This window comes from Malus domestica, chromosome 08, assembly GCF_042453785.1.
Source record: "Malus domestica chromosome 08, GDT2T_hap1".
Lineage (NCBI taxonomy): Eukaryota > Viridiplantae > Streptophyta > Magnoliopsida > Rosales > Rosaceae > Malus > Malus domestica.
This window is the reverse complement of record NC_091668.1, coordinates 4,547,341-4,603,492: the sequence shown is the minus strand read 5'-3', so window position 1 is coordinate 4,603,492 and position 56,152 is coordinate 4,547,341. Positions and strand designations below refer to the sequence as shown.

General features: G+C 37.2%; 7 protein-coding genes across 8 annotated transcripts; 4 read left to right on the top strand and 3 right to left on the bottom strand.

Moving 5' to 3' along the window:
- The first annotated feature begins 10,723 nt into the window (after window positions 1-10,723).
- LOC103440757 (mitogen-activated protein kinase kinase kinase 5-like) lies at window positions 10,724-15,230 on the top strand. The gene is made up of 10 exons (XM_008379457.4): window positions 10,724-11,542; window positions 11,660-12,403; window positions 12,521-12,608; window positions 12,952-13,014; window positions 13,104-13,267; window positions 13,625-13,700; window positions 13,850-13,909; window positions 13,996-14,121; window positions 14,295-14,482; window positions 14,617-15,230. Exons 1-9 carry the CDS (start codon window positions 11,157-11,159, stop codon window positions 14,472-14,474), a joined length of 1,887 nt encoding a protein of 628 aa, XP_008377679.1. The 5' UTR covers window positions 10,724-11,156; the 3' UTR covers window positions 14,475-14,482; window positions 14,617-15,230.
- Window positions 15,231-23,747: 8,517 nt separating this feature from the next.
- Window positions 23,748-29,998, top strand: LOC103440756 (CST complex subunit CTC1). Its single transcript, XM_008379456.4, has 16 exons — window positions 23,748-24,930; window positions 25,028-25,146; window positions 25,225-25,299; window positions 25,421-25,499; window positions 25,595-25,657; window positions 25,739-25,816; window positions 25,979-26,176; window positions 26,552-26,656; window positions 26,793-27,071; window positions 27,258-27,719; window positions 27,814-28,395; window positions 28,482-28,573; window positions 28,685-28,916; window positions 29,041-29,155; window positions 29,338-29,672; window positions 29,760-29,998. The coding sequence occupies exons 1-16, from the start codon at window positions 23,821-23,823 to the stop codon at window positions 29,931-29,933; spliced, it is 4,098 nt and encodes a 1,365-aa protein (XP_008377678.3). The 5' UTR covers window positions 23,748-23,820; the 3' UTR covers window positions 29,934-29,998.
- Window positions 29,999-32,436: 2,438 nt separating this feature from the next.
- Window positions 32,437-33,427, top strand: LOC103440750 (uncharacterized). The gene is made up of 2 exons (XM_008379449.4): window positions 32,437-32,869; window positions 32,995-33,427. Exons 1-2 carry the CDS (start codon window positions 32,695-32,697, stop codon window positions 33,252-33,254), a joined length of 435 nt encoding a protein of 144 aa, XP_008377671.3. The 5' UTR covers window positions 32,437-32,694; the 3' UTR covers window positions 33,255-33,427.
- Window positions 33,370-37,301, bottom strand: LOC103440751 (aspartate aminotransferase, chloroplastic). Of its 2 annotated transcripts, none has more exons than XM_008379450.4 (12): window positions 37,101-37,301; window positions 36,803-36,874; window positions 36,046-36,117; window positions 35,756-35,950; window positions 35,556-35,594; window positions 35,379-35,468; window positions 35,175-35,283; window positions 34,978-35,087; window positions 34,625-34,768; window positions 34,333-34,499; window positions 33,817-34,081; window positions 33,370-33,722 (listed from the first exon to the last, which is right to left on the bottom strand). In XM_008379450.4, the coding sequence occupies exons 2-12, from the start codon at window positions 36,872-36,874 to the stop codon at window positions 33,591-33,593; spliced, it is 1,395 nt and encodes a 464-aa protein (XP_008377672.2). In that variant the 5' UTR covers window positions 37,101-37,301; the 3' UTR covers window positions 33,370-33,590. The 2 variants fall into 2 exon arrangements, with proteins under 2 accessions (XP_008377672.2, XP_017189416.2); XM_017333927.3 differs by having other exon boundaries at window positions 37,000-37,204.
- Window positions 37,302-38,472: 1,171 nt separating this feature from the next.
- On the bottom strand, window positions 38,473-39,310 carry LOC103440752 (large ribosomal subunit protein eL39z/eL39x). Its single transcript, XM_008379451.3, has 3 exons — window positions 39,170-39,310; window positions 38,935-39,038; window positions 38,473-38,803 (listed from the first exon to the last, which is right to left on the bottom strand). Exons 1-3 carry the CDS (start codon window positions 39,170-39,172, stop codon window positions 38,755-38,757), a joined length of 156 nt encoding a protein of 51 aa, XP_008377673.1. The 5' UTR covers window positions 39,173-39,310; the 3' UTR covers window positions 38,473-38,754.
- A 547-nt stretch (window positions 39,311-39,857) lies between these two features.
- Window positions 39,858-43,519, bottom strand: LOC103440854 (homogentisate phytyltransferase 1, chloroplastic-like). Its single transcript, XM_008379557.4, has 12 exons — window positions 42,833-43,519; window positions 42,008-42,330; window positions 41,816-41,899; window positions 41,663-41,737; window positions 41,486-41,569; window positions 41,265-41,354; window positions 41,054-41,155; window positions 40,849-40,944; window positions 40,595-40,666; window positions 40,384-40,479; window positions 40,144-40,248; window positions 39,858-40,049 (listed from the first exon to the last, which is right to left on the bottom strand). Exons 1-12 carry the CDS (start codon window positions 42,873-42,875, stop codon window positions 40,008-40,010), a joined length of 1,212 nt encoding a protein of 403 aa, XP_008377779.3. The 5' UTR covers window positions 42,876-43,519; the 3' UTR covers window positions 39,858-40,007.
- Window positions 43,520-49,140: 5,621 nt separating this feature from the next.
- On the top strand, window positions 49,141-50,239 carry LOC103440753 (ethylene-responsive transcription factor ERF003). The gene is made up of 2 exons (XM_008379452.4): window positions 49,141-49,324; window positions 49,423-50,239. Exons 1-2 carry the CDS (start codon window positions 49,242-49,244, stop codon window positions 49,877-49,879), a joined length of 540 nt encoding a protein of 179 aa, XP_008377674.1. The 5' UTR covers window positions 49,141-49,241; the 3' UTR covers window positions 49,880-50,239.
- Window positions 50,240-56,152: the final 5,913 nt, after the last annotated feature.

Here is a 56,152-nt window from a genome sequence, read left to right as displayed (position 1 = left end):
GATTAGGAGCACACGCTATAGCATGATCGAGTTGAGCTACGAGGGCCAAGGCCGAACACAATAGGAGTGAGTCAAAACTCTAGCACAAATTCCGCTAGGATTTGAAGCATTGGCTTTGGTGCCGTAGGTATTCAGATATCCAATGCCTCTGTAGGATATCCACATACCTATTTGTACTTTTTACACATTATTTTTAATTTTCAATCGTCGGATCAAATGAACTGAAGAAAATCAAGGAAAAAATATTAACAATAGTGTGTGGGAAGTAAAAATGCGAGATATGCTAAGGAGACTCTCGTAAAAGCGGGGTTATGGGCTCGCTGCCACCTCATGTTTTGACACAATTTTTTATAATGTTGATACATAAATTGACATTAAACTGTGAGGTGACAAAGTATCAATGGACTCTCCATACATTCTTCATCGATCTTCTCATCACCTCAAATCACCATACATTCTGCAACTACGAAACAATTAATATTAACCTACCGATCCACTTCACTCACACTGTATCGACACATTGACTCATTACACAAGGTTTCATACTTTTTCAAATAGCATTTTCTTACAAGAAGATTTGAACTTTGAAAATATAATGTTTAGATAATATTTTTGTACAACGATACATTTACATTAAAATGATAGATAAATATAATGGTTGTGAACTCGTCATTCCAATATTTAAACCTAAAACTTCTCACTTACAAGTAAAAAAAATAGCACTAGACCGGAGAGTGCCCAATTTTAATTCATAACTGCATATTATAAAATTCGGCACCCTAAAAGCCGAACAGTATATTGGCAAGCAATCTAATTTTTAGTTTTTCATGATTAGGTTTTCACAATTTTCTTCATCTAGGGGGTTTGGGAGAGCAAGACTCCAACCATCTCTTTCCACAAAAGGTTTAAAAATTCCAAAGAGTAGAGAGTAAACACCGTAACACTGAGGGCTGGTTTGGTATTGCTGTGCTTTGAAAAAAAACTGCTGTGAGAATAAGCGGCTGTGCTGTGAGAATAAGCGGCTGTGAAATAAAGCCAGTAGAGTGTTTGGTAAACTTTTTTGTGAAAGTGCTTTTGGAAAAAAAAGCAGGATGATAGTGTGTCTTTTCATTAAAGGAGCACTGTAGCTCCGTGTGCTTTGAAAAAATTGACTTTTTTTCAAAGCAGCAAATAACAGCTTCAGCTTTTCCTTTGATTTTCAGCTTATTCTCACAGCAGCTTCCAAAATAAGCCCTTTTTTTTCAGTTTACCAAACACAAAAATGACCCTCAGCTTTTTTTCACAGTGGCTTTTTTTAAAATCACCTCAATCCCAAACGGGGCCTGAATCAATCGAACTCATTTATATTTGTCGGGAAGAAAATATTGTTCCAAGCAGAAGAAAAAAAAATATTGATTTTTTTTTCTTACACACCTATTTTTATATTGTTCATTATTTTTGTTTAATTATTTAATTTAATAGTCAAATATAAAATAAAATATGTGAAAAGCTAACAATCACGTGTGATAATTAGCTTCCCATGCAAAATTGTGATTCAAGACTGCAGTGGGACAAGGGAACAGATTTTTCATGTTGGGTAAGCTTGAAAAGACTGTTGAGATGAATAAGGTTTAAAATATTTTTTGTGTTGTAAAAGTTATGGATGAACGCTCACATGCTTTTGGCAAGAAGATTTTAGAATAGTGATCATATTGTTGTTGTACAAAGTTTTCAAAGAACATTCATTTCATCTTTGTAAGTTTTCAAAGGAGTTGCTCTATTTAAAGAGCACTTTGTGTGTGATCACAACACACTACAAAAGAAAAGAACTGAAAGCAATAATATCATTATCCCTCACTTCCTCTTTTTACCTGCAATACTTTTGTATTATAGTTACGAAACTAAACAGTGTGATATTTTGCACTTACTTCGCTCATGTCTTTATCAAAGGTTATCTCTCTAACTTTTGCCTATTTATAATACGTTATCAGCACGACTCTCTAAACAGTGTGATAAATAGGCAAAAGTTACACATCTTTTTTTTTTTCAGAAAAGAAAATGATGAACTTGACAAAGCTTGATTTTGTTGCTCTAGACATTACTGGGAAGAACTACCTGATCTAGGTAGTAGATACCAAGATCCATCTAGAGGCAGGGAATCTTGGAGAAATCATCAAGGAAGAAAACAGTTCTTCCTCTCAAGATCGGGCGAATGCCCATGATCTTTATTCGTCGCCACTTTGATGAAGGACTGAAGAGTGAGTACTTAACAATTTAAGATCTATTAGCCATCTGGAACGCATTGAGAAATAGATACAATCATAAAAAAAACGGTGATTCTTCCAAAGGCTCGTTATGAGTGGCTGCACCTAAGGATCCATGATTTCAAGTCGGTGGCTGAGTATAATTCCATAATGTTCAAAATTAGCTCCCAGATGAAGCTTTGTGCGGAGACCATCACTGAGGAAGATATGCTGGAAAAGAATTTCAGCACCTTTCATGCCTCCAACGTGCTCCTGCAACAACAGTATAGAGAGTGAGGCTTTACTGAGTACAACTAGCTAATATCGGTACTCCTTGTGGTTGAACAAAACAATGAGATTCTAATTAAAAATACATCAGTCCCGACCTAATAGATCGGCACCATTCCCAGAAGTGAATGTTGTTTCCCTTGAAGTGAACACCACATCCTCTTATGGCAATAATTACAAATGAGGACGTGACCACAAACGAGGCCGGTGGAACGGAAAATGCAAAAATCATGGTGTTCAGTTTTACAACTAGGTTCCAAGGCATAATTCAGGCCTAAACTTCAAAAACGTAAATCGTCACAAAGGTAAAGCTCATATGAACAATACTTCTAGAAACCCTGAACGAGCTTGTTATAGATGTGGTGGTAACGGGCACTTGGCGCGTACTTGTCGTACCCCAAAACATCTTGTGGACCTGTATCAAGTCTCACTCAAGGAGAAGGGTACCAAAACCAATTTCCTTGACCAGGCTAAACTGATGGATATACATGATCTAGTGTTCAATTTATCAGGGCAATTGAACACAACCCACCTAGATGTCTCAGACTTCATTGAGAAAAGACGGAATGAAGTGTATCGGTCCGATTGAATCATTTATGTTTGATGTACTCTTATTATTATGAACTTGTAATTTAAAGCTCGCATTTCAATTCAATAAAAGTGGCATTTCAATTTCCTTTTATTATGAATAATCTGTTTTTAACTGTAATTCCTTTACTCAGAAAGCATGGAAAAAAAACTATGGTTATTCTCAAAACAAGAGCAATGGCGGAGATATTTGTCTTGCAGACAACGCAACCACACATACAATACTTCGAGATCGAAAATATTTCTCAAGCTTGATGCTTGCAAAAGTAAAGGTAACAATAATATCAGGCCAATCAGATGTAATTGAAGGCTCAGGAAAAGCCTAAATCATGTTACCAAATAGAACAATATTGTCCATACAAAATTTGTTGTACACTACTCGATCTACTCGAAATTTATTGAGTTTTAAAGACATACGTTTAAATGAATACCACATTGAAACGAAAAATGCATAAAATGTGAAATATCTATGCATTACCTCCAATGATACTCAGAAGCATACATTTGATAAGTTGCGTGGTTTATCGAGTTGATTGTATTATACATACATAAAGACAATTGAAACACATTCTGTCATAAATCAGAAGTTCATTGATTCAAAAATTTACATGTTTTGGCATGATCGTCTGGGTCATCCAAGATCCACCATGATGCATAGAATCATTACCAACTTTAATGAACATCTATTATTGAGCAGACACATTGCTATTTCAAATGATAACCCTTGCAATGCTTATTCTCAAGGAAAATTGGTAATTAGACCATCACAACTAAATATTGATGCTGAATCCCTATCATTTTTGCAAAGAATTCAAGGGCATATTTGTAGGCCTATTCAACCACCTTGTGGATCATTTCGATATTTTATGGTTTTGGTTGATGCAGCTTCCCGATGGTCACATTGTTTCCTCTTATCTACTTGAAATGTAGCTTTTACGAGACTTTTTGTTCAGATAATTAAGTTGCAAGCACAGTTCCCAAATTACCCTATCAAGTCAATCCGACTTGATAATGCTGGTGAATTTACGTCTCAAACCTTTAATGATTACTGCATAACACTATGCATTGATTTTGAACACCATGTTTCTTATGCCCATACTTAAAATATTCTAGCAGAAACATTTATCAAGCTGCTTCAATTAATAGCTCGCACTCTGCTCATGAAAACAAAATTGCCAATCTCTGTATGGGGACGTGTCATCTTACATGTTGTATCATTGGTTCTGTTGAGACTTATAGTCAACAACCAATACTCCTTAATACAACTCATATTTAGGAATTAGCCAAACATTTCACATTTACGAGTTTTTGGTTGTGTTGTTTATGTGCTTATTGCATCGCCACAATGCACTAAAATAAGACCTCAGCGCAGACTGAGAATTTATGTGGGTTTTGATTCACCATATATCATTAGATATTTGAAACCCTTGACATGTGATATGTTTACAGCTTGTTTTGCAGATTCTCACTTTGATGAGACATTCTTTCGATCGTTAGGGAAGAGAAAAAATCGTTCCAGAAGAACGACAAAAGCTGACATGAGTTGTACTCACCTTATCTTATTTTGATCCACAAAGCACTCAATGTGAAAATGAAGTGTGTTGATGCACAAAACCAGAGGGGTCTTGGAACAATGTAAATCCGACCGTGAATCTGCAAGAAAGTAAAGAACATAAGATGTATCGTGGTTCACCCCAATGTTTGGGCTACGTCCACACTAATGTTAATATTGTTTCACTCTGAATGGTGAATATACAAGAAGGCTAGAGGTAGTGTGCTCTCCAGCCTATTTTTTGTGTGCTCTCTTCACATGGTCTAAAACTTGACCTCCCTTAATGAGGAGAGTAAGGAGTCATTTTATAGAATAAAGGCTCCTCACTTATTACATATTTGCCTCTTCATTTATTACATAATTACACTTGAGTCCCCCGAATATTTATACGAGGTCTAAATACAGAGGCCCTAAGTATGGTACAAACAAAGTGAAAAGAATTGTTCATCTTCAAAGTATTTCTAATCAAATGCTAGATACATTTAATGATACTACAAAAGTGACAAAATCACATATACCAACTGCAAATGTGCCTACAAGAATTGATGTCCTCGTTGGACAAAATAAAATGGCAGTGAATGATTCATCTGGTGCACGCCTGAAGTGTGGTAGAGCCATAGGTTTAAAAGATTTAGCCCCTCGAAAGAGAAATATGAGGGCATAGCTGAATCCAAATGAAATCATTCAGGAAGAGAAAATGAATGACAAATCCACAATTCATGATTCTATACTTTCAGAAAAGGGAAATGTCCTTGATGAGATACATGTCCCTGAAGAAACAGAAGTACATGAAAGCAAAGAAATCTCTATAAATTATGCATGTACTAACGAATTATGGGATCGAAATGCAATAATCATCGATGATATATTCGCTTTCGCAATAGCCATTGAAATCATATTAAGCGATGATATTGAGCATTGTTTTATTGATGAATGCAAACAGAGACAAGATTGACCTAAGTGGAAAGATACAATCCAAGTAGAATTAAATTCCTTGGAAAGGCGAAGTGTTTTTGGACCGGTAGTCCAAACTTCACCTGGTGTAAATCCCGTAGGTTACAAATGAGTATTCACAAGAAAGAGCAATGCAAAACGAGATTGCAAGTTATAAAGCACGACTCGTTGTACAAGGTTTTTCACAAAGACCTATAATTGATCATGAGGATACATACTCTCCTATAATGGACGCAATTACGTTCCGTTACTTAATAAGTTTAGTGGTTTCAGAAAAACTTGACATGCGACTTATAGATGTCATCACCACATATCTATATGGAGAATTAAATATTGACATATATATGAAGGTCCCAGAAAGACTTAAGTTTCCTGAAATGACTAACAAACCACGAGGTATGCTCTCAATCAAATTAAGGTGATCATTATATGGCCTAAAGCAATCTGAACGAAAGTGGTATAATCGTCTCAGTGAGTATTTGATAAAAGAAAAATATATCAACAATGTCATTTACCCTTATTGTTCATTAAGAAATATTTGCTATAGTGGCAGTATTTGTCGATGATATGAACTTAGTTGGAACCTCTGAAGAGCTCAATAAAACTGCTGAATATCTGAAAAGCGAATTTGAAATGAAAGACTTTGGGAAAACAAAATATTGTCTCAACCTGCAGATTGAGCATTGTGCTAATAGAATTTTGGTCTATCAATTAGCTTATATTGAAAAATCCCTGAAGCGATTTGGCATGGACAAAGCTTATCCACTTAGCACACCAATTGAGTTCGTTATCTGGACATTAAGAAAGAACCATTTCGTCCAAAAGAAGATAATGAAATAATCCTTGGTCCAGAAGTACCATATCTAAGTGCAATAGGTGCTTTATTGTATTTAGCACAATGTATCGACCGGATAGAGCTTTGTCAGTCAACTTGTTAGTAAGGTATAACTATACTCCAACAATTCATCATTGGAAATGAGTCAAAGATGTTTTACGATACCTTCATGTGACAACAGACATGAGTCTCTTCTACTCAGAGAAATCCATAAATGACCAGATTCTTGTTGGATATGCAGGTGCTGGTTTTCTTTCTGATCCACATAAAGCCGGCTCATAAACTGAATATGTGTTCACTAATGGAGATACAACAATCTCATGACGCTCAACAAAGCAAACATTAATTGCTACATCTTCTAATCACTCGGAAATAGTTGCTTTACATGAAGCAAGTCGTGAATGTTCTTGGTTAAGATCAATGATCCATCATATCCGGAATTTATGTGGTCTACCTTCAAAGACAAACACTCCAACTATCATTCATGAAGATAATGCAGCATGTGTTATCCAAATGAAGGAATGATTCATCAAGGATGATAAGACTAAATACATATCTCCAAAGTTTTTCAATGCACATGAACTTCAGAAGGCTAAACTTATTGAAGTCAGACAAATCCGTTCTAATGAAAATTTGGCAAACTTGTTCACCAAATCTCTACCCAAATGCGCGTTTCAGAAGCTAGTGCAGGGTATCGGATTATGTTGACTTACCAATTAGTTAAATTTGAAGAATGTGAAATCAAGGGGAGCATCCATGATACATGCATGTTGTACTCTTTTTCCTTCAACTAGGATTTTTCCCACTTGATTTTTCCTATCAAGGTTTTAGCGGGCCAATATAAGCATGCTTAGCACTATATCAACAATCCAAGTAAAGATGTACTTTTTTTCCTTCACTATGGTTTTTTCCCACTAGATTTTTTCGAGCAATGTTTTAACGAGGTAACTGATGTTGATATTGTAGGCATCCAAGGGGAAGTGTTGTAAGAGTTATGGGTGAATGCCCACATGCTTTTGGCAAAAGGTGAGAAGACTTTAGAATAGTGATCATGTTGTTGTATGAAGTTTTCAAAGAACACTCATTTCATCTTTGTAAGTTTCAGGGGAGTGGCTCTATTTAAAAAGCACTATGTGTGTGATCACAACACAATTTCACCTTTGTAAGTTTTCACGGGAGTGACTCTATTTAAAAAGCACTCTGTGTGTGATCACAACACACTGCAAAAGAAAACAATTGAAAGCAATAATATCAGTATCCATCACTTCCTCTTTTTACTTGATATCCTTTTGTGTTATAATTACGAAGATAAACAGTGTGATATTTTGCACCTGTTTCGCTCCTATCCCTAGCAAAAGTTATATTTTTAACTTTTGTCCATTTATAACATTTTGTCTTTATGTATGTTATATTCTAAATAATTCTGTCCTCTTATCTTTTTATTTTAAAAAGAAAAAAACTAACGTCTTGCTGCAAGCATACTGTGTAACAATTGACTTTTTTATTGCTTTAATTGTATTTATTTTATGTTTATAGTTTTTTTCATTGAAATATACTTTGAACAATGATGAACTTACCAACCATCTCCATTTATATACGATATTATTTATACTAAGCGGGAAGAGATGAGCTTATCTCCCAATGTTAGCAATAATATGGTTCAAACTCACATCGGGTGAGAATCGAACTTAAAACATCACATTTACAATTGAAGATGAATATCACTAGATCCTAGTACTAAATAGCATTGAGGCCTTTAGGTTAGAGTTTGTTAAACGCAAATGTAAGCTTAGAAATTAAGGTTTTATGGCATGGGATGATAAGCCTTAACGCACGCCGCCCCAACAGCACAGCCGGACGACGACTAGCTGCTCAAGAATACTATGATTTAAGAGAGACAGAAAGTGATCGAGAAGGAGGAGGAGGACGTGGCTATTCAAAACCAAATTTTGACATGGGATGGAAATCAACGTACGTATAAAAGTCATGCAACGTTGCGTTGCCTCGGTTGGGTCGGATGCCTCAGTTGCCTGGATGAGTGGGTGTTGCGTTGTTGGGTTGACGACGATGAGGTTCTGGTATTCCAACACTCGTACATTAATTACGCGTTTTACAAGCAAGGCATTAGACTTTTTATACAAATTGCTTCGTGAAAGAAAAAACAGTGTATAAGGTAAAGTCAAGAATATAAGAGAATGAAATAACTCGTCTTTCTGGCAAATTACTTCCGTTTAGGCGCGGTCTGCTTGGTTTTGAAATTTTTGTAGTTTTGCTTGTTTTATGGGAGGATGTGTGGACACACGAGAAATGATAAGATTATGAATGAGAATATCCGAGGTAAAGTAGGAGTAACCGAAATTGAAGAAAAGATAAAAAAAAATCGGTTACAGTGGTTTGGACATATAAAACGAAGGCTTACTGACGCTCCAGTTAAAAGATGTGATTACGAAACAGAGGTTCAGGACTGAAGGGATAGAGGACTTAGGAAGACTTTGAAAGAGACTCTAAGAAAAGATTTAAAGTACTTGGATTTAACGAAAGACGTGACACAGAACTGAGCGTAATAACGTTATATGATTCATATAGCCGACTCCACTGAATTAAAAAAATACTTTGTTGTTGTTGTTGCTGCTTGTTTTATAGGGCTTTTCTTTATGATTGTTCATTTTCTTATCGGGAAAAAAAAAGATATGAGAAAATTAATAAGCATGAACTACCCACACAATCAATCAAATTTGTTAGTTTGGGAGGCATTAAATTCCATATTGTGATGTGAGACTTACATAATGGAAATTACATATTGTGATGTCATACTCACAAAACGGTTGATTCGACCAGTCGTTTCGTGCATATGGTTATCAAAAAACACACATTATTAATAAATGTTAAGAATTTGACAAATAGATAGTTTTGAGACACGTTAATACGCTTTCTTTACATTGAGAGATTAGTATTGATTTTGAGTAAATACACATGGTTTATATGGTCCAAAATGCTTAAGACTTTTCTTTTGACCAAACAACATTTTAAGTTACTCTATTATATTACAACGAGACTTAAACTCCTTCACTGGATAAGAAGACGATAAACTACCGATCAAATCTCTTTATGCGAAGAACAACGTACATTATACGAATAAACCGTCACATGACGTTCTGTATCAATAAAATAAGAACACGTGGACAAAAACTTCCGAATATTTGTTATCAAAAAATACCACTGTAACGACATACATGTACCATAATATTTCTCCTATGTAAGTCTCCCTCTATCCACAAATGATTTAAAACGTCGAAGAAGAACACAGTAAAACAGCGTAACAGGGTGTCAACCGGGCTGCAAAAAGATCAAATCCAAGTCGTTTTTCACATATCCATTGACAAAGTCCTCCTCCTCCTCCCCTCAGCTGAGTGACTGATTCAGCTCCTCGAACTCAACTCAACTAGTCCTTGCAGTACGCATACGGCGTATCTTAGCTTTCGTCACCATCTTTATAAAAAAAACATCAACCTTCAAATGCAGGAGAAATTTTTAATTGTAAAAATACACAGCGCGTTTTTATGTAAATAGTAAAAAAATTTATTTTTTAAGATTATCTTTAAATGAATGTCAAATCATAGATGAAATGTCATATAATTAAATTTGAAGGTAAGAGCGAACTCCAACTAATATGACAATCCTATGTGGATTGACATATGAGTTTTCATATGTTAAATTTGATATATAAGAAAAAATGATGTTAATTTTTTTTAATTATTTTATTGTGTGAGTCCTATTAATGCACAAATTATAGATTTTGAAAATGTATTTTAATTGATTTCTTTTTAAAATAGATCCTACAAATATCATTTATAACAAATAAACATATCGGTTAGAAAAAGAGAAAATCTGACATTGCCACGTGAGCCATCAAATTAATATTTAACATTTATATTTTGACATCTCATTTGAAGTTCCTTTAAGTTATTAATTTTTTAACACACATATTCCACTATTTATATAATGAGAACCACCTCGTGTGTCGATCACACTAAAAAAAGGAGATGGATTGTTTGCCCTCCCATTTCCATCATCTTCTGTTTTGTGTGGTCACGGTTAAGCCACGTCAACATTTTATATTCCTATTACTTTTTGTTTTATTATTTTTATTAAAAAATCAATATAAAATATTGACGTGACTTAACCGTGACCACACGTACAAAAGATGATCGAGAAGAAATATCTCTTAAAGCAGCAACACCGTCAGTACTTTCAAATATTAATTAATCCAAGTTAAATTAAATTAAAGTGAATAAAAATGGAAGAACCAGAAGGTCGTCGCATGCCTTGACGTTGTGAACACACTCACATCATTCATTGGGTCGTCGTCGTCTTCTTCTTATTCTTATCGTACTCCCCAAACCCTCCAACACCACCGACGACAACCTCTCGAATCTCAAAAGTCTCCCGTTTAGTCATCTTCTTATAACATGATTGTGTCTTAAACTCGAAGGATTATTGTTTTTTCCAACTACTTTTTTTTGTTTTTTTTTTCAAAAAATTCAACATGTTTGAATTTTAATTCTCAAGGAAATTCAGATCAAAGCGAGCGAGAAACGACGCAGCTGCTTCCTCTTCCACATATGTAAAAAAAAAGAAAATACCTGAGATTCTGATACTTCAAGACGACGGCTTTTAGCTTAAGCTTCTTCTGCAAGTGCTTTTCTCGAAAGCCCAAATGCCTTCTTCTTCGTTTCCTCTTCACAAACCCTGCAAAACTACAACCTCCTCCTCCCCTGGTTGTTCTTCTTCTGCTACTTCCTCCGTTCCTGCTCTGAAACAGGACAGTGGTGGGGGCAGCTCCGACCAGAGCCCGCGGCGGCTCACCCGGCAGAGGAAGCTCCGCCACCTCAACAGCCAGGACCTGGGTTCTACCGTCCCTGAAAAATCTTACTCCTCGCCTACTTCTCCGGAATATTCGACCCAGAAGTCAAGATCGCCGGGTCGCGGGTCCAAGTCAATCCACTGGTCTTCTGCGCCTGCTGCTCCGCAGCCCTTGCCCCTCCCTGAATCGCACGTGACCCGGAAACCCGAATTTGCTAAAGATGGGTACTTTGGCTGCAGGTAAAAGAGAAGCCTTTAGAATTCATCAGTTTTTTGTTTGTGGGTATTTGATAAGTGCTTACTATGTGTTTGTTAAAATGCCGCACTGGGGTGGTTTTTTACTGTTTGAACTATCAGGAAGGTCAAAGGTCACACAACCTCAGGATCTGCAGCGCCGAGTTCTTATTCGAGTCAAGTTGCCACAACCTCAGGAGGATCAGCAGCACCAGCTAGTGCCTATTCGAACAATCGTCGAGGGGCACTCTCCCAAGATGCTAACAGTGGTGGTTTCTTTAATAACTTTGGTCTGAATATTCTTTCTAGGAAAGCTCTGGCGAATGGTGTATCAAGCCATCCGTTTAGCCCCCAAAGATCGAAAACGGTCGATAGTTATCCGATACTTGTTGCCCCCACTTCACCCGTTAATTGTTCAAGCAACTGCCATAGGGGAACGCCGCACGAATATGAAACTTGCAACACCAGCAGGAGTGCTCCAACAAGTCCTGCAGTTAGTCCCAGGAGATCAACTCCCACGGGGGACTTTTTTACTTCTTTTGGGGCTCCCCACGAACAAAATCAGGACGCCTTTCCTCCAAAATTATCCCCAAATAGACCTGCTCATAGCCCCAGCCATTCTCCTACATCTCGAAGTCCACGCTTCAACCAGAAAATTTCAAATGGAAATGCATTTCCTTTGCATTCTTTAGAGAGGGCTGAAAGTATTAGCCAAGTCAGTGCACACCCCTTGCCTCTGCCACCACAGCAATCTGTCATGCAGTACAATGCAGAAGCTCTATCCACATCATCAATGAAAGGTCAATGGCAGAAGGGAAAACTTATTGGGCGCGGCACCTTTGGTAGTGTTTATCTCGCAACCAACCGGTATGCTAGTCCCCGGAAGCTTTGTGCTACTTTCTCTTGACTTTATTTTGCAATGATCATTATTTTGTTTTGTTCTTTTGAATTTAGCTCTTTTAAAATTTTCTGATTATATGACAGTGAAACCGGGGCCTTATGTGCAATGAAGGAAGTTGATCTCATCCCTGATGATCCTAAAGCTGCTGAATGTATAAGGCAATTGGAGCAGGTCCTTTTCTGGAGTCCTTTACTAGTTTCAATTCATAGAGCAGTTGTAGCTTATTGTTGTCTACCTTTAGATTTCTCTGGACCAACCAAATCTGCAGATTTAGGGAAAGTTTTGCATGTACTTGCACTGTGTCTGCTTGTATTGATCATAGGAAGGAGTGAGTCGGTCAATATTTTCTGTAGGATAGAAGGTCAAAACCCTTCATAGTACATCTCTTCGCCTATGATCAAGTTACATATCAGATGTGCTCAACTATGCTACTGTACATTCTGGGGTAGCTTTTTATGTTTCCCATTTATCTTTAGTATGTTCTAGAACCGTTCTTACTAGCTACCTGTTGCAGGAAATCAAAGTCCTCCGCACCCTAAAGCATCCAAATATTGTGCAGTATTATGGTAGTGAGATGGTGAGTATCTTTCTTACATGTGAAAGTTTATTAAAATCTAATCTTTGCAAGTTTTGCTAAATTGGGGAGTATTGTTTATGCATATGCAGACCGATGATCACTTCTACATATATTTGGAATATGTTCATCCTGGATCGATTAATAAATATGTCCAAGACCATATTGGAGTTATGACAGAATCTGTAGTTCGCAATTTTACTCGCCATATCCTCTCTGGGTTGGCTTTTTTGCACAACACGAAGACAGTTCACAGGTGATAATAATGCTTGGTAGCAGATTTATATAACATATTGTGACATCACTTATCTGTTAAAAAGAGCTTGTTACTTCACAAATTGCCACGGCTCAACAAATGATGAGACAAGAACCTTAGGCAAAATGTTTTTCTTCAAAGAGAATATTTGGATATGCTGCAGAGATTCTTAATACCTTTCCAGCTGGTTAAAATGGGCAAAACATTTGGAGAATCACTGTTGCATTCCTTCCAAGCTTTCTTTGCCTTATTAATGATGTTCCAATTATTAATCTAAAGAAAGGTTATTAGCTGATCATGTTGTATTCCTTCGGAGCTTACTTTGCTTTATTGACGATGTTTCGATGTTTGTTCTAGGGATATAAAGGGTGCAAATTTGCTTGTTGATGCGTCAGGCGTTGTTAAACTTGCCGATTTTGGGATGGCAAAACTTGTGAGTAATAAATTGTAAACACCTTCAGTTTGCTTTGGCTCCTGACATAAACTTGACAAATCAATTTTTGAACAATCCAATTCATATGACTCTGAGCACTCCCTGCAGTACTTTCGGGGTTTCATATTTAACTTACTTTTTGTATTCAGCTCAATGGGCAATCGTACAATCTTTCTTTGAAGGGCAGTCCATACTGGATGGCTCCTGAGGTAAGCACATCATCATTATATACAAAATCGTAGATGGCCTGTAAACACTGTATATCGATTATATTCGCTTGGTTTGTTTCATGCAGGTCATAAGGGCTGCAATGCACAACAATGCTGATCCTGATCTTGCTTTGGCTGTTGATATATGGAGCTTGGGTTGTACCGTCATTGAGATGTTCAATGGAAAACCTCCATGGAGTGACTTTACAGGAGTGAGTTCATGTTGAAACTTGTTATGTTTTATTCATCATGGCTTTGGATTTTTTCAGAATATTGTCAACTACCCCTAGTTTCATGTGTACAGTAAAAATCCGACAACATGCGGTTCGAGAATAGCTTTATTGCTTTATAAGTTTTTAACATCATGTTGTCTTCCTTCTGCCAGCCTCAAGCTATGTTCAAGGTTCTAAACACCATCCCGGATATACCAGAAACATTGTCTGCAGAGGGAAAGGACTTCCTCCAATGGTGCTTCCGTAGGAACCCTATGGAGAGACTATCAGCTAGTGACCTACTTGAGCATCCGTTTGTACGATATTCACCCGTCAGACCTTTTCAATCATAAACCTAATAGTAAGTTTTCAATTCAACATCCATAGGTCAATGAAGTTTGGAAAACTAAATTTCAATGGTAACTAGAGCCTGAGAGTTTTTTATATATGACCACTAAGTAGATATCTTGGCATGTTACGTGTGCACCATTGCAGGATAAATTGCATATATCGATCCCTCCACACGCTTCTAATTGAGAGGTGGCTTTGCATCATTCTTCATCCTAAACCTCTGAAATCGGATGAAATGGAACCAAATTTTATCAAATTTTATCTCACGTTCCATTTGGAAGAAGCCCTTTTCTTCGGGAATGCCAATGCGCAGCTCCAGTAGAGATTTTCCATTGCTTGGTGTGCCTCTGATGAAGTTGCATAAGCTTCACCGGTGAATCAACTGAGCGGGATTTGGAAGCTGGTGTCGAGTTGAGGACTTGGAGCTAACACGGCGGGTTCATAGTCGGGGAGAGGATCGATTTTTCCGTGGAGTTAAGATTATTAGTAGGGAAATGCAGATAGAGACTGTATACTCACTCACTTATAACAGGTGATGGGAGTTGGTCAATCATTAATTTGTAAATACCAATTTATGTGTATTCTAAATAAAAACTTCAAAACTTTGTTTCCCATGTTTGTGAGGATGTCAAAAGATATGTATCTAATTTTTATTTGATGCCTGTGTAGTTGTGTTTTTTTGTCCATGTGGGACGCATACATATGGAAAGGATTCTTTTCATTATATTCACCAAATAAATGAATCTAAATTTTTAAAATTTGATTTAACGGCTAAAGTTATTATAATTTTTAAATGAGCTTTCTGTTTTTAGCTGTTTGATCAAATTTCAAGAGTTCGAATTTATTGATTTGATAGATTTGATGGAAGGGATCCGAAAATGATTCATTTCCCATACATATTATATAAAACATTACTTTTTGGTGGGACTCAGTCAAACCAATGAAAAATAAATAAGTTGCTTTGAAAGTGGTGAAACTATTTGAAAAATCATAACAAAGCATTTCACGCTAGATTAGGATTCTCTCTCATTCTTTTTTCATCATCTTTCATCATTTCTTCTCATATTTTCTTATTTTGTCTTTCTCTTGTTATAAAAAATTAATATAAGATGTTGACATGACTTAACCGTAACCGTTCAAATAGGAGGGGAGATAACGGAAGGGAAAAAAAGAGAATAGAGAATCCTACTTCTTTGACGCTAGCAGCTTGATATCAATTCCCATCAACCTTAACAAATCGATTAGAGAAACATCTGCTGTCAAAACAAAATGTTGGAGCATCTATTGTAAAATCAAAGACTCGGTTGGAGATGTTCTACGTAGCTTGCAAAACAAAGTAAAAGTTCGAAGACAAAAGTGATACAAGGCTTATAGGTGGGTTTAGTCGGAAAAAGATCCTCGCTAGATCATTTTTATGGGGATCTAGAGGATCTTATGATCGTGTTCACTTATCCTATATCATGTGGTAAAAAATTATTTAAAATTTAAAATTTAAAATTAAATATAAATAGCACACGATGTACAATAAATAGATACGATCACGGATTCTTCGGATCCTCATAAAAAAAAATCCGATGAGGATCTTTTTCCGGTTTAGTCAAATTGAAAGTGGTGAAAAATATCTAAATAACAACTTTTAAGTTCTCATTTTCCAATGAAGATTTTTGAATTTTTTGTTTAAGTGGGACCCATACATAAATATACAATATTATTTTTTGGTGAATCTCAATCAATGAAAATTCTTTGAGTATAAATTCAGACTCAAAACTCTTAGTGTTTTAATCTTAGAGTTTTGTGCTCATGATAAGAATCGTTCATATTATGAATCACACTGTAAAGATCTTCTCTACAAAAATAAATTAAAATTAAGGTCGTTTAGTCAATCTATTGTAGCAAATATATAGAAGGTACATAATGCTTTTACCAATACTGTTCATTTGTTTTTAAACAGTTTGATGATGCGACCTTAGTTTTAATTGATTTTCGACAAAGACGATCTTTATAGGCTGATTTATAATATGAAGGGTTTTGATTATAAACACGAAGTTTCATAAATTGACAACGAACAATTTTGAGAAATTTTGAATAGGAGTTCTTACTTATCTTGAGTAGCAAAGTATTACTCAATGAAAAATGAATAAGTTGCTTTGAAAGTGATGGAAATTATTTAAAAAAATCAAAACAAAGCATTTGACGCTAGGAGCTTGATATCAATTTCACATCAACTTTAACAAATTGGTTAGAAAAACATTTGAGGTCAAAACGTGACGTTAAAGTCATCACCGTGAAATCAAAGTCTAAGTTGAGATGTTATAAGTATTGGTTTGATATAAAAAATAGATATATAAAAAAATTAAGCTTAAAAAGATGTTTAGTAAACACTTAAAAACAGCTTATTTTCACAGTTTTTTATAAAGAAAAAAACTAAAAAGTGAAGCAGCAAAAATAAACTTATTCTTACAGCACAACAAAACCAGTTTTTTTTTCAAAACACAGCAATATCAAACCAGCCAAGTGGCTTGCAAAACAAAGTAAAAGTTCAAAGACAAAAGTGAAGTAAGGCCTATAGGTGGGCTTAGTCAAAATTGACCATTTATAAAAAATATATAAATATCCATGAATCTTATTCTTTTTTTTCATTTATTTATTATTATTTAAAAAATGCGGGTACACGTGTTAACGGGTGAAGTAATGCGCGCTTCCCGTATGAAATAATTGGATTTATTTTATTTCTTTTCTTTTCGAATTTAATCGGTTTAGTCTCACATTCTCACTGGGTAACGGGAATGGGGCTTCTGCTACTGCAACACCGATACAACAGCTCCTACCAGCCATCTCGCGGCCGCTGGAAGCCCCCAAATTCTCCGATGGGGAAGCCTCTTTGCTACGGTATTCGACTCCTTTTCCTTTCCGTTCCTAACTTCATCGCCGGCGTAGTTTTTCACGGAATCAATTTCGTGCTTTGATTTTTCGGCAGACGCAGGGAATGCTGAAGTTTCTCAAGGCCTGATCAATCGGCTTTACAGCGTCTTCTCCGATGGCATACATTTTGCAACGCCGGCGTCCTCCTTGAGGGCCAGTGAACTTTGAATTGGTAATCTCGTCTCTTGCTGTTAAATTTGTTAGGTTTTAGTTTTACCACTCAATGCACGATATAGGGACTGTTTGGAAATACTTTTTCAGGAAACACTTCTGCTCAGAAGCACTTTTGGTGGAAGTCCTTTTATCTGGAAGTTATTGAGTCCTGGGAAAGCACTTCCTGAAGGACTCCCCCGAGCAGATTACTTTTACATGTCGGATACTGGAAACCGAAGGACTCTCCCGAGCTCCAAAAATGTCGCTTCGAGAGCGGGAAAGGCTTTTCTCTGCCGAACGGAGGATTTTGGTTTATTTATTTTTTTGAAGCAAAATATCACATATTAAAACAAATTTAATTTGCTATAAGGAATTGGAAATCCGGAGATTAAGAAAATTAAAAACAAAAAAAAGGGCGATCACACTCTTCTGTTTATCTACTCAGTGCAACCTCGATCTCTAGCTTGCACAGCTCGGCGTCTTTGCACCACTGTTCGAATTCGGCGAAAGCTTTAAACAACTGCTCAGCCCCGTCATCCTCCTCCTCGTCGTCGGCTAGGGGTACCTTCTTCACCGCCCTCTCAAACACATTCCTCGCCCTCGCAACGTCGCCATTCTTCATCTCGAAGTGGGCATACCGAATCCAGTTCCCTGCTTCTTCAGGATGGAGTTGTACCATCCGTTCATAAATATGTCTAGCACTCTCGATTAGTTCATCCAACTTGACGGAGGAGTGCTCGCTGGAGTTTGTTTTCTTCTTGGGAGGTCCGAACATATTAGCGTTCTGGAGCTCACTTGCCTGACGGAGAATTTGGTTGGCGTTGGCTCGGATTTCGTTGACGGAACTCATGGCTGTGAATCGGATAAGAGAGAGTGATGGCTGTTAGAAGTTGAAGTTTGTATGCAGATCGATCGGTTTATAGAGACTTGCGTGTATATATATGAGTATACATATATATACATATATATACATATATATATATATATGTGTGCGTGTGTGTGAGTATTTATCCCATAATTAGTAGGAGAGGATTAGAGGTAACAAGAAAAATCCAGAGGCAATTAGGAATCCCGTTCCCTTTTGAAATAGGAAACTTAAAACTTTTCCTTGTTCGTAATTAGGTGGTTTAATTAGTTAATTGGGACAGACGGGAAGAAAGGGAGACAAAGAAAAAGAAAGACGTTGCCACGGGAAAGAGCCGCCCGCCACAGGCATAGAATAACGGAGAAGCCGCCCCGGAGGACGGCGCTGAGCGGAGCTCTGTCTAGAACTCATGCATGCATGCATGCAACTTTATCATCTCTAAGAAAACATGTATCTAACCGGATAATTGAGAAATTTACAGAAATTTAAAGTAATTTTCTTTTGTTGTCAAGAAAATTAAGTATTTTTAAAAAGTACATATTTATGTTTGTAATATTCAAATTAATTTATTGACTAATGGTAGAACTAAACAATATCAGCAACCACAATAGAACTTTATCTCACTAAGGGGACTGGGGTCCGTTTTAAGCTGTACAAATCTCAGAGCGCCAATGTTCTCATTAAGTAAGGTCGGCTCAGTTTTGGGTATAACTAAACAACATAAAAAAAAAAATTTCTTCTACAAGATAACACATAAATAAAAGACTAAAAACTAAATTCAAGAAGCCACGTAACACTACAGTCAACTAACCACTTAGTACTACGGTCTGGTGATATTCTTCTTCACTTGAAAGTAAGAGGTCTTAAGTTCGAATCTCGTGAATGGCGAATTCAATACCAAATTAGGCTGCCAATTGTGTGGCTTAGCCGAACTCTCGCTATCCTTATGTTGAGCAAAAATTGTACACAATATGTAAACAAATAATTCACTTGACACAATTTCACCCTCGTTCATTTTTCTGAAGAGGGTTTTATTAATTTGAGTTCGACCCATCTAGGCCATGCTCCTATTAATTACAACCCTTCTTTTGATAAAGGAATGCCCTTTGATTCTAATATGAATAAATCATAGCTTGGGGATTTGGGTGTTTATTTGATTTTGTGACTGCATCTAAGTAGAGCCCTAGATTGCCTACATACCCTTGTTGAGGGATCAAGTCACTCGTATTTCATGATGTATTTGTTGGGGTTTCATGCCTTGTGTAGTTTCAGCTCATTCAGGCAACGAGCATTTGATGTCTTATGCAGTTTTAACTCGTGCGGGCGAGTACTTTGAGCCATTGGAGCATTTGATGTCTTGTGCGGGCGAGGACTTTGAGCCATTGAAGCAATACTCAGCTTCGTGCCATTTAAGATTTGATTTTGCTTTGTGCCCTTCGAGACTTGTCGTGGTGCAATCGATTTTGTAGCTAGCTGCTAACTCTTCTTATCGGGCATGTAATCATGCTTGTCATCTAGTCCTTTTGTTTTGATTAAGAAGAAACTGCACTGGGGCTTGCTAGTAACAATTGACTTTTCTTCATGAAGCTTTCTTCCAATTCACTTTGCTATTTTGGAATTTGGGCATTTCTATGGTGCTTTTCTTTACGATTTGTTGTTTGTCTTCATGGAGCACACCCACTTTTAGGTTTGATGTTAATGCTTCAAAGCTTTTCTTAAATTTGCCTTTCCTCCACTTGAACTTTTCAAAAAGCTATTTTTGGTGACTTTGGATTCATGGAATATGCCATTTTGACGTCCTCTGTACTTCGGCCCAAATACTTCTTACTGGGGGCCATGCTACTCTTTTTCCAGAACATCATTTGAAGAATGGAGCAACAACCAAAGATAAAGTGTCATCATGAGCTGGACATTTCTTCTTTCAACTAGTATAAAAAAGAACTTGTCATTATAGAAAATAGTTTCCTCCTAATTGTTCTTCCTTGTGGTCAATGAGGGTTGTTGTTTATGTTTGTCTTCTCGTGAGATTACCATAGTCTCTTCTTCACATACCAAAGACGTGAGGCATCCTCCCTTCACATTATTTCTTTGTGAAATAATATGATATTCTTGAGTTCCTAGTGTAATAGAGCGCACATCAACTTGTAAAAAAAAAAAAAGTCTTTGAGATGGCTTTTTCCTTTTGATTTTCACCTGAGTGCCTTCCCCAAGGGAAGGTTGATAGCAGGTATTTTCCTTTTCTGTGAACTTGGGACAACTTGAACTCTTTTAGGTCACATAGGACTTTATGTGCTGAAAAGAAGACCACATCCACAATTTTTATTTACTTTCGATGTAATAAAAGCCTCTTTTGTATTTTTGGCTGAAGCTATTTCTTCCTTTTGAGTTTTAAACTCGTTTTTTCCCTTTTCCTTTGCAGTTTCTTTCTTTTGACAAATTTGTAGAGAATTATGCTTGGAATAAATAAAAAAATATTTCCTCTGATTCCTTCACGGGATTTATCCCACAAGGGTTCTATTCAAAGTGTCCTTTTTTTTTATATATTATTCTTTTGAACTTTCAATCCCACTTAACATGGAACTTTAAACCCATTTGTCCCGAGTTTATCTCCAACTTTGTCAGCAAGCTAATGATGACTAATATTGATGACTTAGTCATAAAGATGATTAATATTTAAGTCATATGAGTTACTAAGGCGGTAGCATTTGGACGCTTCTTTTTGGTTTACATCCACTTGTTGTCTACTTGCTCTCCACGTGCTAATTTCGGTGCTCAGCAGAAGCATAAAGGATAAGGAAAGGCTTTGCCTTTTGGTGCATTAAATCAAAGAGGAAGGCCTTTTTAATTGAACTTTTTAATTCCAATGCCACGTAAGTGGCTTTCCTCATGGTGATGACGATCATGATTTGCCGTCTTTTCACCATTTTCTAATAATATTTTGACTTTCTAGGGAATCGTATGCATGGCATCCCCATTTGTTTGCTCTTCATCACTTGCTATTTGCATTTCCTTTCTTCATGGAACTTATGAAAGCTCCGAAGACTTTTAAGAAAATTGCACCGAAAAGCAGCAACATGTTTTAATATTTAGAGTAGTGATCATTATATGAGGAAGGCAACAATGGTCTTTGTTCTTGCTACGAACTCCATAGAAGCGATAAGAAAACAGGGAGTCGTTTGTGCAGTAGATTTTTGAGAGCCTCATTTTGACCTTTAAACAGACTTTTTGAACCTCATGCTATATTGGTTTCCTTCAATTAATCCTTCTACTATCATCACATTGAGGGTGATCAACAAAAGAAAGAGAACAATTCATTTCCCGCAAGCCTTCTATGTATCCATGCACGCATCGTCCCTTTTTCTGTAACTCCTGGCTGCCATGAGATGCTTGTTTGGTCCCAAAAAGAACTCTTATGTGGCCTATTCTTTCTCGCTGTCTGTGACTAATGACGACAATAATTGTCCGTATGAATCCATGAGCTTGCCACCTGGATCATCATGCTCAAATTTGTGCGGTGGTTGTGTAATGGCGACGTTGAAGTCGCTGGTGTTGTCCTTGGCTTTGTCTTCCGTTTGACATCAGAAGTGGTGATGCAAATGTTGCCTTCTTTAACTTCTTCACACTGACCACCGCTGCCACCTTCTTATTCGAGCCTCTGTCGAATTTATTGATGGTCTGGACCCGCGTGCCCAACTACATCGCTTGGTTCACCGTCCTCCAATTGCGGATTACACTGCCCTTGGGCTTTTTTCGGATGACTGCCGAAGACAACTGTTGAAGAGTGGTGGTGTTGCGGTGTTTGGTTGCAGTTCTAGAAATCTTTAATTTTGAGAAGACAGAGCATGGTGTTGGGACACTCACGAAGCTTTCAGGGATGTAGTAGTTGATGACGGAGTAAGCAGGATGTGGGCGTAACTACTTTGGACTCGGATATACAGCTGTGATGGCGGTTGTTCCTTGAGAGTTCATGTGGCTTTCTTTCTCAGTTAGACCGTTATGCATATCATAATCAATTCAAGAATACGGGGAAGCGTGCTTGTCCTTGAAGATGGGACCACGGCTGTTTGACCTTGACATAGGCTCGCATGTTGTAGGGCGTTGATGATGGTGAAGGCACAACGACGGTGGTGTTAGAGCCATTACAGCGTCTTGGATTTGATTGGAGGATTAATAGCAGCGGCAGGGAGCGAAGCTCTTGTGTGTTTTTGTTCTCTTCAAATTTAGGTAGAAAGAAAACATGTGGCTGCTGCCATTTTTGGACTGCTTCGTGTTGTTATTGCAAGTATAGAAGAACACAAGGGTTGCTAGCGTATAGATTCTTTGCTTACCAAAGTTTACTCAAGAAAACACCTACCTGCAAAACAAAATTTCTGGAAAGAAAATGAAAAGAAGAGAAACATAGGTTTTGTACCTTCTGGTGGTTGTTTGTTGTTCGTTATCCTTCCTTGAAAGACTTGGTTCAGATTTCTCTCTCAATTTCTCTCCCAATTTTTGCAGAGTCTCCCCTTCTTCTTCTCTTTGTGTCATCTCCCTTGATGCAGTTAATGCCTATTTATAGGCATCCTAGGAAGGCTCTAGAGTTTGTTACGTGGGGGGAGATGGAGGCCATGACCTCCTGCCACTTTCTCTTAACCTCTCCCATCAACTGTGCAGTTTTTCCACGCTTTACAGAAAAATAGGAGACCTGTTGCATGTTACTTCCCCCTTTTGTAGGAAGAAACACATATTTTTTTTCTTTTTCTTTTTATTTTATTTATGGATGTTTATCTGTATGTAAAACTCATCCTCATTTTTTTTGGGTTGGATTACATCTTTGTTTTGCCTTGTAGTTTGACCCAATTTGTATGGACTCTATTTTTATATATGTTATATATTTTTGTTGTTCAACACCTTAGTGTAAAAATATCAATGTACTCAAAATAAAATAAAAAACACTACAATCGACTAGTATTCCTCCACTCTTTTGGATAAATATATACTTTATTTAAAAAGATCAAAAAAGACAAATTCAATATCAAATTAGGCTGCCCATTGTGTGGCTTAGCCGAACTCTCCCTCTCCTTAGTGTAAAAATATCAATATACTCAAAATAAATAAATAAAACACTATAGTCGACTAATATTCCTCCACTCTTTTGGATAAATATATAATTTATTTAAAAAGATCAAAAAATAAATAAAGTATAACAAAAATCAAGGATTCATGGTTTAAAATGTTTGCATTTGCATTTGAGTGGATTTTCTGCAAAAAAAAATCCCCAATATTGTTAACGTGACGCGTGTTTCCAAAGTGAAACGACAAGTCGTTGATGGGGTTTACAAACACCTTCGTTCCCGCTCCCGCGCGCCCCCACTGCCTCTCTCACTCTCTCTCCTCCGAAAGAGCTCCAGTTCTCTCACTCCTCGTCAATGGAAAATGTGAGAATTCTCACAGTCGCAGAGCTACTCGCGCGCGGCCGTCCCCTCACCGCCACGTCCTCCATCTCTCCCAACTCGAACCAAAAGTCAAAGCTCCCCACGCGCTCCGTTCCCACCCACTCAAACCCTAGCCCCAATCCCAACCCTAGCCCTAAGTTTCTCACTCCTCTCGACCACTTCGCCGTCATCGTCGGAACCCTAGCCCTCCCCGCTACCACCGCTGCATCCGATTCTCGGTGCTCCTACAACACTTGCTTCCAATTCTCCGACGGCTCCGCCGCTTCCATCTGCTGCGATATTCTCGATTTTGACGCTCGGATTATCGGGAAGAAAATCAATGTTCTCGCTTGGAATTTCATTCCCTTGAAACGCAGCGGCGGGTTCTTGGAGATTATCAGATGGAGCTTTCAAGATTCCAATGGCGGACTACGTCCCTGCAGTTCGAATTTTATGTATGTTCCTCTGGCTCTAGGCTCTTCGACTGGCCACGGAGATGGATCCAGAGCTCGGCATGGTATATTCGGCGCATTGGATTCGGTTAGCCCTTTGTCCAATGTTCCGTGGACAGCCGGTGAGAACAATTCGAACACCAATAAGGCTTTGGATTCGAGCCATTCCTCGAATTTCCGAGGCTTTTTACTCCAATTTATGGTCTGTGAGTGTAAATTTTGTAGTTCAAAGGATTCAGTTCTGGCCCTGAAGGATTCAGTTCGAGGGAAAGATACACATTCTTTTACCAAACCAGTGTTTGTATATTGTTCCGGTTCTGCTTCATGTTGGCATCCTGTATTTACGAAACTTGTAGGAAATGTTGTTGCTTTTTCGGGCTTGAAAAAGAAGGTGGTTTTTATAGGAAGGAAAGAGTCTAAACTAATGTATGTAACTACGGAAACTTCTGCATTGCATCTGCTTAGATTGTCCAAAAACTGGTTGCCGAAATGTGCAGCTGTTACAAAAGGAAAAGGTGAATGTGGCACGTATAGAGGGCTAGTCAAAGGGGTGTATATGCACGGGATGGTTGTCGAGCTGGACAATGAGGTGTGGCTTTTATTAACTGATCAACTGCTTACTCCACCACATAGTCTAAGGGCGGGTGCTCTCGTAAGTCCTATAAATTTTGTTCCTTTCCTGGACTCGAAATATTTTGATCTATACTATTTGCCTATGTATTTTCGTTTAATTCTTGGCTTCTCTATAGGTTACTGTGAGAAATGCCCATTTTGTGAATCCCAGATTTTCTTGGACAAGAATGCTTATACTTGGTGCTTGCTTTAAGACTAGTGTTATTGTGGAATCTTTCTCTCCATTGGAAACTGGGTAAAGCCATGTCTTTTGAATTGTACTTGAGATTCCCTGAAATCCATGTTCACAAAGTTATCTAATTGTGAGCTGCAGGTGTCATGTACTTTTACATTCACAGAGTTCGTTGGAGAAGTTCGTTGAGTCCTTAGCATTTTCTGCCAGATTATGGTATTGGTTTTGGTGATTTCTATATTGTGTGTTTGGATGGGAAATTTTGTGGTTTGGTGTTCAATGTTTAGAGTATATTACTTTCCTGTTTGGTTTACCAAGTTAGATGGTTGGGTTTCAGGGTATTGCTTGTTGCCACATGTTTCCGGAAAAAGTTTGCTGGTATCTTATCTGAAAAGGAGATTTTGGGAACAAAATATGTAATTTACTTCTGAGCTGGAATTCTTGTTTTCTTGCATAGTAGTTGTTATGTTATATCTAAAAGGTGAGTTGGATGGTTGGAAGGTGCTGCCAGAAGGAAGGGTTGGTTCAGACATATGCTAGTTCACATTTCCCTTCTTCGATGCATAAAACTCGGGTAAATTGGTTTTGCTTAGGTAGAAACAAACTTAGTCTTTTTAAAATTTCTGTCAAGATCTTAAATAGTTTCTTTTTGCAGCATGGAGTATTTACAGAACTGTGCAACCATGATTCATGTGTCTGCAGTTGTGAACCATACATTGGCAACCTGAATTTGGTATGTCCATGGCCAGAATCATTTATGCGATCCACTTTTGCTTTGACTTGCTCTGTTTTATATTGGCACATTCGATCTAATATAAAATTTTCAATTTCTTATGGTTTTTTGGTGTTAGGTTAGTACTGAAAAGTAACTTTCATATTCTTTTCTTAAGTTCAGGTGGTGCCCTTATCTATTTTCATTTGCCGTTGTGAGGCCTTATGGATGAAAGCAGTGCAGTTGGAAAGTAACTGTGGAAATTTGCACGATAACAAGAAATATAGCCTTCAGTTCTGTGAAGGAACATCTCATGTTCAGTCAGTTAGAAAGATTTTTTCAAGTGAAGATCTAGGTGTAACTTTGATTGGAAGTTTGAAGGTTCGTGGTTGGTTTTGTATTTCCTAATGTCTTTAGTAATACTGCTGATACATTTGCCAATTATCTAAACTGTATTTGAGTTTTTACACAACAACAATACATGATAGTATCTGAGTACAAAATGCTGGTGAAGTAATCGAAAGGTGTAGGTCATTATGACAGAATATGATTTACTATATTGACACTCAATGTTCAGGTGTTAGCATTAAAGAGTTGAATCTCATAAAAACAAAAAAGCAATTTTATAGTCCAAATCTGCACAGCTTTCGTTGTTTTACCATCTCTATCATTGTATAATACTATAATGTATGTGTAATTCAACAAATTATATTTATTGCAGTTGATTTATTCTTCATTTCATATTCGATTATACAGACTTCTCCATCTTCTGGAAGACTGCAGTTGGTTGATGCAACTGGGAGCATTGATGTTCTTGTACCAGACCTTCCATCAACTCAGGATGCCAGTAGGATATACAAGGTCGTGATTGACAATAGTGTTACCACTCATTCTCCATTAGAAATAACCACCTTTCTGGAATGAGATAGCTATTGATTGGTACATGTCCAATAAACCTTTTGTATCTGGACTCACTTAGTTCTGTTTGGCTTTCCAGGTAGTTGACTACAGTCTTGTTATTGAAGGAATGCCCCGGTCTGAGGATTGTACAGGATTGCTTGACAGTGATTTATTTTCATGCAGAAACATCTTTCATCTGATACCGTTGACAAGAAAGATGAACTTAACAGTTTATGTTTACTTTTGCCTGAGGAATTCTATGTGCAGAAATCTTCCCTTTTATCCTTGTACTGGACTTGGAGAAGATTTGAAGAGACTTGAAAGTGAAACGTTTGACCTGCTTTTGGTTACCCACAAATTTCCGGTTCTACAGAAGGTATATTCAAAATTTGGCCTTTTAAATAATTTCTGTAATGTTTTTAAAGCTGCGTCTATGAGCTCCATGTGTGTTTTCACAAACCCCAAAATGGAACAGTGGGACCTTAATAGTAGACGTGGCAATGCGAAATGCTTTCTGTTTTCACTCTACTTATCAGTTATCCATTTATATGAATTTTAACAGTTTTCAGGTGATTTGGTGATAGCGAACCCTTCAAGTATGTTTGTGGAGGCCATAATCTTGCCTTGGAAATTATTGTTTTCTGGAAGTGATCAAATTTCATATCCAACTAAGGTTTTAGGGGATGATCCGAAGAATTCCATGGAACCTTCTCCCAAGAGACGGAAGGTTGATCACTCATCAAGCAGGGGTTCAAGTTCCAGTATAATAGGCACTTCCAGTGAGCCAACCAGAGAACTGAGTTCTTGTTCTATTTACATGGAATCTAGTGAGAAACAGAGATATTGTGACTTGAGTTCTCGTAAGATATCTTGTTCAGCTATGATTAGTGGAGTTAACAGTCACAGTCTAGGTTCAGTTATCTTGCATTGCACAAGTGCCAAATCAAGTAATGGCAGCTTTTCCAGACAAAGTGGACAGAAGGTATTGCTGGAGTTTACATCTGAAAGTTTTTACAAGTATCAGGTATGCCAGATTTCTCCTTTTCCTGGTTAGTAGATGCTTGAGTAAATAATTTCGTAAAATAACTTGTACTAATTTTTATTTTCTTACATTTCAGTTGTTGCAGATTGGTTGTTATTATATGGCAAAGCATGATGGAGAAGATTCCTTTTGTAATCTCAGGGATTCTAGCTTTTCGAGCAGTGATTATATTCATATCCCTTCCAAGACCCATCTGTGGAGCCTTTTATTTACTCCTGATGAGAACTGTCAAAATAGTTCATCAAAAAATCTTCCATTAGATAATTCTCTGATAAATGATGAGGTGTCTGAAGAGCGTGATGAAGTACTTCTTCAGATGTCCCCTGGAAATGTTTCAGATATATCTCTCTGTCTCCCTGAAAATGCAATCGGTTTTGGAGAGGTAATCCTGACCGAATTGGAAGAGGGCCTGATCAAACCAGTCGTGACACGTGAAGAGGTTTTAATGACTCCGCCTCTTCTGTCACTTGATTTGAACTGCCTATTTCCTCAGGGAAATCTATCATCTTTGTGTGGGCAAGTGGTTGCTGTTCATAGCGTTGAAGAGAATTCTGTCGATTCATTTTTGAACTATCAGAACATTGGTGATCCTCTGCAGCTGAGATTATTGCAGAGAGATACGAGCAGCTGTATTCACGTTTTGGTGGACCATCAGATTGTAATTCTCTTCTCCTAGTTGTTAACTTCTTATTAAAATAAGATAAAATAGTGTGCCTATCTCATTTCATCATTTTAATCAAATAGGTAAGGCTATCTGGTTCTTGGAGTAAACATTCCTTTCCTGTCGGGTTTGGACCTGGTGTGGATGCAACGTTTCACCGGGTTCTTGAATTGCGGTATGCAATCTAATTAGTCTTTTCAAACATAATTAATTATCAGTTCACTTATTTAATGTTGCACTGCTATATATTAGTTTGATGGCTTGATGTCTATTCTTTGATTTCCAGGGGGCAAAATAGATGGATGTTGACATCTGCATCATTTATTGTAATCAATTCCATAAGGGCAGTATGCTTTAACAAAAATTCAGTAAGGGTAGTCAATGAATCGTGCAGTGACAAGCGCTCCGGTCCTGCTTCATACGTTCAGAATGATAGGCCTCTAGACATTGTTTCTTCAGGTTTGATTTCTGAGTTGGTACAGTGCTTGGATTCAAAGCCAATGCAGTTTCATTGCAGGGTAAGTCTTATATTGTCTTGTTTCTCTTTACGATTGAATCTTGTATCTCCTTTTCTGCTTTTCACAATCGTGTTCCTGGACGGATGAATCTTATTCTTGTGTATCAACATTGGCCATCAAACAGGTTGTTGCTATCCATATCGTGGTTTTGGAGAGGAAAATTAGAAATGCCAATGATCAGCCTACAGATCACTTCAGGCCATATCTTGTCAACATCCCGCTTGCTGGTTTTGTTTTGGGTAATCTGTTTCTTTCTTCAGAAAGATGATCATATACAGCATTTTCGGCGTTTTAAAGTTTAACACTCCGTTCTACATGAATGGATGAACAAGATTTCGATTTGCTATCCTTGTACTTCTTTTGGGCTTATCTTGTTTCCTTGTTCTAGTTTATGATTCTACTTCTCTATTCTTACGTGCAGACGACGGCTCATCCCCATGTTGTTGCTGGGCTAATTCCGAAAGAGCAGCAACCTTGCTAAGGCTGTATGAAGAATTCCCAGTGTCGGCTTTCGATACCAGTGGCTGGACCTTCAAGTGGATGAGAAAAAACAACAATGCATCTAGTGCCACCGTCTACCATCTTGATAGAATTTTAAAGAACCATGACCGGATTACAGTGAAGAACTTCGGATCAATGTTTGAGTCTTCCTATCAAGATCTCACTGTCTCTGTGAGTTCAGAAAACGCCCTCAGCAGCTACGACGAAAACCTCTTAAAGTTCATAATCTTTCACGCTTGCTTCAGCAAAATTTGGGTGAGTTAGGAACTGGTTCACGCAGTAACTCTTCACTAAATGGCTCAATTATCAACTGCTGACGATGCTTCTGCTTCGACTTTGCAGACGATTGTCGGGAGGATGATGGATTCGAATGCAATCGAGCGGTTGAAGACGGCGAACGTTTTGGAAACGGAGGCGTCTGTGCATTCCATGCAACATGTTTGGGCCAGAGAAGTACACTACACAAGTCCTCTCACCGAGGCCAGGAATGTTTTACAACAACTGCTCGACGGGTGATTGTAAAATGTGAAGACCAAATTTTTGATGTTCATATAACTCCATATATTATAGCTCCCTTTTCTCATTCGTTTTACGAATTTATACGTATATCATATATTTTCTTAAAATTCAGCCAAACACATTTTAAAGAAATCTCAACATTAGCATTTTTCAGAAAACGCCTTTGCCTAGCAAGAGTAGGTTTAAACTTGCCTAGACGCGGTTGAGGTGGGCCTGAGGAGTTCAATTGGACGTCTATTTTGTTTAAAAGTTACCGAAATCTAAAAAAAATTTAGTCGAAATCAGCAACTTCGTTGCGAGTTTTGTCACTTTAAATTGAGCCACTTTTGTTAATGGTTATCTAAGCATATTCTTTTCTGTTAGACTTTTTGTGTTTTAATATTATGTTACATATCTCAAAAAACTCAAAATAAGACATTTCTATGAAAGCATGTTGTTACCTCAAGGCTTCTGCCTGGGCAGGACTATTATGAAACGCCTCGTCTAAGCCTTCGCCCTTTAAAACATTATTGAGAATGCAAAAGATTACACGAAATCTTGACAATTGCATAAAATTTTGTGGAAAACACAAGTTTTTAGTTTTTTACACCAAGGGCTGGTTTGGTATTGTTGTACTTTGAAAAAAATCTGCTGTGAGAATAAGCGGCTGTGCTGTGAGAATAAGCGGCTGTGAAATAAATCAGCAGAGTGTTTGGTAAACTTTTTTGTAAAAGTGCTTTTAGAAAAAAAAGCAATCTGATAGTGGGTCTTTTCATTAAAGGAGCACTGTAGCTCCGTGTGCTTTGAAAAAAAGCCAGTTTTCCAAAGTTGCAAATAGTAGCTTCAGCTTTTTCCTTTGATTTCAGCTTATTCTCACAGCAGCTTCCAAAATAAGCCTTTTTTTTTTCAGTTTACCAAACACCTAAAACCGTCACAGCTTTTTTTCATGGGTGCTTTTTTTTTAAGCACCTCACTCCCAAACCACCCCTAAGAAGGTGCATTAGCTTGACCAATCAAGGCATCTAGAATCTAATCAACTTTCTGCCAATACAGACACTCAGTAACATGAGAAAAAACAAAATAATCACAAAAACATGGAACAGCATTTGTGCTCTGAACTCTAGCTATGAGTTTTGTGAGGAAGCTTCACGCTGAGAAGATGAGAGAGGCCTGCTATTACGGGCTGGTTTGGTATTGCTGTGCTTTGAAAAAAAGCTGCTGTGAGAATAAGCGGTTGTGCTGTGAGAATAAGCGGCTGTGAAATAAATCAGCAGAGTGTTTGGTAAACTTTTTTGTAAAAGTGCTTTTGGAAAAAAAAGTAGTCTAATATTGGGTCTTTTCATTAAAGAAGCACTGTAGCTCCATGTGCCTTGAAAAAAAGCCAGTTTTCCAAAGCTACAAATAGCAGCTTCAGCTTTTTCCTTTGATTTCAGCTTATTCTCACATCAGCTTCCAAAATAAGCTCTTTTTTTTCAGTTTACCAAACACCTAAAACCCTCTAGTGCTTTTTTTTTAAGCACCTCACTCCCAAACTAGGTCTACGTGCAGTCGACTGATCGGAATCCCCGTCTTTGCCGGTGCCATCCCCTTCTTGTCCACTATAACAAAGCAATGCACATATCTGATGTCGTAATGGAGGAGCTGCATTTGCATTTCCAGCGACGGAAAAACTATCAGACAATCTATTAGCTTCAACGTGTATTCAAGCGCGGTTTCAAACCCAAATCGGTGATGTAATTTTCATAGCATTTCCTTGACACTACAAGCTTCAAAATAACAAAAACCAGTGTGTTTTCATATTACAAGGTCGAAAAATTAAAATATATAACATGTATATGGAGAAAATGTTGAGGATGAAGGGTACCTCGGGATGCCATTTCGAGTTCTCTGCATCTGCCATGACAATGTTAAGCCACTCCGAGTTCCTACTCTCAACCTCCACAACAAAATTAAGCAAAGAATTGCACAGCCTGCATACTATTGGCCAACGAAAACAAGGATTGCGAAACTGAGCTTTAAATAGAGCCACTCTCGTGAAAACTTACAAAGATGAAATGATTGTCACTTTTTAAAACATCACACAACAACAAATACATCACTGTTCTTCTTACCTTTTGCCAAAAGCATGTGGGCGCATTCACCCCCACAACTTTTACAACAGAGATTACTTTTTATTTTATTTTTGTTAGAAACAAACGGTAATAAGTAGAGTATCCTTAACTAACTAAGTTACAAATTTTTTGCAAGTTACTTTTCCGTTGAATTCTCTAGGTTAATGGTGGTCTGCCACGCACTAACCCACGTTTAGTTGTTTCTAGAGGCCGTAATCCCTCCCTAATCATACCCATGAACATGTTTTTCTCCCTCTGAGTGGAGTTTGGCCAAAATTCTAACCACAAGCCCACTCGTCAACATTTTGACACCCTCCCCCCTCTTGGTTATCCCATCCTACCAACTCTAAATGGTTGAAAACGACATTGGCATTAGGAGAAAACCAAAAGCCACCACAAAATATTTGACAAATCTTACATTTTATATCAACAAAAATGTTAATTTAGAACTCCCTCAAAATCTCTGCACCTTTTTTTGCCACTTTATACCCAACTCTAGTGAGAAAAGAAGGCGATTTTCCGGCCGACTTGCTTCATAACATATGACCAAAATGTACTATATAAACCCACCAATCTGCTCAAACCCCCCATCACCTCAATCTCATTAGTCACAAATTCCACCTTAATTACATTTCTCTAATCTCCCTCCCCTATTCAGGAATTCAAACATGGGTTTCAGTTTCTCTTCACAAGGCGTTGTTTTGATTGCCGTAGCTGTCTCTTTGTTGGCGGTTTGCCAAGCCAAAACTGTCGTCGTAGGAGGCTCTCAAGGTTGGCGTTTCGGCTTCAACTACACTGACTGGACTCTCAAAAATGGCCCATATTACATCAAGGACACGCTAGGTAAGTCAACCGGACGTATTGCGCCGATCAAACCAGTTACTTACATCCCGCAACTATCTTGCGTTAGAGAAAATTCCAGCTATTCACAATGTGTGTCATATATTTTCCATTTTTTTGATGTGCAGTTTTCAAGTACAGTGCACCAAGCAACGCCGGCGCTCATGACGTGTACTTGCTGCCGGACCTGTGGAGCTACATAACATGTGATTTCCGTAGGGCAAAGCTGGTGGCAAAAGCTACGCAGGGAGGCGGCCAGGGGTTTAAGTTTGTGCTGAACCAGTGGCGGCCACACTACTTTGCTTGCAGTCAGGGAGCCAACAGGTCTCACTGCAAACAGGGGATGATGAAGTTCTTCGCCGTGCCATGGCCACACTGGCAGCTATAGTCGATGCCAGGGACGAGCTAGGCCTCGGGCCAGGGAAGAAGCAGTGCTTTAATTTTGCTGTTTTTGTGTGATTTGATATATGTATTCAATAAAAACGGAGTCAGGACCATGAGTATTTTGTTCAAATAAATGTTTCCAACGATATGAACTTCGTACGGACATAAGTATTACAATCTCTGTTATGTCTTCGATTTATGACCCGGAGATGGCCCCGATTCTGCAGATGCTTATTTTACAAGATCTCAGTCAAGTATGGTAATAACTGTTTAATTATCAGGCTCACCAAAATTTTCTACGCCTCGTTCGGACTTGTATGCCAGCTTAGTCAAAGTTGCTTCAACTAACATTGTGGTACGAATCAATGATGTCATCCGAGAGGTATTCACATTTCGCCAAAGATAATCCTGCCAGGGAAATCCTCCCGTCCTTTGTCATGTATACATGCCACTTGTTTGTCATGTTTTCGGTCTGACCAGACAAATCGGAAGGAGACCAGTTTAAATCTAGGAGCTGTGCAGAGAAATAAAGATCAAATCACAGGACTTAAAGAATGAGGATTTACCTGAGCTTTGTTTAAGCCGGTGAATGAAAACATGCCGATCTGCTTAAGTATAAATGACCAATCCTTTCCACTCTTATCTGTTGCAGTCAGGTTATCGTATAGTTTTTGTCTCACGCCCTTTATCCTTCCAGCCATCATCTCCATCTCTGCTTTCCACTCGTTGAAGAGTGCTGGATCTCCAACTACATTGGCCACAATTCTAGCACCGTGGATTGGAGGATTTGAGTACATAGGTCGAGCGATCCTCTTCAATTGGCTCTTTACCCTGAGCATAAAAGCTTTAATCACTAGCACATCCCAAAAACTCAGGCACGAGTCGCAACGGATATGTCAATGTACTCCTAGCAGAAGTGATTACGATCATAGACTCAAATAACCACAATACTGTAACCACTTACAGGAACTTAGATTATACCCAAGCCATTAAATTAAAACCTCAAATAAGATTAAGCAACTTTGTTACTTGGAAAATTATGCATTATGAGTGACGTTTATGCATATTGATGGTTATTATACCTTGTTGCTGCATCAGATGATGCGCAGACAACATTGATTGCTCCAATTCTTTCTGCATAGAGCCCAAGGTTTTTACTGTATGACTGAGCAACCAGAAGCTCTAGACCACGTGCAGCAAACAATCTGACAGATGCTGCATCAGTATCCAAGCTTCCACTAGCAAATCCCTACAGCACGATACCATATCAACATAAGTTCATTTATGAATAAACGAATGAAAATTAATACGAAATATAACATCAAAACTTTGATTCTTAAGATTCTATATTATCATTTCCATTTCTGTAAATACCTGGTATGCAACATCAAAAAAGGGGATATGGTTTTTTTCTTGAATGACATCAGCAATTTTTTCCCACTGTTCGGGGGTTGGATCTATGCCGGTAGGGTTGTGAGCACAGCCATGAAGCAACACAAAAGATCCTTCAGGTGCTGCCTACAAGATAGAACGGTATACAAATTAGTGGTTACTCCAGAACAGCAGACAGAGATAGAGAAGATATAAACACATCGCAATTGTAGTTATTGAAAAACATGTCTGCTCAAGATCCAGAGCCTAGCATCAATGAGCGTACCGATTCCAAAAATCCAAAACTACAACGTATATGTACATGGTTACACAATTCCTGCACAAAGCTATCTTACCTTTATGTCTGCTATCATCCCCTCGAAATCCAAACCAACTGTTTTTGGATCATAGTATCGGTACTCTGACCATGGAACTCTAGAGTCGTTAAAAATGTTTTTGTGATTACCTGCAATACAATTATGTTAGACTTGAGACATGACAAATTAGTAATCTTGAGACAGTCTTATAATAATACAGAAGTGATAATACAGACCCCAGGTTGGAGATGATATTAAAACTTTTGCCCCTGGAAAATATCGTTCGATAAAAGCCCCAGCAAGGCGAAGAGAACCAGTTCCTGATAGACCTTGGACAGTTGCTAGCTTCAAAAAATGAAAAATAAAAAATTAATAGACCGAGATAAGATCAAAGAGATGTACTGTATGATTTATTTTATGAGTTCCGATTTCTTGCTTACTCTCTGTTGCTTTATTACTGGGTTGTCTGCTCCAAATAATAACTCTGCAGTCACTTTGTTGAACGCTGCCAAACCTTCTATTGGGAGGTACTACATGATTGTAAATATATTGAAGTTAGTAAATCTTAATTTTACGAAGAAAAAATTCAGATCAGTTACATTGTTGAGTATGCTTACCTCTTTGTTTTCCCCCCTCTCAATCATAAGATTCTCTGCCTACAAAAGCAAATCATGTCGCTTTGAATCGGAATGTCAGATTGAACAGCAAGAACAAAAACAAGTACAATAATTAGCTTTCGATTCCTAGGAGTATCAAGTGGAATCTCATAACTCGTTAGCAAAAGATTTTTGTATTTTGTGGAGGATAGCGATCTGACCTTCTTAACAACATCAAGCACGTATGGCTGAAGATCTTCCGTTCGATATGCCCCAACTCCAAGGTTGAGCTTTGACTCGTTTGTGCTAGCCTTGAATGCTTCAGACACTCCGAGAATTGGATCAGGTGGGGCCATCGTTACACCCTCGAATTTAGAGACATTCACGGCAGCTACCATAGATACCCTACCAAAAGACTACAGAAACCAAAACACCACCGCATTAGCATCAACGTCAAAGCAAAAAGTCGATAAATGCCCACAAAATAGCCATAGCAGCTCACAGCACATACCTCTGTCTTCGCAAATAGACAGTTTCTTTCCTTGTTCAAGCTCCAAGAAGTACTCCCAAGCTTCAACTTCCCCTGTTCAAAATACACACTAAACACGTTCAGTACTTCGATTTCAATTTCGATTTCCGAGATTCCGAGAACAAAATCACACACCATCTCAGTTTTCCCGGAAAGAGCAAATTGTAGCAATGACCCCTTAATTTTAACTCAATTGGAACAATGGTCCCTCAACTAAAAATTCATTACCATTGATTTCTTAACCCATCAAAACGTGTAGTTATGGTCCGTCAACTAAAAATCTATTACCATTGGTTCCTCAACTTTAATTCAACTCGAGAAATGATCCCTCAACTTGAACCCAATTGGAGCAATGATCTCTCAACTTAAACCTAATTATAGCAATGGTCACTCCAACATAACTCATTTTGACAAAATTTAGACGAAGTTAACGAAAGGAACCATAGCTACACGTTTTGATGAGTTGATGGACCCCAATTGCAGCAACGGCCCTTCTAACATAATTCATTTGGACAAAATTTTAACGAAAATGACCATAGCTACACATTTTGATGGAGGAACCAATGGTAATTGATTTTTAATTTATGGGCCATTGCTCCAAATTGATTAAAATTGAGGGAGCATTGCTACAATTTGCTCTTCCCGGAAACTTAACATTTTCTCGGCAACCAAACAGTAAGATCAAAGAAGAAGACGAAAATCGGAATTAATTACGAAACGATTAAAAGAGCGGTAGTACCTTGGGAGTCTCGTGATGGGACAGAGAAGCCGACGGCGAGACGGAAGCTAAGGACAGCATCGCTGAAGCCATCTGAATTCAGCAATCGAGATAAGATAACATACACCAGAAAAATTGATGAGCCAAAAAAATTGATTAATTACGTGATCCAGGAGCAAATCAAGAGCTAAAGAGATGATGATTAAGATGTGATTAACCAGATTCAGGCGGATTAAAACAATTGAGTATAATCGGATGTGGTTGGAATCCAGGAAGACGATGAGATTAAGTTAAAATGCGAGCGATTAGGAGAACTCACCGAGAGAGAAAGAGGAGGGCGATGAACACGAAGAGGATGACTGGGCTGTTTGAGCGAGGTGATCTTTCGTTGGTTTGCTTCTATTGGCTGGGTTAAGTGGGTTTTGGATTTGCGAGCGAATCAGGGTGAGATTTTTTGCCGTTATATATTTGGAATCGTTATTGTTGTGTGGGTAGGAACGGAACTTCACTACGTCACTTCAAAATTGTTATCGTCATCATTAGTTTATTTACTCATCAAGACGTTAGTCCTTTCGTCCAACTCTGTCGGACTTTAGGATTGTGTTGAAATAACTATTGCTACAATTAGGTAAAATTGCGAGATCATGCTACAATTAGGTTTAGGGTTTAGGTTAAAATTGAGTGATCATTTCTCCAATTGAATTAAGATTTAGAAATCGTTACTATAATTTTCTCATTTGGTTTTCCATATTTGTTCCTTAATTCAGCTCCACGTGCGCAGCATGTGACTCATTTTGATGAAAATTGTAACGGAGTTGACAAAAATGACCATACATGCACGTTTTGATAACTTAAGGTACCAATAACAATAGATTTTTAAGTGAAAGATTATTATTCGGATTAAAATTAAGAGACTATTACTACAATTTTCTCTTAAGATTAAATATCACACTCCAAAACACACGAGAAAATGCCCAAGGAGGTTGAAATGCTAGGGGACAGAATTTTACACAGCACAATATGAGCTCAATTTCCGACGCGTAAAATTCATGATAATGATTAGAAGGAGATTAAAATGCCTCTGATAGTATTTCACGTTTGTAGATCATAAGTTAAGTTCAATATCTATAAATAGCGAGCTCAATTAGCATAAATCTCCTACTTCTAATATCGTTATTTTAATGAAAGACTTCACCATTACAAATTGATCTTTCAACGTCCCTTCTCTTACATTAAACAACAAACCCCTTCGTTATAATTCTGACAACCATCAAATACATAATCATTTCCACTTCCGCGCCCTTCGAAATATTTTTAAAATAATAAAAGCGTTTTTAATAAAAATATTTTTAAAATCAATCCTTAATAAAATGACAACAACGAATCTTTAAAAAACAATTCAAGTGCTTTTGGAATCAAATATGATTTTGTACCTGACTCTTTGGAAAGAAAATGAATAAATTTAACTACAAAATTTCGATATTTAGGATCGGATACTTGTAGGCAACATGAATTCAAGGTATGTTAAAGCGAGAGGCGAATGATTTTCATTGGGAGAAGATTAAAATGCGATTAGTCGTGGTGAAGGAAATTTATTCTTTCTAATCCCGAATTCGGGAAATTAAAAGGAAATTCAACAGCCTACCTTGAATTTTATATTTATCCACTCCGATCCAACACTAATTACCAAATTACCAATCAAGCACTTCTTGTATATACCAAGTTCACAGAACACAAGGAAAAGGAAAACAAGATTCTCCAGCAGATAGATTTAATCGAGAATTCAAGGGGAAGCTAAAAGCACTTCTGAAATTTAAAAAGGGGAAGATAAAAGCACTTCTGAGATCTAAAGACTCTTATGAGTTCTTACAACTCGATGGATACTCAAGAAGGTCACAACCAAAAACTAAAACCCCTAAATCAAAAACACAAAATATGCAAAATTGCCATTGAAAATTTGGGAGCAAAGCACCTCAGAATCCGAGCTTGGTGCGGCGCCAGTGCCTGCGTTTCGCATTGTACCTGATCCACAACACGGAAAGAACCGAAAAATTATAAGCATCTGGGAACCGATCAAGAACCAAATCAAAATTAAGAGAAAATTAAGAAACAATTAAACGAAAATTAGAGTAAATGGAGAAGTATTTATGGACCTGATGGTGTTGTCGGTCCTCATACGGATCCAGTGAGGGATGGGCCTGTTCTGCCTCATCTTCTTCGCCAGCTTCTTCTTGATCATGAAGCTCTTGTGCGACGGCTGCGCATATTTACCAAAAAAAAAAAACAAAAAAAACTCGTCAGAAACTCAATCATTTTCCATTAATAGGAGTTAGAGAGCGAGAGAGAGAGAGAGAGAGAGAGAGAGGAGAGAGAGAGAGGGGAAGTCACCATTTTTGCGAGCTTGGAGATCCGCCGCGAAGTTTACAGCAGAGAGCAAAACAGCGAAAACCCTAACAGCGCGAAGAATGGCGAAAACCGGCGCTATTTCAGTTTTGATACAAGGGAAGGGTAAAAATGGAATTCTATAATTTGTGGCCCAAACCAAAACCACCGTCTCTGTGAATGTTGGTTTCAAGGCCCAGATTACAAGGAATTCAAGCCCAATGTCCCGGAAGGTTCGTATGGGTTAATTGGATCAACTCGGTTGTCAAACGTTATTCTTCGTCACAATCTTAAAGCTCATTTAGAAGTACTTTTCAAATGACTGAATGTGCTTTTGGTGAAATGATTTTTGGTTCAAAAGTACTTGATCTGCTTTCTGAAGCATCAATTTTGTGCTTCTTATAGGAAACGCTTCGAGTGATTTTTTAGGATATAGTTGTACTTTTACAAAGGATTAGTTTCAAAAGCACTTTCTTCAAAATTGTTTTCAATTATCTTAAAAGCACTTTCAAACGATCCCTTATTTTACATTTGATGATACCATATTAAGAATACTCGACTTTATTAAAGATATTCAAACTTGGATGCAAAGGAAAAAATCAATAACTGATCTAATTCACATATGCATTTTGTAGCATTTGCGCATTTGAATTGAGGATCGAGCCAAACACAACAAAAACTAACAAGATTCAAATGCATGGAAATGGGAGTCGGCATACAACTAGAGAATCTAGTAAACGTCATTCTAGCAGTATTCCAAATCAATCGTTATTAGTAAATTTCTCTTCGCTAAAGGAAAAAGTAGCAGCGGAGGAGCATGGTCGCTACCAAAAGTCTTCACCACTCAGCGTACGAAGGGAATGAGGAAGTACTCGGCATAAAACAGCTGCATTCGACAACAGTATTAAGTTTAGCGTTATACAAACAAAACCTTGTATATATTTAGATTACGAAAAAACGAGATCAAGAAATCATTCAACCTTCCAGATGAACAAGTAAAACGAAGTGAGTGACGCTTTATTGGCTATGTCGACGGACCGAGCTCGAATCCACAGAAGGGAAGCGAGTGCACTGTGCCCTATTATCTGCAATTCTAGCCATATCAGTAAAACAGTAAATAAAAATAGGTAGGATAGGAGAGCAACGTACATGACACGGGGACGCGACGTTGTACCGGTGCCATGTACGTTATCTCTCGTAAGTTAGACATGCAGACGTACAGTGAAAAGCTTGCATGGCAAGAATGAGGAAGAAGCTCCTATGGCCAAGGCAGCACCGTATGCCATTAACAGCATATTTACGCATACCCAATATACCTGCAAAAGAAGGAAATATACTTCAGGTTTTGACTTCATTGTTTCAACTGAGAATTACACAATATGCCCTAGAAAATAAAATAAAAAAATAAACACATTAACGAAATTCAGTAACCTTCTCTTGCCCAAGGCTAACACTGAATGATTGAATGCCAAAATCTCTATCACCATCCACATCTGGTATATCCTTTAAAAAAAATGCCAAGCAAAATGTAAATTCGTAACTACGATTGTTCCAGTCGAAGATAGTATATCGGTTGTAAGGTTTGAATGCTCTGAATCACTTGAGCTATAATTAACCGCATTGCTGTTTTCGTTATATATGATTAAATCTGTTACAGTAATTAGTTAAGTTGCAGCAGGTCTAACCTTGAATAGAGCAATGACGGAGGAGAAGATGCACATGAAAAACACCGCAAACGCCAGTGATCTTGTAAGTATAACTGGTCTACCGAGGACATATTTCTGTAAATACAAACAATTAACTTCTTCAACGCCGATGGATGACAAATTAACAACTACATGTACGTAACCTGTTTCATTCGGATCGAGTCACCATTTTATGCATGTATACCTGGATGTGCACGTAGAAAGCAAGCTGGACAACGATAGCCCTCACGATTAGGATGCAAGTAGCTGCAAGAAATGCATGCCTCTTCCACCTAAGCAAGGGAAGCTACTCAAGCCAGAGAGACAGAGAAATTCAGATGTTGATTGGTTTGATGGTCACATTTTATTCTTCAGAAGCCAGTAAGAGATTATATGAGCAAGCATAAGTAACTCACCTCAACGGAATAAGCCGTTCCGAGAAGAAAACTAATCACAAGCGCAGAAAACAGCGGCGGAGACTTGAACATAAATCCCATTGCAAAACTCTTGAAAATTAACAGAAAAAAAAAATTATCAGATGGTAAGAAAAAATTGGAAAAGCTTGTATATGCCTACGTCTACGGTCCACATGACAACAAGAAATAAGACATGGTAGATGTATCTGCCAGTCAATTACCATCAGCAGAACTGTGGAAACAATTGTGATCCCAGCCCCCATGGAGAATTCACCCGAAGCAAGCGGGAGTTCGGGTTTGTTAACCTGAGCACCAAGCAAAAGAATACAAAATCAACACTATATACTAAGATTTTCACCGTGTTAGAAACTCCATTATTATATGAATGAACGATATACCTTGTCTATTTCGACGTCATACAATTGATTCAATCCCACCACATAAATGTTCATTAGTATTGAGGGCACCAATGCCTGCAGAAAGATATGATCATTTGGGGAAAAAATGTAACATATAAATATATATATGTATACATATATTGAATTTTTTACCTTCAACAGTCCTACAAAAAATGCAGTGGACAGGTCAGTAACATTTTCTAATGGAAGAACAGAGACCGACGATATTCCTATAACCTGAAAAGAAAACCAAACAAGATGAATTCGTGAAGCTTGCAATTGTTCGATATCCAAGTGTGATTATATTGATAAATGAGAGGAAATGTACGTATATGTGGAACTCACAGTGCCAATTACAGTGTGAGGACGACAAAATCGACGAAAGGCATCCCATTGTTTACTAAGGCCAGCTTGAAAGCGAGTCAGAAATTCATCACCACTCTCTGGTTTTTCTGATGCGTAGCCATTTTCAAATGAAATAGGTAGGCAATACCATTTCTTGAATCTTTTACCACGGTTTCTGGTGGCGACTGTGATCTTCTTCTGATCACAATTTGGATTTGCATTTGTGGGAACAGATAATATCGTTGATCCGGAACAACATCGCGCGAATGGCTTCTTGTTCTTGGTTAAGTTGCAATGTGTTAGCTTCAGTACTGCCACTTGAACTGGCATTACGCAGTTACGATAATTTCAAACGATAAAATATCATTATATCAAATAAAAAAAGTAAAGAAAATCAACCAGGAGATTAGAACTAGTTCCTGCATCTGCATGTATATGTATTTACAGCAAAAAAATAATAATAATATAATATAATATAAAAAATTATTTGCGAAACGAACTCCAAATTTTGCTGAACAGATAATCTTTAGAGATTTGTCAATATATAAAAAAAAATTCAAAAAAAATCAAAAGTTAACCACTACAGTTGAGAACCGGAGAGAAATGTGCTTACCACTTGTTTGCTTATTCAACTGTTTTACTTCTCTCCAAATCCCACTTGGTAAAAGTAAATCAAGAAAAGTTTGATCATCGACTCGTACACATTTTTGTTTATTTTTTACTTTTAAATTGAATAAAGTGACCGAGAATCAAATAAGAGCTTTAAACAAAGCCTGCGAAAATCATTTTTTATTTTTTTATCAGATAAAAGAGACGGAAACTAACCATGAGGACAAGACCATGAACGTGGAGACTTGTACTGAAGCATCTCTCTGCCTCCTCTTTGCACTTCCAATCAGATTGACAAAAAAATGATAAATGTATTCAAACAATTAATCTCCATTTTTTTGGTTCAAAATGGTAAAAATGTTTTGATGGTTGTAATCTGTGCTGACATTTGAAAGTATTAAAAACCGAGAGATTTTGCCTGTTTAGCTCCTCAATAATTATTTACCGAAAAAAAGATAAATGATTGTTTGACCTTCCAAACGTACTTACGTTGCACTTTAACATGAGTTTTGTTTTGGGCCAAATTGTATTCTTGTCGGGCTTAATCTGCAATTTCAAAGCGCAGTCTGTGAAGCAAATAAGCCCAAACTTGAATCTGCGTAATTCTGACATGGAGGCCTATAACTATAAAGCCTAAACATTTGTAACTACCAAACCCAAAGAAGCGGTCACACTCAACATGGAGTACAACTTTGTCTAAAATCAAAGAAAGTTTTGGATTGGGGACGAATTTCAGGTTTGTATGTCACACGGCACGTAGTAGGTTTGATTTCTGGCACTAGTGAATCACACAATGGTGGTCTCGAAAGAGTAGATTGCCGTGACGAAGCCATCAGCTAGTCACCTTTTAAAAATGTTATTAATTCAAAAGTTATAGCATGGTTAATATGTCATACATTTAGAGTATATATTGCCAAAAAATATATATATACATATACATATATAGGCCCTTTAAGGAAAGGAATCTCAATTTTTTTTCAAAAATTATATATATAATATTTCTTGATGATTGCTCTGAAAAACTTATCCGACCAACCAAATTTCATTTTTTGTAATAAGGGTTTAAATGAAAGGGTAGTTCATTATAGGAATGTTAATTTTGCATAATTTGTGCGGCACATGGCTTCGAAAGGGACTGATATTTGATGGTTGAATAACTTTCCTATTCTATTGATCGATTGACATCATGTAAGTTTCTACTGAATTGAACCATATGCATGCATGGTAGCCGAGCCTCTCAACTCTCCTTCTACGCAACTCACACAGCACGCCAACAACATGTGCTTGAGCTTGACTAATTTTTGTGGGCTTGCAACATTGCCCGGATCGTGTTCAGGGCCTCAAACAGAGACCCTTCACTTGAGGTTTTATACTTGAATCTCCTTACCTGATATCTCGGGTTTGAATCTGCGGTAATAATCCAATCAACAACACGGTGCTAGATTGGTTAGAAAGCTCAGTTTTTGATGCTGCAAACAGGGGCACGGACATATATGTCATTTTCGTTGCAATGTTGCATACCAATGAGTAATACGTTGTGATGAGGTTGTCGTTCAAAGTTTGAAATGAAGCAAGAAGACAGTGGGGCAAAAATCCCATGGGATGCGGGCGAAATCTGGAGCTGGACGACACACATTTATACCTATCACAATCACAAAAACCGCGTCGAAGACTTGATGCATGTTATTTGTATCCAAACCAAACCACAAAACAAAACAAAACAAAGAAACTAGTAATGTTTCAAGTATATAGGGCTATTGGTTAGCATAGTACATCATAAATGTGGGGATGCAAAGCTGGTTACCAACTACCAAACCACATGACATATTTGATGTTTGGGATTCATACACGAATTAACTGATAATATAGGAGGCGGTTTTGTGACACCACATTTTTTACACAATTTTTAGAGATCCACTTGGTAATATATTTTAACGATATGAACCGTCTATCTTCTAGAGCATCATTCATACATCATCCTTGCAAAAAATTAGACAAATCCAAAACAATTAAGACATTTATTTTTAGGGGAGAAAATGTACGAATACGGTTTAAAAAAAAAAAAAAAACTCTAAACTCTTAATCCAACGGTCATATAGTTTCAAATTTGGTTGATTTTGTGTAAACATAATCATTGAGGGAAGGCCTAAAAGATAGACGGTTCAGATATAGAGTGTTATCTCACATTGAAAAATTAAGCACTTGTTTGTGCATGTAAAGAATTGGATTATTGTTGCGATTGTCATTAGCCAATTGGTTTTAATATGAAACTTCAATTTCTTTCGTGATACTAGAGTATGTTAATCCAATATGCCAGCCTAACAGCCATACGTACCCCACATCATACATCAGTGGGCATGTAAGAATGTGAAATGTCGTCCTTGTGTTTAGGTTACTAATACATACAGAATAAAAAACATGTGACTCCCACACTACAATTCGTTATGAAATACGAAAATCAGTAATTAGATTAATTAAGTTAGTAGATGATCTTATACACATTCATTTTCACCTCGATCGAACCACTTACCTCATTTGAAGTAAGTAACCTTTCAATAAACACTCAATCTATCTTTGGTTACGAACTTAATTAATAATCACACTCTAACATATATACATAAAACCATTTAATAAATTCTTCGTACACGTATCAATTTTTTGTCTTGTCTGGAAGGAGGATTATGATTTCCCTTGATTAAATTCAATGCATTAACATTTTCTTAACCTTTAGAATAATGTTCACCGGATTAAACGCTATCGTTTGTTAAAAAAAACTAATTAAAAAACTTATGTTTGCATGTGACTCGGAGAGGGTTGGTCCAAAACTGACAAATTGACAAATTGACATGAATGGACCGGACCGTGTCATGGGCCACAAAAACCGTGGGGGGAAGGGAAGGTTTCCAGTTTTTCCTTCGTCTCCCGTCACCCACTTTCGTGTTATACCATCGCGGGTCCCACATCACGCGCTTATTATCTGGGTCCCGCCTCTTTCCCGCGTTAATTGAAATAAATAAAAAAATAAAAAAAATAAAAAAATCAAGCCAAAGGTTTAGCTGTAAACCAGGATGATTTGTGACAAAGATTCATGCTAACATGCTGTTTGTTCTTTTGTCTTTGCTCCTGTCACCTCCTGCCCTTCTTTTTCTTGCTCTTTTCACTAAATGTCTTGTCTTCTTTCTTCTTTTCGAAATCCGATCGAGGAAATTCGTTACGGTGAAAAATCTTTAAAAGCCTATATATCGGCGAGCGAAATCAAACAAATAGTATGATCTTTATGCTTTTGCGTTTACTTGTGTACGTGGTGTCGATTTTTGCGACCGAAATGCCTACTGGAATCAGTCTCGTAGGCATGTGAAGTCTTGCTCTGATGAATCATATTTGTTGAATTTACATAGCAGACAAGATTCGCTGTTTTTGACACTCCTCTTTTGGTTAATCCATATTGTTATTGTGGATAAAGCTAATCATACTACTAAAGTAAGTTTTACCATGAGACTAAACCGATCAACACGATTTGAATGTCTAGGACCAACTCTAATGGTTGAATTAAAACTTAAGTTTGGGTTTGGAATAAAACATAAAATTTGGGTAGATTTAGCCCAAAAAATAAGTCAGGTTAACGGCTGGCATCAATGATGCTGACAGCTTTGTCTGCTACCGTATACCATCCCAACGATTATGTTGTAATATGACGGCTGTAAAGATTGGGTCGTTGGTTAATCTAATGGTCCAGATTCAAACTTGTATTTTAAATATAATTTATAAATACATTAAATCTAATTTGTAAGATCAAAGATGATCAAATCTAAGGATAAAAAAAAGATCTAATGATCCAAACTTCAACGTCTAAAACAATTTAAAGAAAAATTATTGAAATAATCACTCAAAATTGAAGTCTTTTTAATGTTTTATTTATTTATCGAAATCTAAATATTTTTAGGTTAAAATGTTCATAAAAATAAATTAAGATAATGTTTATAAATTTTACTTTTTAAAAAAAGTTATAAAAAAAAACATTTAGTCTAAATTTATTTTTTAATAATTCCAGACTAAAATTTAACCCTAAAACTTTGGAAGAGAAAAGTTGCTTTTGAGTTAAAACCTAAATTTTCTGGATTACAAATTTAGGTTTTTTTTTATTTAATTTTTTTATTTTATTTTTTATAAGAATGACAACTAATGGCAAACCACAGCTATTAGAGTTTGTCTAACGATAACACTACGTTATCGCTTCCACCGTCCGCGTGGAAATGCCAAAGGTCTTGACAAACACTAATTGGGATGCCACAAAATTGTAACCAGAAACTGCAAGTAAAGTGGAAAGTGGTTTCCAATAGGCATGCTCACTCCTGATGCCTCCAAAAAAGGAAACCAAAAGTCACAAATAGCTGCAGCAACTTAAGAGAGAGAGAGAGAGAGAGAGAGAGAGAGAGAGAGAGAGAGGCATGGAAAATAATACTCCTCGAGAAGCATGGAAAATAATACTCCTCACAAAAATCAAGTTAAATTAATACCTTACACAAATTAATCCTCTGATACTTTTGCAGAAAACCTGGAAGAAATCTCTAAACAGCAGTTATAGCTGCTTATGTCACAAGCCACAAGCCTTTCCCTGCATCCGAGCATGGAGAATCCAGGTTTTAGAGCAACCCAAAAACACCAACACATTGGGTTTGCCTGCTCCGAAAACACCACTACTTGTTTTACACAACTTGTGACGCAAGTTTTTGTGAGTTCATTCTGTAATGTATTTTAATTATATGAATAGTTTATCTTTTAAAACATAATTAAAGATCATCATTGTAAAATATTAGACAAATCTAAAACCATAAGAGATTCAATTGTAGTGAAGAAAATTGACGAATTCAGTTTAAAAAAAAAACATTAAACCCTTAATCCAACTATCATATGGCTTTCATATTTCGGTGATTGTGGCAGACATAATCTTTGAGGAAAGACCTAAAAAATAAACGGTTCAGATCGTTGAAATAATTAAGAAATGGACTCTACAACAACTTGTGTTAAAAATTGTAAAAATAAGTTGTGTCATGGAATTATTCCATATATATATATATATATATATATATATATATATATGTATCCCAATACCACTTATGAAGTAGCACACCATATTTTGTAGATGGTTCCAACAATCTCCCCTGTTTTGCAAGCGTCATCACCGTAAGTTCTAAAAAATTTCAACGAGGATTCAGGAGGGTACAACAAATCACATGACAAAATATCAAGTTGGCCCTCTCTTACGGCAAATCGATCTTTGAAATAGCGACGAAATATATCGTTGCGCAAATTGAGATTGTTACACGTTTGATATCAATTGATTTTTGGTTAGATTTTCACACTCGAACATGCTATCAAAGCAAACCAGTCGGGCGTGTTGCGTTAGATTCTCATGTTCTAAAATCGGCTACAGGATAATTATTTTGGTTCATGAATCTTTAATCTGGGTGTCACATGCGAAGATTTGACCCAGTCGTATTGTGGTACCAATGTTTTTACTGTTTACCCTCCAAAAACAGAGCATGCAAAACCTATCAGTTTTGATCATTGCATGTAAGCAATCACTTCCAAGCTTTTGCAACTTTATATTATCAAAGAGTTGCGAGGCTTAGACCATATTTTCTCATCTTCTTATTGTAGATACTATCATCTGTTAAAAAAAGAAAAGAATAAAGCTTGGTAGACCAGATCTTTAGACGAATTTTGTAAGTCATGTGATGTGTCACGAATCGAAAATAGACATGGTAATCAACAGTTAAGTAATAATTCAATTATCAACAACCACGTCATATAATTTATAAAATTTTGGTTAAATAGTTTGCTTCCCTAGCATTACCTATTATCAAATAATAGTGTTACACTTACCATCTATTTGTAGCATCATTCGTATCATTTCTCCAATAGAAATAGAGTCCACCACTACATGTAGGTTCTATTTCTATTAGAAAGATGTTACAAATAAACAATAAGAATATCATTTTTTACTATCAAAACATACATGAAACTCAAACTCCAAGATTCCTTGAAAAAAATAATCTTACAATAATTAATATTTTAAAGTTCACAACCATAAAAAAAGGAGTTACACTGTAATTATTTGTATACATGTAAAAATATATATGTATGAATTTTGTTGTCTGCTTACACCAAACTCACATGAAGAATCTGTGGGGACTATGACCTTGGATTTTCTTGAGGAATAGAAGGTCCAAAAAGGCAACAGAATTATAATCTAATCCAATTTACAATATTACAATATTTCTGAAACCAAAAAATAATATCAAAGCCATGTGAACTGAGTTGGTCCAGTTTGAAAATTTCCCCTCAAATATTTATTCAAAAATCATCCCAGTTTGCAGCAAAAGTATAATCCAACTGTTAACTGATAATATACAGAGAAAAAAGAACCCTAGACTACAAATTCTGGTGGGACCCCAAGTCCTTAGAGAGAGAGAGAGAGAGAGAGCCTCCAAAGTCCTTGTATCTGTCAGACAAGCCAAGCCCCAACTACAAAAACCAATCTCTCCCCTCAAACTTCACTTACCATTTCTTCTCTGATGCATTTTCACACACTTTCTAAAAGAAACGTTTCTTTTGCACAGCAATGGCGAGACCCCAACAGCGATATCGAGGCGTCCGACAAAGGCACTGGGGCTCTTGGGTCTCCGAAATCCGCCACCCTTTATTGTAAGCCCACCCTTCAAAACATCACTGTTTTTACGTTCGCGTTTCGGCATTGCGACTTGGAAACTAAACGAAACGTTTTTGTTTCTTTGCTTGTGCAGGAAGACTAGAATTTGGCTGGGAACGTTCGAAACAGCGGAAGACGCAGCGAGGGCTTACGACGAGGCGGCGAGGCTAATGTGCGGGCCTAGAGCAAGAACAAACTTCCCTTATAACCCGAATGCGTCTCAGTCCTCGGCCTCGAAACTTCTCTCGGCAACTTTGACAGCAAAACTGCACAGATGCTACATGGCTTCACTCCAGATGACCAAAACTTCACTGCAAGAGCCAAAAAAGCCGCAAGCTTTAGCGTCATCGGGCGCGAAAATGCCGGATATCAAACCGGAAATTCATCAACCAGTAGCCGAGGAAAATTGGGTTGTGAGGGAAGTAAAAGTAGAGAGCAGCAGCCAGCAGTTCAAGCCACTTGAAGATGATCACATTGAGCAGATGATTGAGGAGTTGCTGCATTACGGTTCCATTGAATTATGCTCTGTTTTGCCACCACAAGCTACCTAAAGTGTACTTCTTTACTCCGCCCGCCGGTTCGCCTGGCAGTGGTCTCGCTGGATTAGTACAAGGAACCGTGAAAATCTCGTTAATCAATTCATGCACGTTACTGATTAGAATCATTTCAAAAACTCCGACCCGATCGAGAGCCTTGATTTAGAGCCCTTTATTTCTTTCTCTGCCAATGCAAACTCATTCAGCAGATTTAACCCAATTTTCTCAAACTTTGCTAGAAATTGTAGTCCTCAGCTGCATTATTAGCTTAGAACCCCATTAGGACTACCAAGTAACCCTTTGATGATGCTATGTGTACATTATTATCATGTATGATATTATTATTATTATTATTATTATTATTATTATGCTTAATTATTCATGGTTTTTAGTTGTTTCCAGTTCATCTTCTCCGCAATAAGCGCAAGTGATTTGGGTTTCTTCTGAAAGTTACAGAACTGATGTTTTTAATCAGCCACTCCTTTTATTTGAAAGTACATGGAAAATTCGAAGATCATAAAAAAGTGACTGCGGTAAATTTAACTAATTAGAATTCCCTGTACATACAAATATCACTCTCAATGTCCACATGAAAAGGGAAAACCTCGTGTCACCGGATGAGTAAAATCATGCCTTTGTATTTCTAATCACGTGATACCTAGACTATTATTTCTTCTACACAGTTGTGGAGCCAATATGGGATCATTGGTTATCCATGCTCCCAACAACTTAAAAAATGCCATGTACATTTGTATGTGTTTTTTTATCATCTCTATCTTTCTTTCCTGTCTTCTTGTGTGCGACTCTACTGTACGTTTCAAATGCTCGATGAAATGCCTCAGTTAACAAGTTTTGGCAATTTTCAACATTACTTTACAGTTTATTGTAGCCACCATTGACAAGCTTCTACATATCATAGTAATTGTTGACATAAATCTTCAATAAATGTTGGCAAGTATCGACATATTAATACCAGATGGTCAACTAAATGGGCTAATAAAGTTTTTTAAGTCGAAATCATAACCCAAAATTCTAATTTCGCCGCTGCTTCTGCACCTTATATCTTTCGAAGAAAATAAATAATAAAATTGCTCAATGCTGTGCTAGTGCGCTCACGGGACTGTAATCTCATCCAAAAAGGATCACATTGAGCAGGTGAAAAGTAATGCTTAAAATTAGGCACTTCCGACAACACATGGTTTTGTTGCTTCTTTATGTTAAAATTTACGAGGCAAAAAGAATTAAAATAGTGCGTGTAAAACCTTAAAAATTTCGACCCTTACGTAAAATTTCAATCTTCTGATAACTGATGGGACTAAAACGGGTTTCTGGGTTTATATCATATTTTTGCTTCTGACTTATGAACCCTAGCAAAAACAACTTATGACTTATGAGCAGCATTTTTGTTGGCGATTTACCCATTTTGGACACACTTTTGTCATAGCTTGCTATTTGAATCCACCAAAAATTTGGTGTATATATAAGGAGCCCTTCACAAGAAGCGAGACTTCCCTCATGCACACTGGGATGTCACCGTGAGTTTTGAACCAATGATATAACGCTATGTGACAAAGTTAAAATGCATGACATTATACTATTTGTCCGGAATGACACAATAACATTTAAAAAGTGTAGGTACGTCGTTCCCATTTAGACTTTAGAGAATAAACTGGGAAGTGACTAATTTGGAAGCACAATATGTAAAGTTTTTCCAACATTCGTTTCATGAATTTGGAAATAACATAGTGACTTACTATGAACAGAAAGTTTAATTATAAATCACATATAAACGCCTGGTGTTACCATAAAAAACATAAGAAATTATGTGATAATAATTATAGACATAGTTAGAAATCTCTCAAATTAGGTGATTGCAACCATTGGAGAATGATCGCTATCACGCTTATGAGATCAAGTAACTATAATTCAGTAACTTTTGCTATAGCTATCTCTAGATTCTATACTGCTGTTATTTTCAAGTTCCTTTTGTAGAATGTTATCTAGCTAGGTTAGTTGAGACATAGGCATAATATGAAGAAGAGAATATTCGGTTTTTCAAGCCTTTTCATTTCAATTTCAAAGAGAATAATAATGTTCGCGTTCCACCCAGAGGAGAACCTATTTGTCCCCCACTTATGACTAACGTATCTTCACCTTACGAACACCATAATCTAAACTGTTCATTCTCTTTGTCATCATCAAAGGATCATTTATGAGAAAAATCATTCAATTTAGAGATCGTTTAGTCTTTCATTCGTGTCAAACTAATTGACGGTTTTTATAACAAGGAGTATCCTCATAATGAATCTTTCATTTGTTTGTTGCATATGAATGGCTAAACGATCTCCAAATTGAATAATTTTTCCCATATATGATCTTTAGACAATGATAATGAGAATGAACGGTTCGGATTATGATGTTTCTATGGTGAAGATACTTTAAGCATAGGCAGGGGACAAGTAAACTTGGTTTTATTTTATTTTATTTTTATTTAAATTCATATGATTTCGTACTATGTCTAACCTTAGTTATTTATATAAACGCAAACTTCTGAATACTTAAAGTTAGATAAAACAATGTGATATCTCCTTTATATTCAAGTTTGAATCTCTCTTTTTCTAGTTTAAATAAATAAATTAATGTAAAATATCATTGATACAAAAATAAAAAAAAAACCCTTATTTGGATAAACAAAAAACAATTCAACCACTCCCTAAGTATTTTTGTAACATCTCACAACGTCCAGGGGAGTGGATTGTAAGCCTTATATGTACATTCATATCTCTACCTAGCACGAGACCTTTTGGGAGCTCACTAGTTTCGAGTTCCGTTGGAACTCCGAAGTTAAGCGAATTAGCGCGAGAGCAATCCCATGATGGGTGACCCACTAGGAAGTTCTCGTGTGAGTTCCCAGAAACAAAACCGTGAGGGCGTGGTCGGGGCCAAAAGCGGACAATATCGTGCTACGGTGGAGTCGAGCCCGGGATGTGGTGGGGGCCCGGGTCGGGATGTGACAATTTGGTATTAGAGCTAATCTCTGGCCGGATGTGTGCCGAAAAGGACATCGGGCTCTTAAGGGGGTGGATTGTAACATCCCACATCGCCCAGGGGAGTGGATCCTATAAGCCTTATATGTATATTCCGATCTCTACCTAGCACGAGGCATCTTGGGAGCTCATTGGCTTTGAACTTCGTCGGAACTCCAAAGTTAAGCGAGTTCACTCGAGAGCAATCTCATGATGGGTGACCCACTGAAAAGTTCTCGTGTGAGTTCTCAGAAACAAAATCGTGAGGGCGTGGTCAGGGCCCAAAACGGACAATATCGTGCTACGGGTTCCGTCAGAACTCTGAAGTTAAGCGAGTTCACGCGAAAGCAATCCCATGATGGGTGACCCGCTGGGAAGTTCTCGTCGGAGTTCCCATAAACAAAATAGTGAGGGTGTGGTCGGAGGCCAAAACAGACAATATCGTGCTACGGTGGAGTCGAGCCCGGGGATGTGATGGAGGCCCGAGTCGGAATGTGACAATTTTGAAACCCAGTTTAGCCCTAATGGTTTTTTTTCTTTTATCCCTAGTCCAACCCTAATTTGAGTGCTTGTAGCTAAATACGTTCATCTTAATTATACTTATTGCCGCTTAATACTACGGTCTAGTGGTATTCCTCTTCACTTGTAAGTGAGAGATCTTATATTCAATTTTGGCCAAAGATGAATTTAAATCACATTATTACTAGCGAATTGTGAGGCTAAGTTCATCCCCCTCATTCTTAACGTAGATAATATCAATTGTTAAAAAAAATTATAATATTTACTAGGATTAAAAAAAAAAAAGGGAATTCCGACTTTTTTTGTTTAATTTGTGCAACAAAATGCATGTGTGTTGCTAGTTTTGAGTTTTTGGTGTCCCATCTCTATCAGTGAAAACTTCATGATTGTTCACCTGTTTGGGAATTGATTTTGCTCCCCACAACCATCAAAAACTAAAGTTGTTTACTCTCATTATATGGTTTTTAACTTTTGATCAAAGTGCTTAAATAATGACCAAAGTTAGTGAGTTCACCATCATCAATTGTTTGAAACTTGAGACCTCTCCTGGGGACCATGATCAATTTTCCACCTGAACTAAAACTACTTTCCCCATTTCCTCAAATTCCCCGTGCATCGAATACAACTATAACGATATTTTAAATCAATCATGCACTAACATATGAGAAAGTTAAAACGCATAAGAGCGTAATTAACTTAAAATACCATCTCAGTGACTATCTCATTGTGATTTTCTCCCCATATTGACCATGTTGCGAAATTACCAGTTGAACAAGAACAAATCATTTTGTTTTCTGGGAAAATTCCCATTTAGACGACAAGCGCTTCTTTTACTGAAGATTGATCTGATAACCTGATTAGATATTGAAATGGACGGGTTTTGGCTCTGAACTTTTTCATCGTTATTGCACGTTACATAGCATTTGTCCAGGTAAAAAGTAGAAAACGATGGATTAATTAAGCAGTAATTCTTCTGTTCTTTCTTCCAGAAAACCAACTGATTAGGGTTTTGGTAAAAACATGCCACGTACGGAATTTGTGTGACCGCAATGATCAAACTTGCATTTTGGAGAACAGAACAGAGGCATTCACTTGAATTTCACACCAGAAGAGAGAGAGAGAGAGAGAGGACTACAAGAGTCAAAGGAAAGATCTTGATCAGAAGCAAAAGCAGTCAAACAAATGATGGTGTATCCAATCATGGTGGTGTATAGAATCTCATGAAGGAATAGTTTTTGGAAGAGACAATCATATTTGGTGCTCAATCGTTTCGTGACCCAACACTAAAATTTACAAGTAATCGATTATTTCAGTTTTCTTTCTAATTAATAGGAATTATCATTTATTTTAGCCTTTTAGGTGCCTCTTGGATCAAGTGCAAAGCATGCAAAAATATCCAAAAGGCAAATTGCTTTGTTGTAAGGGAGTAGGGAGTGAGAAAAGTCTGGAAGTGAGAGGTTTGGTGGGTGGCCGACTCTCCCTGCGAAGCCAAAATACTTTGAACCTATTTTCAAGCACATAACTCATATTGTATTGAAACGCCATCACGTAGTATAATTGGTTTATTCTATTATAATATATAAATTGATTATTAACCATAAAATGTAAACTTGTTATCTTAAGTGATTGTGAACTCTTCCCTCATATTATAAAGTGTGAGTTAAATAGATTACAGTTCTGATATCATAATAATTTTCATAAAAATGTCATAGCACCTAATCCGCACATACTGAATTTGATTATTTCTATCACATTAGGTATATCAACTTGTTATCCACTCATCTCATAGTATAAAGCGTGAGATAAACATATAACAGTTTTGATATCCCAATAATTTTCGTAAATGTGGCAACACTTAATTGACACATACTGAATTTGATTATTTCTATCACATTAGCAAGGTATATGAACTCCTTGTCCAGTCATATTATAAAGAGTAAGTTAAACATATTACAATTATGATATCGCAATCATTTTTGTAAACGTGGCAGCTCATAATCGTCACATACTGAATTTGATCATTTCTATGACATTAGGTATATGTCTCCTTCTTCATTTCTTCTTGTTTCCCCATCCAATTAATGTTCACATGGCTGGGCAAGTGCAGCTGTGCATGTTTAAATAAGTTGTTGACATATCCACATGGCGCTAACCGCACTTACTCTTTAAACTAATCCAATGAGATAAATATATGGCATGATAATCTCAGCCTCAAGCACTACTAATCATCTCTGTTAATTAATTATTTTGTCATTTATTCACGTAATTATCTGTTGAGTAGGCGATGGGCCAGTCAAAGGTTTCACCAAATTAATTCGGACATAATCTAGCAGCTTTGAGAATGCTTAAGAAGAAGGGCTGAATCTGGATACTTCACATGTGGAGGTTCGTCAACTATATATTACCTAATTTGTCAAAGTGTTACAGTGCTTGATCGAACATGTCATCCAGTTTTGTTATTGGAAGAAGGATCTGGAAAAACAAAACCGAACGTTTGAAAATATTGACGTAGTATGGAGATTGATTATCTTATATCGAAGGATAGAAGTCTGACCTAATAAAGCCATGCATTGTAAGAGCAAGTGACACACCCCGACCTAAGTCAGGGCGTGCTATCCGTCACATGAGAGTGACATAACCATGTGCACGGTGCGGAAGCAAAATTGATATAGAGAAATACGAGTGAATAAAAAGCAAACTACTAAAAGTACTAGCTAAGGTGCTAGTGCGAGATTAAGTGTGA

Coding starts and splice junctions, on each gene's coding strand:
- LOC103440757 (XM_008379457.4), top strand. CDS start 11,157: ATGCCTTCTTCTTCGTTTCCTCTTCACAAACCCTGCAAAACTACAACC. Junction 12,609..12,951: donor GTATAAGGCAATTGGAGCAG/GTCCTTTTCTGG, acceptor TACCTGTTGCAG/GAAATCAAAGTCCTCCGCAC. Junction 13,015..13,103: donor AGTATTATGGTAGTGAGATG/GTGAGTATCTTT, acceptor ATGCATATGCAG/ACCGATGATCACTTCTACAT.
- LOC103440756 (XM_008379456.4), top strand. CDS start 23,821: ATGGAAAATGTGAGAATTCTCACAGTCGCAGAGCTACTCGCGCGCGGC. Junction 25,147..25,224: donor TTCTCTCCATTGGAAACTGG/GTAAAGCCATGT, acceptor TGTGAGCTGCAG/GTGTCATGTACTTTTACATT. Junction 26,177..26,551: donor CTTTGATTGGAAGTTTGAAG/GTTCGTGGTTGG, acceptor TCGATTATACAG/ACTTCTCCATCTTCTGGAAG.
- LOC103440750 (XM_008379449.4), top strand. CDS start 32,695: ATGGGTTTCAGTTTCTCTTCACAAGGCGTTGTTTTGATTGCCGTAGCT. Junction 32,870..32,994: donor TTACATCAAGGACACGCTAG/GTAAGTCAACCG, acceptor TTTGATGTGCAG/TTTTCAAGTACAGTGCACCA.
- LOC103440751 (XM_008379450.4), bottom strand. CDS start 36,874: ATGGCTTCAGCGATGCTGTCCTTAGCTTCCGTCTCGCCGTCGGCTTCT. Junction 35,595..35,755: donor TGCTTGATGTTGTTAAGAAG/GTCAGATCGCTA, acceptor TTGCTTTTGTAG/GCAGAGAATCTTATGATTGA. Junction 33,723..33,816: donor CCGGCTTAAACAAAGCTCAG/GTAAATCCTCAT, acceptor TTGTCTGGTCAG/ACCGAAAACATGACAAACAA.
- LOC103440752 (XM_008379451.3), bottom strand. Junction 38,804..38,934: donor AGGACCGACAACACCATCAG/GTCCATAAATAC, acceptor GTTGTGGATCAG/GTACAATGCGAAACGCAGGC.
- LOC103440854 (XM_008379557.4), bottom strand. CDS start 42,875: ATGCTTCAGTACAAGTCTCCACGTTCATGGTCTTGTCCTCATG. Junction 41,355..41,485: donor TTTCCACAGTTCTGCTGATG/GTAATTGACTGG, acceptor TTAATTTTCAAG/AGTTTTGCAATGGGATTTAT. Junction 40,050..40,143: donor TTTACTTGTTCATCTGGAAG/GTTGAATGATTT, acceptor TGTCGAATGCAG/CTGTTTTATGCCGAGTACTT.
- LOC103440753 (XM_008379452.4), top strand. CDS start 49,242: ATGGCGAGACCCCAACAGCGATATCGAGGCGTCCGACAAAGGCACTGG. Junction 49,325..49,422: donor GAAATCCGCCACCCTTTATT/GTAAGCCCACCC, acceptor TTGCTTGTGCAG/GAAGACTAGAATTTGGCTGG.